General features: G+C 35.2%; 1 long non-coding RNA gene across 1 annotated transcript; it reads left to right on the top strand.

Moving 5' to 3' along the window:
* The first annotated feature begins 38,455 nt into the window (after nt 1–38,455).
* On the top strand, nt 38,456–54,437 carry LOC131901132 (uncharacterized). The gene is made up of 3 exons (XR_009376381.1): nt 38,456–38,501; nt 38,751–38,834; nt 54,389–54,437. It is a non-coding gene; the product is annotated as an uncharacterized LOC131901132 (long non-coding RNA).
* Nucleotides 54,438–72,089: the final 17,652 nt, after the last annotated feature.

Genomic DNA, 72,089 nt, shown 5'->3' with positions numbered 1-72,089 from the left:
CCAGGAAAGGCGCAAAGCTACACAGAGAAACCCTGTCTCGAAAAACCAAAAAAAAAAAAAAAAAAAAGATAAACAGATTCTAAATATAGACTTACAGATGCTTTTCATTGGGCCAAAGAAATTTCAGTTCAATATGGATTTCAGGGCAAATTGATAATACTACAATTACTAAGACTATGGGTCTAAAAGTTCCAAATAAGTTTGTAAGTTTTAACTCCTGTTCCTAGTTTATATCTATCTCAACAGGTTTCCACTTGGCTGACAGATACATCCAAGCATCATTTGCTGGTGACAACCTACTGCAAATGACTATGAGCCCTGAACTTGCTGAAAGCTGATATGGACCAATTCAGCCGATACGCATACCATCTCTTCAGCTGGTCAATAAAATGTTCCCTCTTGTCTTTGACTAACATTCTGGCTTTCCAGGACCTTGATAACAACGTCCCAATGTCAGCAGGAAGTAATTATAGAAGAGAAAACATCGTCCCTGTTTCCCTCCCACCCTGGAATGTTAGATCAAAAGGGAATTTCTTGTCATAGGGAACCTGAGATAAAGTTCCAAGTTCCTTGAGGATAAGGAACTCTGTCAGCCATCATAAGACTTTTGGCCCTGTGCTTCTGCTAATTACTGTTGGCTCTTATATCACTGATGTCTTAACTAAATGATGATTCATGTCTGGGTACCACTAAACTGAGGATGCTAGAATTCCAATATCCACCGCTGAACCCATGACACACTTGCAGATGGCAAAAACTAAATAAGGGGAAGCTCGCTTTGCCATTGATAATGGTAAAACTCTTATGTTCTGGTCCAACTAGTCTCCGATATGGAATTCTTTGAGCAGAGAGGCAGATACACTCGAGAACCTGTGTCTATGACTATTGCCCTCTTGTTAGGTATTGGGGGCATCACTGCAGGAATTGGTACAGGAACTACTGCCCTCGTGCAGAGCAACCACCTTATGCAGTTACAAATGGCTATGACTACTGACCTAGAGGCCATAGAAAGATCCATTTCTGCTCTGAAGAAATCTTTAACCTCACTCTTTGAGGTTGTGTTACAAAACATAAGAGGTCTGGATTTACTATTTTTAAAGGAGGGGGGATTAAGTGCAGCCTTGAAGGGAGAATGCTGCTTTTATGCCGACCATAATGGTATTGTCAGGGAATCAATGGAAAAATTAAGGGAAAGGCTGGCTCTAAGAAAAAGGGAGTTTGAAAATCAGCACGGGTGGTTTGACCTTTGGTCCCTGGGCCTTTCAGCGGTTGACTCAGTTTATCAAAAATCAGATTGATTCGGCCTTACCACGACACGTCTCGATTCATTATCACAGAGTAGATTCCGAGGAGGCCAGCCAGGAGCCCCATCAAGGACTCAGATTCAGTGTCCTAAGGCCCTAACGTTCCCAGGGTCCTGCTAGAGGGTACTCAATGACGGGAATAGTACAGGGCCCATGCTGGAGATAACAGCATACAGAGGTCATGGCACGCTGCCCAGCGTGGGAAGCCCCCTGTGTAGCCTAAGACAGGGACTGTCTAGGACCTTAGCCACCCTGATCACAATGGACTTGGTCCATTTTTGAGAAAAGAGGGGGAACTGTTGGGGACCGACTCCAGACAGCTGTGTCCTGAACTTTGTCAAGCTTGACAGGAGGTTCCTGGCCTAACTGCAGGATATACGATTAGATAAACTTTCTGGAGCCTGTTAGTCGGCTGCAGGGGCCTGGGACCAAAGCGACCTCACCCTCCCTTAAGAATTTTCCATTCTTATCTCCCTGCTCCCCCTGCTCCCCCTCCCTGCCTGAAGCCCTGTTTATAAGCCTCAACACCCAGTCAATAAACGGAGACCTCGACGCAACTCAGACTGACTCTGTCTTCCTTTACGCGCCTGGTCTCCTTTCTCTCTCGCCCCCATTGATCTTTCAGGAGGTGCCTCCTCGGGTCTCATCAAATAACCTGGCCCGCGGGACCGGGCACCTCTTCCCAGGTGACTAGTTTGATTCAGTCTGATAATCAAAACTAAGAATCACACTGTCCTACCATCACTGCCAGGATTTGAGGAGATTTCTGCCTGCATTCAGAGCTGTGGTCCTCAACCTGTGTGGGTCACCACCCCATTGGGGGTCACATATCAGATATACTGCACATCAAATATTTGAATTACAATTCATAACAGTAGCAAAATTAGGACTGGAGAGATGGCTCAGAGGTTAAAAGCACTGCTTGCTCTTCCAAAGATCCTGAGTTCAATTCCCAGCAACCACATGGTGGCTCACAACCATCTGTAATGATATCCGGTGCCCTCTTCCTGCCTGCAGGGATATGTGCATACAGAATACTGTATATATAATAAATAAATAAAAATTAAAAAAAAAATAGTAGCAAAATTAAAGTTAAGAAACAACGAAACAGTTATGTTTAGGGTTCACCACAACACGAGGAACTACTGTTCATGCTATTTAAAGATTTAAAGGGTCAGAAAATTGGAAAAAAAAATAACCATTGATCTAGAGTGTCCAGTGGAACCTAAGTGTCTATGTTGCTAACTATGAAGGGGCTTGCAAATGATTTTCCTGAATATCCTTTGCTCTAAGGGAAACTCATGTTCTGTGTGGAAGACTCCAGCTATCTGGCCATCTTTACTACCCAGTAGCAGCAGACCATTTGGAGCTACTGAACAGAGAGGACAAAACCCACTACACACATGCTGATGACACAGATTTTAGTCTCACTGGGCTCCATGACCATATCACACAAAACCAAGGCTGTTCAAGGTGTCACACCACAGGCACTGGGTTCCAGAAGCCTGCCCATTGACCACGGATAGATCCCTATCCCCTGTCTGGGTGCCTCCCACACAGTTCGAGCCAGAAAACTATCTTCTGAATCCAGAGGACCTAGTCCAGTCTCATGGGGCTCCACAGCCACCAGTCCACAGTTCATGGGTTTCCACTAGTGTGGCCAGTCACCACAGTTGCAGGTACTTATGATGAACTTTAGCATATATAAATTTCTATTATATTATTACCTTGTGTACATAAAATTTCAGTAGGAGATAAAGATTCAGATCTACACAGGGAAAGAACTGAAGGATGTTCAATCAATCAGGGAGAGATCTCTGGGTTTGGATGAAGGGGATGCTGAAGGGCTTCCCTTGTATCCCAGCAGAGGCTCCTGCAAAAAACAACTTGACATCTAGTGTAAGGAAAGCTCTTAGCAATCTCAGTTCCCATGACATCTGCAGCTCTTCCCTAGACATTCTAATGTATCCTGGAGAACCCTGGCATCCTCTGTGATGTCACCATGTTGTGGCAACACCCGCTGTCCTTGGGAAGTTTATTCAGTGCCTTCACCATTTACTGATGAACATGATGGCATACTGAAGAGTCTAATTCAGAAAGAGAATGGAGAGTTCGGAGAAACCAGAGAGTGACTGAAGAAAGCTGACGTTCAGTCTCAATGTAAAATGTCCAGAAAGAAATGGTCAAGAGAATCATGTAATGAGTTCTGTGCAAGAAAAGGGAATCTTCCTGGAGGAAGTGGGCTTGTGCTAAATCTTCCAGTAACGGGGAACAGAAAGCTGGAGTCTCTGGGAACCAACAGAACTTCCCTGCTTGTCATGCCTCTTGAAATTCTAGGATTCCAGGATATTAATTGTTCTGGCTCAGAAGTCGGGAACTGGTAAGGCCAATGCTTTATGCTGGGAACTCTTGGCTTTCATTCCTTTTGGTAGATAGGCATTGATGTGTGAACATGAGACCGACATTAAAGTGGGAGGGATTAATGAGATGTGCCCATTTCAAGGCAGGGCATCACTCTACTTCAACCACAGTGGCTAACTTTAGGTACTTCCCAGCTGCTCTGTGTTCCTCAGTTGTCAGTGAGGACACTTGTTGAGTCTGGTGACCATGTTCTGCCCTTATATGTCTTCTCCATCAACAGTTATATGGTTAGAGTGACCTGTCAAGATATTTGGGGAACCTCTAAATGACTGGGGTGATTTTGAACTATGGCAATTTTTTCCTGACTTATAAAGCCACAGGCTTGTGGACTCTGCAGCCAAGTTGAATTCTGAGTCTGCAGCTGTGAATGAGCCTGAAGAGGCTATCTCCTTGGTTACTCGGAGCATGTGCTATGAGGGCAGAGAAAACCAGACAGCTGGGATGACCACTTCCCTTCAAATAGAGGAGACAGCTGAGTTTCCCAGAGGGGGCATCTGAAGAATGGAACAAAATAATTTGTGGTGTCACCGAGTCACTGGTAAACAAGCTTTCTCAAACATTTGATTAGGACTCAGGGTGGTCTGTCCATTATCTTTGCCTTGTGATACTGCAAGTTCATTTATGTTCATCTACCCACAAGGAGCACCAGAGAGCCACCATCCCACCAAACCTTCCTCACCAAGATGCAGGTGAAGCAGAAGGTGCAGACTGACCACTCAGCTACAGGAAATGACCATTGAAAGAAAGTAACAGTGAGATCGCCTGATCTTTATCACAGAAGAGAGCATGAAGAATAAGTATTCATACATTCAAACCCTGTGGTTTTAATCTCAGGTCCACTCTGTCATCATTTCTTCATTTTATATAAGGTCTGTGTTTCTGGTAGGCTGCATCTTTAGGGTATGCCTTAAGGATATGCCAAAATCGTGTCTCTGAACTCCGCCCAAAGGCAGAACCTCAAATGTACACAGGAATGACATGAGGACAAAGACTATTCTCTTTCCTCTAAAAAGAAACAAAAACAGAGCCTGTGGCATGAGTCATAGTACTCATGGACTGAGGCAGTAGTATGAATTCCCAGCATGACTTTGAAGAGAATCTATCAAGTGCTGTCTACTGTGAGATGTTAGTTGCTGTGAGTTTGAGTTAGATTTTTGTTACTTACTTTAAAAGGCCTTGTACATTTGATTCTCCAAGCAGCAGTAGGAGAGGCCTGGTCACACATCTAAATGTGTCTATACAGGGACTCAGACTGATCCCTGCTTCTTTTGTTACCCTTTGAGAGGACACACCTGCATTCATTTGTTCAGCATCCAATTGATGGAGTTCTCCCACTCTCACTCAGTCTCTCTTTCTCTGTCTCTCTAAGTATCTCTTTTTCTGTCTCTCTGTCTCTCACATACATGTGTTTATGTTGTGTATTTTTCTCTGTGTTTGTGCATGTATCTCCCTCTAGTCCCTGCAGTCAGGGATCTATAGTTGGGCATGAGCAGTTCCCTATCTCACAGTTCCCAGGTGATACCTGGGTGAAAATTGGGAGTACCAATTTGAGTATTATAGTTCCACCAGTATACTTACTTTAGTGACACACAGATATTTCCATGCAGGTGTTTATAAATCTGTCATGATGTTGAGTCCCATCCTCAAAACTGTTCATGATGTTATTTTGGTCTCCATTGTGACAGGTCCCATCATAGACAATTTGTTTTAGAAGACAGGAGAAACATCCTCACAGACTCTAGAGGGTACACACCTGTGGAGTAGACACCAGGGAAATTCTTAGACAGCTATTTCAGCAAGCCTCCTGAGAGAGCTCATGCAACTCCACCTCCCATCATCTACACAGCCTGCCACTACTGACACAGGGTCAGCAAAGGTGTAAGTAAATTGTTTTCAAATCTGTGGGTTGGTCCCGGGTTTGGGTACCAACAATATAAGTAAATTTTTTGTAACAACACTGGGGAAAGGTGTCCTGACTACCTGGGGAGTCAGGCAGCACCTTGATTTGCTTAGGACAACTCTGATGGCTGGAACTGCAAGGAGACAGTTTAGCCCTGGAAGATGAGGTATCCCACACACCTTGAGCTGCTCAGAACAGCAGCTCTGCCCTGAAGGTGCCCTGGACACCTGAAGTTGTTTAGCACAGCTCTGATTGCTGAAACTGCAAGGGACAATTAGCCCTAGAGGGTGAGGTATCCTGGACACCTCAAGCTGCTCACAACAGCTCTGCCCTGAAGGTGTCCCAGAGACATGGAGCTGTTGTGCACAGCTCTGACAGCTGGAACTGCAAAGAAGCAGCCCAACCCTGGATGGGACAATTTTCTTACTTCTTGGGAAATTCAGGCCTGGAACTGATGGGGGATGATCTCCCTGCAGGATACAAAAATCCTGCTCTTCTCCTGGAGAGCTGCTACAGCTGAGCTTTGCTCAGTCCCCTCATAAGGGGGCTTCCTAGCAGAGCTCTGCTTCTCTTGCCTATGCTGTGGCTTTCTTTTGCTTCACTCTGCAAAAAGGAAAAAAAAAACCTGCAGAAATGTAGGAAGGTACTCTGGCTCTGGAGAAAAGTGTTACTTTTTAGCTCTTTATGGCTCTGTCCACTGAGGGACATCTCAGCAAAGATCTTCTGTTCAGCTCCTCCTTGCTCTGCTCTTTCAGCTCCCTCTTGCTCTGTCCACTGGGGGACATCTCAACAAGGATCTTCTCTATGCCAGTGAATGAAGATCATCACACCCAAAATTCTTTTGAGAAAGGTATTTATTTGAGAAAGAGGAGTCCAGGAGAGTAGCCGCCTCTACCAGGGTGGACAGAACAGCCTTTTTTTTTTAATGACCAGGCAGGGCGGTTTATACTGGATGTTTTGGAGGTGCAGTCAACCTCGGGTTGACTTGGGGCCCACAGTTCTACTGTTCTGCTCTGTGATTGGTTGATTTCACAAGTCAGTTGGGCAGGGGCAGAGATGGTTCTCATCTGACTGAGACAAACTGTCTTTCTTTCTGCCCTGATCTGAGTCTTTCCTACCTAGTTCTGCGCTCCAGGGTCAGGGTGGGTTTCTTTAGCCAGCCCCTTGTCCCTACAATAGCAAGTTTAATAAATACCAGAAGTTCCCATTACTTAGGAGACAAGATGTGGCATTCCGTGACATCCAGTAGTCTAGAACACACCCTGAATTCCTGTGATACTTGAGGACTATGTTCATGGAGTTCATTACCTCTAGGTCCAGGACCTACTACCAGGCAAATCCTTTCTATGAAAAGCTCAAGATGGGGCATGAGCAGGTCATGTCACACACACACAGAGCTTAAAGAATGAGAACACCAATGTCTCAGAGAAATTAAATGGTCTGGTCGAGGAGTCAGTCTTCCATTGTTAAGTGCCTGTATTTCACGGGACCACAACATTATACAATGGCCATCTCTGGCTTTCCTTGTTGCTGTACTGCAGAGTCTGAAGCTCTGGCTCCAGCCTTTCTGCCTCTTAGGAAGCTTCCTTAGCAAGTAGTGCTTTGTCTTATGCTTCTCATTCTCAGCATTGCCAATAGTGAAACAGATTGTTAGCTACTCACAACCCCATATTGTCATACTTAATAGCCTCCAGAACAACTATTTTTAACCGTCCTAATGCCATGACCATTGAAGTGCAATCCTTCATGTTGTGACATTCCACCATAAAATTATTTTTCTTGCTATGTCATAACTGTAATCACTACAGTTATCAATCATAATTTAAATATCTGTTATGCAGAGTATCTGAGATGCCTCCCCTTTGAAAGAGTAATTCCATCACCTAATGAGTCATGACACTTAGAAATCCAGTTTGTGACATGAGATGGATATCATGTATGGTTTTGTGCAGGGGTCTATTGCCATAGGACTGCTACACCACTAGTGTCTCCTACCCTCACTCAGACAGGATTTGTTCTCTACTTGCTGATGTTTCCACATTTCCATGGTCAGAGAAGGGTAGATGGGCAATCTGTTTTCTTATGATAGTTTCTTGGATTTCTTTTGTTGTTGGAGTTTTCAGAAATAGCATGATTCTTTCTGGAATTCCCTTTTCTCTACCAGTGGCCAAGAGAAAAATGTCAGAGACCCCCAGACACAGAAAGAGCAGGTAAGAACAAGCAGCTGGGTCAAGGTTAGTTCCAGGACCATTTACTCCTGTAACATTAGCCTCTTTAACATTCAACCCACTTGTGTTTAATTCATCACTTTACTCATACACATTCCACACACACACATATTCAACCCCATCACCACTTTCATGACAGTCAATTGTTTATTTTTTTGTCCATGCCCCAGTAGTTCTGGGAAGTGAGTGTTTTGTGAGAATCATTTGACAATCAATCCCTGCTTCTCTGCCTGAAGCTGAAGTCCAATGATGCAGATGGATCAGTCACACATCACATATCTTCACGTCATTATGAGGAGAAAGGTGCTATGAACAGCCTTGAGGGAATAATTTCGAAGTCCAGCACCATTTGCTTTTTGCACATTTGCTTTCCAGGGTTTATATATGATCACAGTGGGGATAGCAGCTTGCAAGTAGGAGGGCCCCCTGCAAAGGTCAAGTGAGTCATTCTTTTTGTCACCTTGTTGGGTGGCATGTGGCCTTCTTCCTCCCATGCTCTGCATGCCAACGTGGTCTCTTCACTTTGACAAGCTGTTAGTTCACACTTATAGAGACCTCAGTTGGAGATAGGCAGCAGTGTTAACTGTGTGTTCTGTTCTCTTTTCTTTTGTCCTCTCCCATCGTTGTTGATAAAATTCCCTATCTGATGCTCTCCAAAATGTTGGAACCACAGTGTCAATAACACTAGGGAAGACTGAATGTATTGTCACTTTTGAACATGATGCCCATATTACTGCTGAGGGACTGTTTTACTCTCCATGTCAATACGTAGCTCTGCCATGCTGAGAGGTCTTGAGCTCTGCCCCCTGACCCAGCATAAGTGATTTTTGTTTCTGAAGCTTCTGGGCCCTGACCCAGCTAATTGTGAGGTTCCATTCATTCTTCAATTTGTGTGGTCTTTTAACTTGAAGTGGTATCATTCTTATTAGAGGAGTGTGTTGTATACTGCGATCCTTTTACAGAACTAAGTGTTTTACTGGTTCTTTTGTATGATTTGTCAGGTTTGATTTTATTAGTATTGGCTGAGTATTCTCTTGTGCTGTATGGGTTGAGATTCAGAACTCATTGACTTGAGTTCGGATCATTGTTTCTTTCTGACTAATGATATTTCATTTTTATGTTTTCAACACATAGTTTTTTGTGAATGAACTCACAAACATAGCATTCACTCAGTTGTGCACACACTATAATTCACATGTAGATGGTGGATGGGAATAGTTTACTAGTGTTCAATGCCTTTATTCTACCATGTTTCCCAGGACTTGAATTCAGACTTGTTGGCATGTACCTTTACTTGCTGAACCATCTACAAGTCCCTAATTTTTAAATGTATACCTTTATATCAAATAGACTTCGACTTCCCTCTTGCAACACTTTAGTTTTTGTAGATTCCAATGCTCTGTTATTTTCATACATTTCAAGAATGTTATGCTCTATTCCTACCACCATTTGTGTCTAAGAACTTTGGAATCCACTCCCAATTTCTTTAGCATCTCACTGATTGTTCAGTGTTTTGTTTTCTAGCCTCCATGTGTTTATATATTTTCTATAGTTCATTTTTGTTCTTTTTTGTGTTTTTTATACTGTGATCTTATAAAAATAAAAATTATTTCAATTACCTTGTTTTTGAGAAGATTTGCTTTGCATAAAACCATCTTGAAAAGTAACTGCTCAGGCTGCTGATAAAAATGAATTCTGCTACTGTTCCATGGAAAGTTCTGTAAATGTTAAATCAGTCCATTTATTTGTATATCAGTTGTTCATTGCTTTCCTTTTGTTTTGATAACTGATATAATCATGTATTAAAATCACCCCAAATAATGATGAATTCTATCTGTTATCTCATATTTTGTAGTGAGTGCTTTATAAAATTGGGAACATCAATGTCACAAGAACACGTGTTTATGGACTCTTGTTGAATTTCTCACTTTATCAATATGTAGTGACCTTCATTTTCTCATTCACTAATTTAACTTTGAAGGGTAAATTGTGGACTATCAGTATGGTTATACCTGTTTGTTTCCACATGTGATTTTCTGCCTATTACTTTGGCACTGAAGTTCATTTGTTGTAGGTATCAAGTAACTCTATGTGATAGAATATTATTTGAAGGTGTACTGCTTTTGTTCATGTTGAATTTGTTTAACTCTGTGAAGCTATGTTACTGTGCTTGTGTAAAACAACTGATGATTTAATAAAGAACTGGCCAATAGCAAGAAAGGAGAAAGGATAGGTGGGACTTGCAGGCTCAGAGTATATGTAGAAGGAGAAAACTGGGTAGAAAGCTCTAAAATCAAGGGGTCAGAGAAGGAGGAGGAGGAGGGCTCCAGGAGCCAGCCACCCAGCTACACAGCAAGCCACAGAGTATGAGTAAGAATTACATAATTTAGAGAACAAAAAAAGCCAAAGGCAAAAGATAAAAGGGTTAATTTAAGAAAAGCTGGCTGGAAATTAAGCTAAACTTATGAGTACTCATAAGTAAGAATAAGCCTAGATGTATGATTTACTTAGGAGATGGATGGAGGACCATGAAAAGAGCAATAACCTCCAAAACCAGCTCTCTTTCACTTATATAGACTATTCTGTCAGGCTATTTCTTCTAATTGGAATGTAAGACACTTAAAAGTCAGAATTATCTCAAGTTATAAAATAATTACTATCAGTTTATTATATCTCCTTTATGCTGTGGATATCGCTCTATATAAATAAAGCACTGATTGGCCAGTGACCAGGCAGGAAGTATAGGTGGGACAAGGAGAGAGGAGAATGGAGGAAGGAGGAAGAAAAGAGAGACCAGCTGAAGCCACTGCCAAGACAAGAAAGATGTAAAGTACCGGTAAGCCACGAGCCACGTGGCAAAGTAAAGATTAATAGAAATGGGCTGAATATAAGAGTGAGAGCTAGACAATGATAAGCCTGAGCTAATGGCCAAGCAGTTTAAATAATGTAAGAGTCTGTGTGTTTATTTTATAAGTGGGCTCCGGGACTGGCAGGACTTGGTGGTGGGAGCTGGAGAAAAATTCTCCAGCTACAAATGGCACCCAATGGCTCGAGTTTCCACTTTAAACCTAACAATATTTAATAACTAATTCTAAACAGAGCCAAAACCAGGTTCCTGCTTCATGTCTTGTATGGGCAGCTAGACGCTGCAAAACGCGGGTTTGAGCTATTGGCAGGTTCCTGGCATGTGCACTTGACCTGCAGTATAGCGGGAATGAGACGTGTGCCAGCGGCACATTACGCTGTGTGGTAGATTTAGTCTTTACTAGTATTTTAAAAAAAAGAGAGAGAGAGCTTTCTGGGCTACACACTGCTTTGATAAAAGCATAGACCCACTATTTCTGAGACTTGATGGCTCCCAGAGCTGGCAGAACCGCCATGTTGGGAAGCTAAAGTGGGCGGAGCCAATAGCCACAGTGCCATAGGCTTCAAAAAGAGATAAAAAGGAATATATACAGTTATATAAAGAAATAGTTTTTAAAAGTAAATTTTTTAAAGAAACAATAAAGGTAATAAGCCACGTAAAGATGGCTATCACACAGAGAATCTAGATTATGTTGTCTTTGATATTTATAACTGAAGAAAAACATTTAATTGTAAAAGCTGTTCAGTTATTCCAAAATGTAAATTTTAAAGGTACCTTGACTTCAAAATTTGGATATAATGATATGTTACTTTGGAAAAGAGGTTCTGCTTTTGTTTCCACAGAAAGCCAAGGAATGCTCAATCATACCACAAGGGCACTTGCTCAGCTATGTTTATATCAGCATTGTTTGTAATAGCCAGAACCTGGAAACAACTTAGATGCCCTTCAATGGAAAAAGGGATAAATAAAATGTGGTATATATACACAATGGAGTACTACTCAGCAGAAGAAAACAATGACGTCGTGAGTTTTGCAGGCAAATGGATGGATCTAGAGAAAATCATCCTGAGTGAAGTAACCCAGACTCAGAAACACAAACATGGTATGTACTCACCCATAGGAGGATACTAGATGTAAAACAAAGGAAGACTAGACTGCTACTCCCAACTCCAGGGAGGTTACCTAGAAAACAGGACCCTAAGAAAGACACAGAGATTGCCCAATGACAGAGAAATGGATGACATCTATATGAACAACCTGGACGTGAGTGGTGTTATTGAAGGCAAGGGTTGAAGGAAAGAGAGCTTAGGGGACCAGGAGATCCCAGCTGGATCAAGAACAGAGAGGGAGAACAAGGAATAAAAGACCATGGTAAATAAAGACCACATGAGAATAGGAAGAAGCAAAATACTAGAGAGGTCCCCAGTAATCCACAAAGATACCTCCACAATAGATTACTGGCAATGGTCAAGAGAAAGCCTGAACTGACCTACTCTGGTATAGGATTGCCAAACACCTTAACTGTTGTGCTAGAAATCTCATCCAATGACTGAGGGAAGTGGATGCAAAGATCTACAGCCAGGCCGCAGGTGGAGCTCCAGGAGTCCAATTGGCGAGAAAGAGGAGGGATTGTATGAGCAAGAATTATTGAGACCAAGATTGGAAAAAACACAAGGACAAATAGCCAAACTAATGGAAACACATGAACTATGAACCAATAGCTGAGGAACCCCCAACTGGACCAGGCCCTCTGGATAAGTGAAACAGTTGATTAGTTTCATCTGTTTGGGAGGCATCCAGGCAGTGGGACCGGAACCTGCCCTTAGTGCATGAGCTTGCTGTATGGAACCTGGGACTTATGCAGAGACACTTCTCTCAGGCTGGGAGGAGGGGACTGGACCTGCCTGGACAGAATCTACCAGATGGAGCTGAATCCCCATGGGAGTCTTTGCCCTGGAGGAGATGGGAATGAGTGATGGGCTGGGAGGAAGTCAGGGGTGGGAGGGGGGAAGACAGGGAAATCCATGGCTGACATGTAAAATTAAATCAAATTATAAAATAAAAAATATATACATATAGAACATAGTTAGGTAAATGAAAAAATTCTCCTCTGATATAAGTCTAATAACTATAAAATATATTGAACACAGAGGATTAAATAAAATAGAAATTTTTTTTTTTTGGTTTTTTGAGACAGGGTTTCCCTGTGGAGCTTTGCGCCTTTGCTGGAACTCGCTTTGGAGACCAGGCTGGCCTCGAACTCACAGATATCCGCCTGCCTCTGCCTCCCGAGTGCAGGGATTAAAGGCGTGCGCCACCACCGCCCGGCAAAGTAGAAATTTTTATCTGATAAAAGTCTATTATCCAAAATATACATATTAAACACAAAAATTCCAATAAAACATAAATTCTCGTCTGATAAAAGTCTAATAACTAAAATAAATATACTTGTTGAACACAAGAAATTAAATAAAATAAAAATTCTCATCTCATATTGGTCAAATATAAAAATATACATTGAACACAAGAATTCAGATGAACAAAACAAAAATTCTCATCTGAAAAATGTCTAATATCCAAAATGTACGTATTGAACACAGAAAATCATAAACAGGACAAAATTTTCATGTGATAAAAGTCAAATATCAAAAATATACTTATCGAACACAAAAATTAAATAAAAGAAAAATTCTCTGCAGGTAAAGTTCTAATATCCAAAATATACACATTGATGACAAGAAAACAGATAAATAAAACAAAAATTCTCAAATGTTTACAGTCTAATAACCAAAAAAAACCACACTGAACACCAAAAATCAGATAAATAAAATGAAAATTCTCGTCTGATAAAGTTCAAATATTAAAAATGTATTTATATTACGCAAGAAACTATACAAAACAAAATTTTTTCACTGAGAAAATTCTAATATCCAAAATAAACATATTGAACACAAGAAGTTAAATAAAACAAAAATTCTCATCTTGCAGAGGTCGAATATCAAAAATATACACATTGGACCCAAGAAATTAGATAAATAAAACAAAAATTCTCATCTGATAAAGGTCTAATATCAACAATATCATTATTGAGCACAAAAAAACTAAAGAAAAGAAGAATTCTAATCTAATAAAAGTTTAATACTAAAATTATACATATTAAACATAAGTAAATAAAGCAAAAATTGTCATCTGATAAAAGGTGTAATATCAACAATATACATATTAAACTCAAGAAATCATAAAAAGAAGACAAAATTCTCATGTGATAAATTTCAAATATCAGACATATAGTTATTGAACACAAGAAATTAAATAAAACAAAACTTCTCAAATTATAAAAGTCTAATATCAAAATTATACATATTTGTATATTTCTAACTATTTATACCATTCATTTAACAATGTAATACAATTTTCTGATCCTTGAATGTTATTATTACCAACTATTAGGATATAAAGAAATGAAAGTTAGTAGTAAGACATTATAATAAAACTTGTAGTCAAATTTGGTATGTTTTCAAGATTGAGCAGATATATTTTAGATAGACAGGTCATCTTCAAACCCTTCAGAGATCTACAGAATATGGCATTTAAAATGTTTTAATAACTTAGAAAATTTTTCTTTTTTGTTATGACTATGAGACATGTCAGCTCCTGGCAGTACCAATCTACTTCAGACAAAATATGGGCATTGAAAAAACTGCAATTAGGGTTAACTTTCATTGTGACAAAAGGTAGCCACTGGACAACAAAGTATCCCCGAATCAATTGCTGACAAACAGGATAGACAGGACACGAAACAAAGGACTACTGATTCTTGCCAAATCAAGTGTGGTTATGGCTTTATCAAAAGGCATTTTCTGAGGCCAGGATAATATGGCACCATCCCTGAAGTGGCCTTTGTAATCCGGAAAAGGTACAGTGCCCTTTTCTTCAAAGGTAGCTGAACAGGCAGTGGGCCTATGGCTTCTGATGTGCAATGGAACAGCAGCTGAAACAGTTATTCTTGAAGAGTAAGCTCATGCCTCTTAATAGTAGAATGGCATTTAAGAGAGGGATGTGGAGAAGAACGGGATGCTGAGATGAAGCCACATACACAGATAGCCAAGAAGATTGGACAGCTGAATTAAAAAACATCAACAATTTCCAGAATTTAAAATCCTGAATCATGACATGATACTAGTGGAAATCAGGTGTTTCTGGTATATGGACTGCTCTCACCCAATGTGAGGTTGAACTGTTGACCCTGTGTACATCCTACTTCACAAATGAGTCTGTCAGATATGCTAAGCCTACAGGCTGAAGATGATGCCCCAACACTGCGGGGAAACCTCAGATGACTGTCCAGGCAGCTGGCTGTTTCTGTCAACTCACAATTTTTTGGAAGTTGCTTGAATGTACTTCCTGTTTTTATTTTTGTTAGCTAATATTATTTCCTTCTTGGGTCTCTGAGGGAGTTGAAGATTAGTTAGTTCCAGTTGAAGATTAATTAGGATAGAAAGTGAATTAGACACAATAGGATAGATAATGGAATTATTTTCTCTAAATTTGTCAAATACAAATGGACTAGACATTGTTTAGGTATTTATTACTTGTATATATTGTATATAGTTTTTGTACTTTTGTATATAGTTTTTCTTATGTTAGTTATAAGCTTTTTCCTTTTTTCTTTTTATTAAAATAGAAAAGGAGAGATATGGTGATATTTTATTTTGTACTAAAATATTATTTGTATGTTAATAAATAAAGTTGCCCAGCGGTCAGAGCTATTAGCAAGCCATAGGAAAGCCAGGTGGTGGTGGTGGTGGCGGCGGCGGCGGCGGCGGCGGCGGCGGCGCACGCCTTTAATCCCAGCGCTTAGTAGGCAGAGCTAGGTATGTCTCTGTGTCTTCAGGAATACAGTCAGCATTGGATACACATGCCTTTAATTACAATACCAACCATAGAAGACCTAGAGGTCTATACAGACAGGCAGTGATGAGGCGGTCATGTGGTTGGGTCTACAACCAATGAGAAGGCAGAACAGAAAGTCTATATAAAGACTTTAACACAGGAAGTAGCTCTGTTTCGGAGATGTAGGACCACTCCAGGAGGAAGGGTAAGGTTTTAGCTCTTAGCTCTGACCTCTTGCCTTTCTTCTTTGCATTGGTTCTGTGTTTCTTATTTAAAAAGACAGTTGGTTACATCTACACATATTGAACAAAATAAATAAAAGAAACATTTTCACCTAAAAAGGTCTGTATCCACAATTTACATATTGAACCTAAGAAATCAAATAAATATAACAAAACTTCTCATCTGATAGAATTTGAATAACCAAAATATACATAATGAACCTAAGAAATATATATAAAATAATAAAAAAATAAATCAAAATTTTATTCTGATAAAGGTCTAACATCCAAATATATGTTTTATCCCAAGAAATCAGAAAAATAAAACAAAAAGTCTCATCAGATAAATGTCTAATATCCAAATATATACGCTGAGCATAAGGTATCAGACTACTATAACAAAAAATATCACCTGATAAATTTCTAATATCAAAAATATACATATTGAACATATTTAAATAAATAAAACAAAAATTCTCATCTGATTAAAATCTAAAATCCAAAATATGCATACTGAACACAATAAATTAATTAAATAAAAATTCTCAACTGACAAAGAACTAAAATTCTGCCCTGATAAAGGTCTAATATTATATATATATATATATTAAAAAATTAGATGAATTAAACTAAATTTCTCCTCTAATAAAGGTCTAATACTCACAATATGCATATTGAACACAAGAAATTAGACAAATAAAAAATTCTCATCTGATAAATGTCTAATATTTAAAATATACATTTTAAACACAGGACACTAGATAAATAAAACAAAAATTCTCACCTGATTAGGGTCTAATATCAAAAATATTCACATTCAACGAAAGAAATTAAATAAAACAAAAATTCTCACTTAATAAAGAACTAATATCCAAAATATGCAAAATGAACGTAAGAAATCAAATATACAATAAAAAGTCTCATCTGATAAAGGTCTTATATCAAAAATATACATAATGAACACAAGAAGTTAAATAAAACAAAAATTCTCACCTGATGATGTGGTGATTTCTAAAATACACATACTTAACACAAGAAATTAAATAAAACACAAAATCAGATATTATTAAGCTCTAATATCAAAAATATACATATTGAACACATGAAATCACAAAAGAAAAAAAATTTCTCATCTCATAAGGTCTAATATCCAAAATACACATATTAAAAATATTTAGAAAAATAAATTTTCTCACCTGTTAATGGTCTAATATTCCAAAATGTACATACTGAACACAAGAAATTAAAAGAAAAAAATTCTCACATGACAAAAGTCTAATATCCAAAATATATATAAAAACCTCAAGAAATCATATAAATAAAACAAAAATTCTCACCTGATAAAGGTCTAATAAATAAAATACACATACTGTACACAAGGAAATAAATAAAAGAAAAATTCTCATCTGATAAAGGTCTAATATTAAAAATATGCATGTGGAACATAATTAGATGAATAAAACAAAAATTCTCATCTGATAAAGGTCAAATATCACAAATATACCTATGGAATGCAAGAAATCATATAAACAAACAAAAATTCTCATCTGCTAAAGGTCTATTATGCAAATATACATATTGAAACAAGAAATCAGATCAATAAAACAAAACTTTTAACCTCATAAAGGTTTAACATACAAAATATACATATAGAACACAAGAAATCAGGAAAACAAAACAAAACAATCGAGTGATTAAGGTCTAATATGAAAAATATACTTATTGAACACAAGAAATAAAATAAAACAAAAATTCTGTTCTGATAAAGTTCTTATATAAAAAATATATCAATTGCAAACAAGAAATCAGATAAATAAAGTGACAATTCTCATCTGTTACAGTTTTAATATCCAAAATATCGATGTTGAACAGACAAAATCAGATCAATAAAACAAAAGTTCTCACCTGATAAAGGTCTTATATCCAAAATATACATATTGATATTATTAGATAAATAAAACAAAAATTCTCATCTGATAAAAGTCTAATATTGAAAATATACATAGTAAACACGGGAAAGTAAATAAAACAAAAATTCTCACCTAAAAAATGTCTAATATCCAAAATATACATATTGAAAACACAAAAAATTATTAGATGATAATTTTTGTTTCAATTAATTTCTTGTATTCAGTATGCATATTTTTGATATTAGAAATTATTCAGATGAGAATTTTCATTTTATTTGTCTGATTTTTTGTGTTAATTATGCATATTTTTATATTAAACCTCTATCAGATGAGAATTTTTGTTATGTTTATATGATTTCTTGTGTTCAATATGTATATTTAAAACAAAATTTCTCATCTGATAAAAGTCTAATATCCAAAATATATATATTGAACATAAGAAATCAGATAAATAAAACAAAAATTCACATCTAGTAAAGGTCTTTTATAAAAAACATACTGAACACAGTAAATTAATTAAAACAAAAATTATTATCTCATGAAAGTCTAATATCCAAAACATACATACTGAACACAAGAGTAAATAAAACAAAAATTCTCATCTCATAAAGGTGTCATATTCAAAATATACATATTGAATACAATTTATCAGATAAATAAAAGGAAAATTCTTATCTGATAAAAGTCTAGTATCCAAAATACACATATTGAGCAAAAGAAATCAGAAAAAGGAAACAAAATACTCATGAGATAAAGGTCTAATATGAAAAAATATACTTATTGAATATAAGAAATAAACAAAAACAAAAATTCTGTTCTGATAAAGGACTAATATAAAAAATATACCAATTGAACACAAGAAATCACATAACTAAAACAAAAATTCCAGCATGATAAAGGTCTCATATCCAAAATATACATATTCAACACAAGAAATCATATAAACAAAAAAAAAATTCTCACCTGATAGAGGTTTAATACCAAAAATACATATAATGAACACAAAAAAATCAGACAAATAAAATGAAAATTCTCACCTGATAGCAGTCTAAAATTCAAAATATACGTATTGAACACTAGAAATCAGTTAAATGATATAAAAATTCTCATCTAATAAAAATTAACAACTCGAGGACATTGAAGGGTCTGCCGGGGGTCTTGGAAAAGGGATGCCTTCCCAATGACTCTGAGATACCACCTTACACCTGTCAGGATGGCTAAGATCAAAAACAAGGAAGACACCTTATGCAGGAGAGTATGTGGAGCTAGGGGAACTCTCCTCCACTGCTAGTGGGAATGCAAACTTTACAACCACTTTGGAAATCAATATGGCGCTTTCTTAGAAAATTGGGAATCCATCTCCCCCAAGATCCAGCTATACCACTCTTGGGCATATACCCAAGGAATGCCCAATCATAACACAAGAGCACTTGCTCAACTATGTTCATATCAGCATTGTTTGTAATAGCCAGAACCTGGAAACAACCTAGATGCCCTTCAACGGAAGAAGAGATAAATAAAATGGAATACTACTCAGAAGAGAAAAACAATGACATCATGAGGTTTGCAGGAAAATGGATGGATCTAGAAAAAAATCATCCTGAGTGAGGTAACCCAGACTCAGAAGACAAACATGGTATGTACTCACTCATAGCAGGATACTAGATGTGGAACAAGGATGACTGGACTGTTGCTCACATCACCATGGAGGCTACCTGGAAAACAGGACCCCAAGAAAGACACAGGGATCACCCAATGACGGAGAAATGGATGAGATCTACATGAACAATCTGGACATGAGTTGGGGGAATGAAGAGCGAGGGTCAAGGGAAAGAGAGCTTGGGGGAGCCGGAGATCCTAGCTGGATCAAGAACAGAGAGGGAGAACAAGGAATAAGAGACCATGGTAAATGAAGACCACATGAGAATAGGAAGAAGCAAAGTGCTAGAGAGGCCCACAGAAATCCACAAAGATACCCCCACAATAGACTGCTGACAATGTTTGAGAGACAGCCCGAACTGTCCTACTCTGGTGATAAGATGGCCAAACACCCTAATTGTCATGCTAGAAACCCCATCCAAAGACTGAGGGAACTGGATGCAGAGATTCATGGCTTGGCCCCAGGTGGAGCTCTGGGAGTCCAATTAACAAGAAAGCAGAGGGTTTATATGAGCAAGAATTGTCTAGATCAATGTTGGGTAAAGCACAGGGACAAATAGCCAAACAAATAGAAACACATGAACTATGAACCAATGACTGAGGGGCCCCCGACTGGATGAAGCCCACTGAATGGGTGAGATATTTGATTGGCTTGATCTGTTTGGGAGGCATCCAGGCAGTGGGACCGGGTCCTGTGCTCATTGCATGAGTTGGCTGTTTGAAACCTGGGGCTTATACAGGGTCACTTGGCTCAGCCTGGGAGGAGGGGACTGGACCTGCCTGGACTGAGTCTACCAGGTTGATCTCAGTCCTCGGGGGGATGCTTTGTCCTGGAAGAGGTGGAAATAGGGGGTAGCCTGGGGGGAAGGGGAGGCGGGTGGGAGGGAGGAGAACAAAGGAATCTGTGGCTGATATGTAGAACTGAATTGTATTTTAAAATAAAATTAAATTAAATTAAAAAAATTAACAACTCATGAAAATCTAATATCCAAAATATACGTATTGAACTCAAGAAATTAAATGACACAATAATTCTCACCTGATAAAAAACTTATATCTAAAGTATACATATTCAAATAAAGAAATCAAATAAATAAACAAAATTTCTCATCTGATAAATGTCTAATATCCAAATATTATTTACTGAACACTAGAAATTAAATAAAAAATTTTGTCATCTGATAAAAGTCCAATATCAAAAATATTATATTAAACACTAGAAATCAAATAATAAAACAAATATTCTCATCTGATGAAGGTTTAATATCTAAATTAAACCTGTTGAACAGAAGAAATCAGATAAATAAAATAACAATTTTCATCATAGAAGTGTCGAATATAAAAAATATACATATTGAACACAAGATATCATTAATCAATTAAAAATTCTCACCTGATAAAGGTGCAATATCCAAAATATACATATCGAATATAACTAGCTAAATAAAAAAATTCTCATCTGATAAATGTCTTATATTGAAAATATACATATTGAACTTAATTAGATAAATAACACCAAAAAATCACATCTGATAAAGGTCTACATCCAAAATATACATATTGAATGCAAGAAATAAAACAATAATTGTCACCTGATAAAGGTCTAATATCCAAAATATACATATTGAACTGAAGAAACCCGATCAATAAAACAAAAACTTTCATCAGATAATGGTCTAATATCCAAAATATACATGTTGAATACAAGGTATCAGACTAATATAACAAAAATTCTCACCTGATAAAGTATTAATATCAAAAATATGCATGCTGGACACAAGAAATCAAATATATAAAACAAAAATTCTCATCTAATAAAGGTCTAATATCCAAAATATACATATTGAACTTAATAAGATAAATAAAACAAAAATTATCATCTGTTAAACATTTACTGTCCAAAATATACATACTTAACAGAAGAAATGAAATAAAACAGAAATTCTGATCTGGTTGGGGATTTAGCCCAGTGGTAGAGCGCTTGCCTAGCAAGCACAAGGCCCTGGGTTCGATCCTCAGCTCAAAAAAAAAAAAAAAATCTGCATTAGCCGGGCGGTGGTGGCGCACGCCTTTAATCCCAGCACTCGGGAGGCAGAGCCAGGCGGATCTCTGTGAGTTCGAGGCCAGCCTGGGCTACCAAGTGAGTTCCAGGAAAGGCGCAAAGCTACACAGAGAAACCCTGTCTCGAAAAACCAAAAAAAAAAAAAAAAAAATTCTGATCTGATAAAGGTCTAATATAAAAAATGTACATAGTGAACACAAGATATCAGATGAATAAAACAAAAACTTCATCTGTTAAAGGTCTAATATCCAAAATATACATACTGAACACGAAAAAATCCAACAAAACAAATGAAAATTCTAAATTGATAAGGATCTAATATCAAAAAATGCATATTGCACACAAGAAATTAGATAAATAAAACAAAAATTCTCATCTGATAAATGTCTAATATCCAAAGTATACATACTGAGCACAAGAAATTAAATAAAACAAAAAATTCTCATCTGAAAAAGGTCTAATAACCAAAATAGACATATTGAACATAATAAGATAAATAAAATAAAAATTCTCATCCGTTAATGATATAATGTCCAAAATATACATACTAAGCACAAGAAATTAAATAAGACAAAAATTTTCATCTGATAAAGGCCTAATATCCAAAATATACATATTGAATAAAAGAAATCATACAAATAAAACAAAAATTCTCCTCTGAAATCGGTCCTATATCCAAAATATATATATTGAACATAATTAGATAAATAAAACAAAAATTCTCATCAGATAAAGGTCTAATATCAAAAATATACATAGTGAACACAAGAAATCAGATAAATAAAAGGAAAATTCTCATTTGATAGAGGTCTAATATCCAAATATACAGTTTGAACAAAGGAAATCAGATAAACAAAAATAAATTTTCATGTGAGAAAATTTTAATATCCAAAATACACATATTGAACAAAATAAATGAGAAAAAAACAATTATTAGAGGTAGGTCTAATATTCAAATATACATATTGAACATATTTAGATAAATGAAAACAAAAATTCTCATTGAATAAAAGTCTAATATCCAAGCCGTGTGGTGGTGGCGCACGCCTTTAATCCCAGCACTCGGGAGGCAGAGCCAGGCGGATCTCTGTGAGTTTGAGGCCAGCCTGGTCTACAAAGTGAGTTCCAGGAAAGGCGCAAAGCTACACAGAGAAACCCTGTTTCGAAAAAAAAAAAAACTAAAAAAAAGTCTAATATCCAAAACATAGATATTGAAAACAGGATACCAGATAAATAAAACAAAATTTCTCATCTGATCAAGATCTAATGACAAGTATATATATTGAACACAAGAAATCAGATAAATAAAACAAAAATTCTCATCTGATATCAAAAATATGCATACTGAACACATGGTATCAGATAAATAAATCAAGAATTCTAACCTGATAAAGGTCTAATATTCAAAATATACAAAAAACACAAGAAATCAGAAAAACAAAACAAAATTCTCATGTGATAAAGGTTTAACATGAAAAATGTATTTATTGAACACAAGAAATTAAACAAAACAAAACTTCTGTTCTGATAATGGTCTAATATAAAAATATACTTATTGAATACAAGAAATCAGACAAAAGAAGAATTCTCATCTGATAAAGGTATCTTTATAGGCGTTTCCTTCTTTAGGTTGTGAAAGTTTTCTTCTATGATTTTGTTGAATATATTTTCTGTGCCTTTGAGTTGGTATTCTTTTCGTTCTTCTATCCCTATTATTCTTAGGTTTGGTCTTTTTATGGTGTCCCAAATTTCTTGGACATTTTGGGTCATGACTTTGTTGGCTTTAGGGTTTTCTTTGACTGATGAATCTATTTCTTCTACCGTATCTTCAACACCAGAGATCCGGTCTTCCATCTCTTGCACTCTGTTGATTATGCTTGCATCTGTAGTTCCTGTTCATTTATTCAGATTTACACTTCCAGCATTTCCTCAGTTTGTGTCTTCTTTGTGTCCATTTCAGTCGGGCAGCAGACCTCCTGCAGACAGATCAGACTACCACCATCCCCCATGAGACCCTGTAACCAAGCCCCACCTCCCCCCATCCCACCCATTCTTCGAGACTGCAACTGTTCCCTGAGACAGAGATGGCCAAGACCTGATTGGACTAAGAGGTGAGTCTTTATCCTCAATCCTGAACACCCCAGCCCCTAGGCTTTGGGCCCAGGGGCGCAACCCTGCACCCCTACACCACTACCCATTGCAGTCCCAGTTTCAGGCCAGTCAGCAGGCAGACCTACTGCAGGCAGTTCAGACTTCCACCATCCCCCACCAGACCTTGTAACTCACAAGTCCCACCCCTCCCAACCCACCTGTGTGCCAAGATTACAACTACTCCCTGAGACAGAGCCCACAAGGGCCAATTGGACTAAGAGCTTCTCCCTGAGACAAACAGTCCATCAGAACCCAATAGACCAAGAGCTCCCACTGGACCAAGATTATTGATCCGACTGAGAGAGCCTCCCTCAGACACAGACACCCTTGCACCAAGTGGAGAAAGAGATGGATAGAGGCCAGTGCAAAAGTACAGTCAACAACAAAAAACACACCATGGTTCCATCAGAACCTACACCAGCAAGACCTGAACATCCCAACACAGAGGAAACAGAAGAAATCGACCTTAAAAATGATCTTAAGAAGATGATAGAGATCTTTAAAGAGGAAATGAAAAATTCCCTTAAAGAATTAGAGGAAAAGTCAAACAAAAAATGGGAAGCAATCAGTAAATCCCTTGAAAGCCAAAAGAAAGCAATTAAATATTTGAGGGAAACAGCTCAAGATTTGAAATCTGATTTCTCATTTTCAATATGTATATTTTGCATATAGACATTTATTAGGTGAGAATTTTTGTTTTATTTAATTTCTTGCATTCAATATGTATATTTTGGTTATTAAACCTTTACCAGATGAGAATTTTTGTGTTGTGTATATGATTTCTTGTGTTTAATGTATATATATATATATATATATATATATATATATATATATATATATATATATATATAGGATACTAGATCTTTATCAGATTAAAATTTTTGTTTTATTTAATTTCTTGAGTTCAATATGTAATTTCCAACATTAGAAGTTTATCAGATTAGGATTTTTGTTTAATTTATCTAATTATGTTACATTTATCAGATGAGGATTTCTGTTTTATTTATCTGATTTCTAGTTTTCAGTATTTATATTTTGGCTTAGTCCTTTATCAGATGAGAAGTTTTGTTTTATTTATCTGATTTCTTGTGTTCATTATGTATATTTTGAATATTAGAACTTTATCAGATGCAAATTTTTGTTTTATTTATCTGACGTCTTGTGTACAATATGTATATTTCTGATATTAGACCTTTATTAGGTGAGAAATTTTTATTTATCTAATTATGTTTGATGTGTATGTTTGGGATAGTAGACCTTTATCATATGAGAATTTTTGTTTCATTTAATATCTGTGTTCAAAAAGTATATTAGGGATAGTAGACCTCTATCACATGAGAATTTTCATTTTATTTATATTATTTATTGTGTTCAATATGTATATTTTGGATATTAGACCTTTATCAGATGAGAAATTTAGTTTTAATTAATTTCTTGTGTTCTGTATATATATTTTGGATACTAGAAATTTATCATGTGATAATTTTTTGTTTTATTTATGTTATCATGTTCAATGTGTATACTTTGGGTATTAGAACATTATCAAATGACTTTTTTTTATTTATCTGACTTCTTAGGATCAATGTGTATATTTTTGATATTAGACTTTTATCAGATGAGAATTTTTGTTTTATTTAACTGATTTCCAGTGTTCAATGTGTATATTTTTGATATTAGACCTTTAAAAGATGAGAATTTTTGTTTTATTTAATTTATTGTGTTAAATGAAAATATTTTGGATATTAGACTTTTATCAGATGAGAATTTTTGATTTACTTGTCTGATTTCTTGTCTTCACTCTGTATATTATGGTATTAGACCTTTATCAGATGAGATTTTTTTGTTTTATTTATTTGATTTCTTGAGTTCCATATGTATATTTTGGATATTAGACCTTTATCTGATGACAATATTTGTTCTATTTACCTGATTTCTTGTGTTCAATATGTATATTTTAGATATTAGACCTTTATCTAATGATATTTTTTGTTTTATTTTTCTGATTTCTGGTGTTCAATACGTATTTTGGATATTAGACCTTTATGAGATGAGAATTTTTCTTTTATTTAATATCTTGTGTTCAATATATATATTTTGGATATTAAAGTTTTATAAGATGAAAATTTTTGTTTTATTTACCTGATTTCTTGGATTCAACATGTATATTTTGGATATTAGTCCTTTTCAGATGAGAATTTTTGTTTATCTGACTTCTTGTGTTCAATATGTGTAATTTGGATATTAGACCTTTACCCTGTGACAATTTTTGCTTTATTTATTTGATTTCTTGTGTTCAATATGTAATTTTGGATATTAGACCTTGATCAGATGAGAATTTTTGTTTTATTTAATTTCTTGTGTTCAATAAGTATATTTGTGATATTAGACTTTTATCCAATGAGGATTTTTTTGCTTTATTTATCCAAGTATGTTCAATATGTATATTTTGGGTACTCGACCTTTGTCAGATGATAATTATTGCTTTGTTTTTCTGTTTTCTTTTTTTCAATATGTATATTTTGTATATTAGACCTTTATCAGGTGACAATTTTATTTTATTTATCTAATTTCTTGTGTTCAATATGTATAATTTGGATATTAAAACTCTACTGGTGAGAATTTTTGTTTTATCTAATTTCTTGTTTTCAATAAATATATCTTATATATTAGACCTACCGGTGAGAATTTTGTTGTCTCTAATTTCTTGATTTAAACATATATATTTTGGATATTAGAACTTTAGCAGATGAATTTTTGCTTTATTTAATTTCTTGTGTTCAATATGTATATTTTTGTTTTTAGACCTTCATCAGATGAGAATTTTTGTATTTTAATGTGATTTCTTGTGTTGAGTATGTATATTTTTGATATTAGATTTTTATCAGATGAGAATTTTTGCTTTATTTCCTTGGTTTCTTGGATTTGATTATGAATATTTTGGAAATTAGTACTTTATCAGATGAGAGTTTTTGTTTTCTTTACCTGATTTCTTGTGTTCTGTATGTATATTTTGGATATGAGACCTTTATCAGAAGAGAATTTTTGTTTTATTTTATTTCTTGTGTTCTTTAATTATATTTTTGATGTTTGAGCTTTATCGCATGAAAATTTTGTTTTCTTTTTCTGATTTTTTCTGTTCTATATGTATATTTTGGATATTAGAAAATTATCAGATGATAATTTTTGTTTTATTTATCTAATTATATTTGATATGTATATTTTTGAAATTAGACCCTAATCAGGTGAGAATTTTTGATTTATTTATCTGATTTCTTTGGTTCAATGTGTATATTTAGGATTTTAGACCTTTATCAGATATGAATTTTTGTTTGATTTATCTGATTTCTTGTGTTCAACATGTATATTTTAGATATGACTTATGTCAGATGAGAATTTTTTATATATAGATGATGTCTTGTGTTCAATATTTATAGTTTAGGTATTAGACCTTTATCACATGAGAATTTTTGTTTTATTTAACTAATTATGTTCAATATGTATATTTTGGATATTAGACTATTGTCAGATGAGAGATTTTGTTTTATTTTTCTGATTTCTTGTGTTCTATAAGTATATTTTGGATAGTAGAACTTTACTAGTGAGAATGTTTGTTTTATCTAATTTCTTGTGTTCCATATGTATATTTCTTTTCTTTATTAAGAAATTTTCACCGGGCGGTGGTGGCTGATGAAATGGCGCGGTGAGATGGTTGTGGCCTGTTCTGTCTCTCTGATCTTCCAGTGTTCATCCCAATACCTGGTTCAGGTTTGATTTTATTAATAAGAACTTTTAAGATTCATGCTATAGAGAATTTTTTTTATTTATCTCAAGATATTCAATGTGTCTATTTAGGATATTAAAACTTTACCAGATGCAAATGTTTATTTAATTTATCTAATTATGTTCAATATATATTTTGGATATTAGACCTTTTTAGATGATAGTTTTTGTTTCATTTATGTGATTTCTTGTGTTCAATATGTATATTTTTGATTTTAGACTTTTATCTGATGTGAATTTTTGCTTTATTTATCTGATTTTTTGTGTTGAATATGTATAATTTTGATACAAGTTCTTTATCTGGTGAGAAGTTTTGTTTTATTTAATTTCTTGTGTTCAATATTATTTTTCAGATATTAGCACTTTTCAGATAAGTATTTTTATTTATTTATCTGAATTCTAGGGTTTCTTTTGTATATTTTGGATATTAGACCTGTATCAATATGTATATTTTTGATATTGGACCTATATTAGCTGAGAATTTTTGTATTATTTATCTGATTTCTAGTTTTCAGTATGTATATTATGGATATTACACCTTTATCAGATGAGAATTTTTGTTTTATTTATCTGATTTCTTGTGTTCAACATGTATATTTTGAATATAAGACCTGTATCAGATGAGAATTTTTGTTTTATATCACTAATGTCTTGTGGTCAATATGTATAGTTTACATATTAGAACTTTATCACATGAGAATTTTTTTATTTTTGTTTTTTTTAATTGTGTTCAATATTTATAGTTTGGAGATTAGAACTTCATCAGAAAAGAATTTTTGTTTTATTTTTCTAATTATGTTCAATATGCATATTTTGGATATTAGACCTTTTTCTTGTGAGAATTTTTTTTAATCTGTTTTCTTGTGTTTAATATGTATGTTTTGGATATTAGACCTTCATCACATGAGAATTTTTGGTTTGTTTAATTTCTTGTGTTTCATATATATATTGTATAATAGACTTTATCAGATGAAAATTTTTATTTTATTTATCTAATTATGTTCAATATGTATATTTGTGTAAAAGACCTATATCAAATGAGAATTTTTGTTTTATTTCATTTCTTGTGTTCAGTATGTATATTTTGGATATTAGACCTGTATCAGGTGATTTTTTTTTTGCTTTATTTAATTTCTTTTTTTTTTTTTTTTTGGTTTTTCAAGACAGGGTTTCTCTGTGTAGCTTTGCGCCTTTCCTGGGACTCACTTGGAAGCCCAGGCTGGCCTCAAACTCACAGAGATCCGCCTGGCTCTGCCTCCCGAGTGCTGGGATTAAAGGCGTGTGCCACCACCACCCGGCACTTTATTTAATTTCTTATGTTCAATAAATATATTTTGGATAATAGACCTTTATCAGATGAGAACTTTTATTTTATTTATGTGATTTCTTGTGTTCAATATGTATATTTTGTATATTAGTCCTTTATCAGATGAGAATTTTTTATTTTATTTCTTGTGTACCATAGTTATATTTTTGATATTAGACATTTATCAAGTGAGAATATTTGATTTGTTTTTCTGATTTCTTGTCTTCAATGTGTATATTTTGGATATTAGACCTTTATTATTTGAGAATTTTTTTTTAATTTTTTGGATATCTTGAGTTTAAAATGTATTTTTTTGATATTAAACCTTTATCAGATGAGAATTTTTGTTTTTGTAATCTGTTTTTTTGAGTTATATATATATATATATATTGGATACTAGACCTTTATCAAATAGAATTTTTGTTTTATTTATCAGTTTTTTTAGTTCAATATGTATATTTTGGATATTAGACCTTTATCAGATAAGATTTTTTTGTTTTTTTTATCTCATTTGATATATATCTAATATCCAAAATACACATATTTAACAAAAATAGATAAATAAAATGAAAATTATCATCAGATAAATGTCTAGTATCAAAAATGGACCTATTGAACACAAGAAATTAAAAAAAAAATTCGGGCTGGAGAGATGGCTCAGAGGTTAAGAGCACTGACTGTTCTTCCAGAGGTCCTGAGTTCAATTCCCAGCAAGTACATGTTGACTCACAACCATCTGTAATGAGATCTGGTGCCCTCTTCTGGTCTGCAGTCATACATGCTGTATACATGAATAAATAAATCTTTAAAAAAAAAAAAAAGCCGGGCGGTGGTAGTGCACGCCTTTAATCCCAGCACTCGGGAGACATTGCCAGGTGGATCTCTGTGAGTTCAAGACCAGCCTGGGCTACCAAGTGAGTTCCAGGAAAGGCGCAAAGCTACACAGAGAAACCCTGTCTCGAAAAACCAAAAAAAAAAAAAAAACAAAAAACAAACAAACAAACAAAAATTCTCTTTTGATAAATGTCTAATATTCAAAATATACATATTGAAAACAAGAAATCAGATGAATTAAACAAATATTCTCTTCTGATAAAGGTCTAATATCCAAAATATACATATTGGACACAGAAATCTGAAAAATAAAAAAAAATTCTTATCTCATAAAAGTCTAACATCCAAAATACCCATACTGAACACAAAAATCAGATAAATAAAACAAAATTCCTCATCTGATAAAGGTCTAATATCCAAAATATAAAAAGTGAGCATAAGAAATTAGAAAAAGAAAATAAAATTCTCATATTATAAATTTGAAATATCAAAAATATACTTATTGAACACAAGAAATTAAATAAAACCAAATTCTCACCTGATGAAGGTCTAATATCCAAAATATACATATTGAACACAAGAAATAAGAAAAAAATTTCCCATGTAATAAAGTTCAAATATAAAAAATACAATTATTGCACACAAGAAATTACTACATAAATCAAAAATTATCATGTCATAAATACCAAATATCGAAAATATACATTTTGAAATCAAGTAATCAGATAAATAAAACAAAAATTCTTATCTGATACAGGTCTAATATCCAAAATATACAAAAGGAACCCTAGAAATCAGATAAATAAATAAAAATACTTATCTGAAAAGTGCTAATATCTGAAAAATAATATTGAACACAAGAAATTAAATAAAACAAAACTTCTCACCAGATAAAGAACTTGTATCAAAATTATACATATTCAACACAAAAAAATCAGATAAATAAAACAAAAATTCACATCAGATAAAAGTCTAAAATCAAAAATACACATATTGAACACAAGAAATCACATAAATGAAACAAAAACTATCATCTAAAAAGGTCTAATATCCAAAATATATATTGAACATAATTAGGTAAATTAAATAAACAGTTGCATCTGATAAAGTTTTAATATCCTAAATAGACACATTGAATATCTTGAGATAAATAAAAAAAAATTCTCTATAGCATGAATCTTAAAAGTTCTTATTAATAAAATCAAACCTGAACCAGGTATTGGGGTGAACACTGGAAGATCAGAGAGACAGAACAGGCCACAGCCACCTCACCACACCATTTCATCAGCTAATCCTGTTTCCTCAGACTGGAAGCCTCTGAGTCCTCATCCAGAATGAATCTCAGCTGAACTGCTGCTCCAAAGCCTGAAACCTTAACCAGCCAAAAGCTTCTAGTTCCTGGTCTTCATGCCTTATATACTTTTGTGCTATCTGCCATCACTCCCTGGGATTAAAGGCTTGCTTTCTGGGATTAAAGGCGTCAGTCACCATGCTTGGCTGTATCCTTGAACACATGAATTTCTGCCTCTGGAATCTGGGATTAAAGGCGTGTGCTACCACTGCCTAACCATTAGGTTTAATATTGTGGCTGTTCTGTCTCTGACCCCAGATAAGTTTATTACGGTGCACAATATTTTGGGGAACACAATACCACCACAATTCACATCTGATAAACGTCCATTATCCAAAATATACATAGTTAAGGAAAGAAATCACATAAATAAAACAACAATTCTCATCTGATAAAGGTCTAATATCCAAAACACACATATTGAACACAAGAAATCAGAAAAAGAAAACAAAATTTCTCATGTGATAAAGGTCCAATATCAAAAACATACTTAAAAACATAATCAATTAAAAAAACACAAATTCTCATTTGATAAAGATCTTATATCCAAAAAATACACATTGAACACGAGAAATCATATAAATAAAGCAAAACTTCAAATCTTATAAAAATCTAATACCAGAGATGTACAAATTGAACATAATTAAATCAATAAAACAAAAATTTTCTCATGATAAAAGTCTAATATTCAAAATATACATATTTAATAAAAGAAATCAAAGTAACAAAACAAAAATTCTCATCTCATAAAGGTCGAATACCCTAAATATACATATGGAACACAAGAAATCAGAAAAGCAAACCATAATTCTCATGTGATAAAGGTAAAATGTCAAAAATATTCTTACTGAAAACAAGAAATTAAATAAAACAAAACTTCTCACCTAATAAAGGTCTAATATCAAAAATATACATATTGAACATAATTAGATAAATAAAAAAATTATCATCTCATAAATGTCTAATAATCCAAAATATATATTGAGCACAAGACATCAGATAAATAAAACGAAAATTGTCATCTGATAAATGTCTTATATACATAATATACATATTTAACCCACGAAATCAAATAAATAAAACAAAAGTTGTCATCTGATGTTCATCTAACATCAAAAACGTACTTGTACTCAAGAAATTAAATAAAAGGAAAATTCTCATCTGATAATGTCTAATATCCCAAACCATACCTGTTGAATACAAAAATGTCTAATACCAATAATACACATATTGAACACAAGAAATTAGATAATTAAAACTGAAATTTTCATCTGATAATGGTCTATTATCAAAAATATACACATTGAACACAAGAATTCAGATAAATAAAAAAATTCTCATCTGATAAATGTATAATATCCAAAATATAAATTGAAAACAATAAATAAGAAAAAAACAAAAATTATCAGCAGTAAGTCTAATATCCAAAATATACATATTGAACACAAGAAAACAGATAAATAAAACAAAAATTCTGATCTGATAAAGGTCTAATATACAAAACAGACATACTGAACATAATTGGATAAATAAAAGAAAAATTCTCATCTTATTAAGGTATAATATCAAAAATATACATACGGAACACAAGAAATCAGATAATTTAAATGAAAATTCTCATCTGATAAAGGTGTAATATCCAAAATTATGCATACTGAACACAAGAATCAAATATATAAAAAAAATCTCATTTGAGAAATGTCTCATATCCAATATATACATATTGAACATAATTAGGTAAATAAAACAAAAATTCTGATCTGATAAAAGTCTAATATCCACAATATATTTACTGAACACAATAAATTAAATAAAACAGTCGTTCTCACCTGAGAAAAAGACTAATATCCAAAATATGCATACTGAACACAAGAAATCAAATATATTAAAGAAAAATTCTCATTTGATAGAGGTCTAATATCCAAATATACAGTTTGAACAAAGGAAATCAGATAAACAAAAATAAATTTTCATGTGAGAAAATTTTAATATCCAAAATACACATATTGAACAAAATAAATGAGAAAAAAACAATTATTAGAGGTAGGTCTAATATTCAAATATACATATTGAACATATTTAGATAAATGAAAACAAAAATTCTCATTGGATAAAAGTCTAATATCCAAGCCGTGCGGCGGTGGCACACGCCTTTAATCCCAGCACTCGGGAGGCAGAGCCATGCTGATCTCTGTGAGTTCGAGGCCAGCCTGGTCTACAAAGTGAGTTCCAGGAAAGGCGCAAAGCTACACAGGGAAACCCTGTTTCAAAAAAAAAAAAAAAACTAAAAAAAAGAAAGTCTGATATCCAAAACATAAATATTGAAAACAGGATAGCAGATAAATAAAACAAAATTTCTCATCTGATCAAGATCTAATGACAAGTATATATATTGAACACAAGAAATCAGATAAATAAAACAAAAATTCTCATCTGATAAAGGTCTAATATCAAAAATATATGTATTAAACACAAGAGATTAAATAAAACAAAAATTCTCACCTGAGAAAGAACTAATATCCAAAATATGCATACTGAACACATGGTATCAGATAAATAAATCAAGAATTCTAACCTGATAAAGGTCTAATATTCAAAATATACAAAAAAACACAAGAAATCAGAAAAACAAAACAAAATTCTCATGTGATAAAGGTTTAACATGAAAAATGCATTTATTGAACACAAGAAATTAAACAAAACAAAACTTCTGTTCTGATAATGGTCTAATATAAAAATATACTTATTGAACACAAAAAATCAGACAAAAGAAGAATTCTCATCTGATAAAGGTATCTTTATAGGCGTTTCCTTCTTTAGGTTGTGAAAATTTTCTTCTAAGATTTTGTTGAATATATTTTCTGTGCCTTTGAGTTGGTATTCTTTTCATTCTTCTATCCCTATTATTCTTAGGTTTGGTCTTTTTATGGTGTCCCAAATTTCTTGGACATTTTGGGTCATGACTTTGTTGGCTTTAGTGTTTTCTTTGACTGATGATGAATCTATTTCCTCTACCGTATCTTCAACACCAGAGATTAGCTCTTCCATCTCTTGCACTCTGTTGGTTATGCTTGCATCTGTAGTTCCTGTTCATTTATTCAGATTTACACTTCCAGCATTTCCTCAGTTTGTGTCTTCTTTGTGTCCATTTCAGTCGGGCAGCAGACCTCCTGCAGGCAGATCAGACTACCACCATCCCCCATGAGACCCTGTAACCAAGCCCCACCTCCCCCCATCCCACCCATTCTTCGAGACTGCAACTGTTCCCTGAGACAGAGATGGCCAAGACCCGATTGAACTAAGAGGTGAGTCTTTATCCTCAATCCTGAACACCCCAGCCCCTAGGCTTTGGGCCCAGGGGCGCAACCCTGCACCCCTACACCACTACCCATTGCAGTCCCAGTTTCAGGCCAGTCAGCAGGCAGACCTACTGCAGGCAGTTCAGACTTCCACCATCCCCCACCAGACCTTGTAACTCACAAGTCCCACCCCTCCCAACCCACCTGTGTGCCAAGATTACAACTACTCCCTGAGACAGAGCCCACAAGGGCCAATTGGACTAAGAGCTTCTCCCTGAGACAAACAGTCCATCAGAACCCAATAGACCAAGAGCTCCCACTGGACCAAGATTATTGATCCGACTGAGAGAGCCTCCCTCAGACACAGACACCCTTGCACCAAGTGGAGAAAGAGATGGATAGAGGCCAGTGCAAAAGTACAGTCAACAACAAAAAACACACCATGGTTCCATCAGAACCTACACCAGCAAGACCTGAACATCCCAACACAGAGGAAACAGAAGAAATCGACCTTAAAAATGATCTTAAGAAGATGATAGAGATCTTTAAAGAGGAAATGAAAAATTCCCTTAAAGAATTAGAGGAAAAGTCAAACAAAAAATGGGAAGCAATCAGTAAATCCCTTGAAAGCCAAAAGAAAGCAATTAAATATTTGAGGGAAACAGCTCAAGATTTGAAATCTGATTTCTCATTTTCAATATTTATATTTTGCATATAGACATTTATTAGGTGAGAATTTTTGTTTTATTTAATTTCTTGCATTCAATATGTATATTTTGGTTATTAAACCTTTATCAGATGAGAATTTTTGTGTTGTGTACATGATTTCTTGTGTTTAATATATATATATATATATATATATATATATTGGATACTATATATATATTGGATACTAGATCTTTATCAGATTAAAATTTTTGTTTTATTTAATTTCTTGAGTTCAATATGTAATTTCCAACATTAGAAGTTTATCAGATTAGGATTTTTGTTTAATTTATCTAATTATGTTACATTTATCAGATGAGGATTTCTGTTTTATTTATCTGATTTCTAGTGTTCAGTATTTATATTTTGGCTTAGTCCTTTATCAGATGAGAAGTTTTGTTTTATTTATCTGATTTCTGTGTTCATTATGTATATTTTGAATATTAGAACTTTATCAGATGCAAATTTTTGTTTTATTTATCTGACGTCTTGTGTACAATATGTATATTTCTGATATTAGACCTTTATTAGGTGAGAATTTTTTTATTTATCTAATTATGTTTGATGTGTATGTTTGGGATAGTAGACCTTTATCATATGAGAATTTTTGTTTCATTTAATATCTGTGTTCAAAAAGTATATTAGGGATAGTAGACCTCTATCAGATGAGAATTTTCATTTTATTTATATTATTTATTGTGTTCAATATGTATATTTTGGATATTAGACCTTTATCAGATGAGAAATTTAGTTTTAATTAATTTCTTGTGTTCTGTATGTATATTTTGGATACTAGAAATTTATCATGTGATAATTTTTGTTTTATTTATGTTATCATGTTCAATGTGTATACTTTGGGTATTAGAACATTATCAAATGATTTTTTTTTATTTATCTGACTTCTTAGGATCAATGTGTATATTTTTGATATTAGACATTTATCAGATGAGAATTTTTGTTTTATTTATCTAATTTCCAGTGTTCAATGTGTATATTTTTGATATTAGACCTTTAAAAGATGAGAATTTTTGTTTTATTTAATTTATTGTGTTAAATGAAAATATTTTGGATATTAGACTTTTATCAGATGAGAATTTTTGATTTACTTATCTGATTTCTTGTCTTCACTCTGTATATTATGGTATTAGACCTTTATCAGATGAGATTTTTTTGTTTTATTTATTTGATTTCTTGAGTTCCATATGTATATTTTGGATATTAGACCTTTATCTGATGACAATATTTGTTCTATTTACCTGATTTCTTGTGTTCAATATGTATATTTTAGATATTAGACCTTTATCTAATGATAATTTTTGTTTTATTTTTCTGATTTCTGGTGTTCAATATGTATTTTGGATATTAGACCTTTATGAGATGAGAATTTTTCTTTTATTTAATATCTTGTGTTCAATATGTATATTTTGGATATTAAAGTTTTATAAGATGAAAATTTTTGTTTTATTTACCTGATTTCTTGGATTCAACATGTATTATTTTGGATATTAGTCCTTTTCAGATGAGAATTTTTGTTTATCTGACTTCTTGTGTTCAATATGTGTAATTTGGATATTAGACCTTTACCCTGTGACAATTTTTGCTTTATTTATTTGATTTCTTGTGTTCAATATGTAATTTTGGATATTAGACCTTGATCAGATGAGAATTTTTGTTTTATTTAGTTTCTTGTGTTCAATAAGTATATTTGTGATATTAGACTTTTATCCAATGAGGATTTTTTGCTTTATTTATCCAAGTATGTTCAATATGTATATTTTGGGTACTCGACCTTTATCCGATGATAATTATTGCTTTGTTTTTCTGTTTTCTTTTTTCAATATGTATATTTTGTATATTAGACCTTTATCAGGTGACAATTTTATTTTATTTATCTAATTTCTTGTGTTCAATATGTATAATTTGGATATTAAAACTCTACTGGTAAGAATTTTTGTTTTATCTAATTTCTTGTTTTCAATAAGTATATTTTATATATTAGACCTACCGGTGAGAATTTTGTTGTCTCTAATTTCTTGATTTAAACATATATATTTTGGATATTAGAACTTTAGCAGATGAATTTTTGTTTTATTTAATTTCTTGTGTTCAATATGTATATTTTTGTTTTTAGACCTTCATCAGATGAGAATTTTTGTATTTTTGTGATTTCTTGTGTTGAGTATGTATATTTTTGATATTAGATCTTTATCAGATGAGAATTTTTGCTTTACTTCCTTGGTTTCTTGGATTTGATTATGAATATTTTGGAAATTAGTACTTTATCAGATGAGAGTTTTTGTTTTCTTTACCTGATTTCTTGTGTTCTGTATGTATATTTTGGATATGAGACCTTTATCAGAAGAGAATTTTTGTTTTATTTTATTTCTTGTGTTCTTTAATTATATTTGTGATATTTGAGCTTTATCACATGAAAATTTTGTTTTCTTTTTCTGATTTTTTCTGTTCTATATGTATATTTTGGATATTAGAAAATTATCAGATGATAATTTTTGTTTTATTTATCTAATTATATTTGATATGTATATTTTGGAAATTAGACCCTAATCAGGTGAGAATTTTTGATTTATTTATCTGATTTCTTTGGTTCAATGTGTATATTTAGGATTCTAGACCTTTATCAGATATGAATTTTTGTTTGATTTATCTGATTTCTTGTGTTCAACATGTATATTTTGGATATAAGACTTATGTCAGATGAGAATTTTTTATATATGGATGATGTCTTGTATTCAATATTTATAGTTTAGGTATTAGACCTTTATCACATGAGAATTTTTGTTTTATTTAACTAATTATGTTCAATATGTATATTTTGGATATTAGACTATTGTCAGATGAGAGATTTTGTTTTATTTTTCTGATTTCTTGTGTTCTATAAGTATATTTTTGATAGTAGAACTTTACCGGTGAGAATGTTTGTTTTATCTAATTTCTTGTGTTCCATATGTATATTTCTTTTCTTTATTAAGAAATTTTCTACTCACTCTATATACCACCCACAGTCCCATCGCCTCCCTCCTCCCATCTCCCAAACCTCCAGCCCAAGCCACTCCATATCTGCACTTCCCTCATAACAAGGTCTCCCATGGGGAGTCAGCAGAGCCCTGCACACTGAGCCTAGACAGGTCCAAGCCCTTTCCCACTGTACCAAGGCTGTGCAGGGCACCACACTACAGGCACCGGATACCTAAAGCCCTGCCCATGCAGCAGGAATGGATTCTGATCCCCCTGCCTGGGTGTTCCCCAAACAGTTTGAGCCAAACAACCATCTTCCATATCCAGAAGGCCTAGTCCAGTCCCATTGGGGCTCCACAGCCACCAGTCCACACAGTCCATAGTTCATGGGCTTCCACTAGTGTGGCCGGTCATCTCTGCACATCCTCCCATCATGATCTCGATGTCTCTTGTCTGCAGTATCTCTCCTCTCTCTCATCAATTGGATTCCCAGAGCTCAGCCTGGTGCCTGGCTGTGAATCTGTCTCTATCAGTCACTGGACAAAGGCTCTATGATGACAACTAGGTTATTCACTAGACTGGTCACCAGAGTAGACTGGTCCAGGCACCCTCTGGACCACTGCCAGCAGACCAAGGTAGGATCAACCTTGTGGATTCCTGAAAGCCACCCCAGCACCCTGCCTTTTCCTATTCCCATGATGTCCTCATCTATCATGGTATCTTCCTCCCTGCCCTCTCACTCTGTTCCTGTTCCAGCTTGACCCTCCCATGTCCCTATGTTCTCATCCCCCACTCCTCACCCTCTGCCACCCCCCCACACCCAGTCCACTCATGTAGACCTCATCCACTTCTCCTTCACAAGATCATCCATGTGTCCCTCCTAGGGTCTTTTCCTGTTAGCTAGCCTCTCTGGAGTTGTGGGTTGCAGTCTGGCCATCCTTTCCCTCACATCTGGTATCTACTTATGAGTGAGTACATACTATGTTTGTCCTTCTGAGTCTGGGTTACTTCACTCAAGATGATATTTTCTAGTTCCATCCATTTGCCTGCAAATTTCATGATATCATTGTTTTTTACTCCTGTATATATTATTTACCATTTATATTTACCATTGTATATATGTGCCACATTTTCTTTATCCATTCTTCAGTTGAGGGGCCTACCGCTGATAATTTTTATTTTCTAAAAATAGTATTCAATATGTATATTTTAGATATTAGACTTTTATCAGATTGGAATTTATTTATCTGATTTCATGTGTTTAATATGTATATTTTTGATATTAGACATTTATCAGTTGAGAATTTTTGCTTATTTATCTAGTATCTTGTGTTCCAAATGCAGATTTTTGATATGAGACCTTTATCAGATGAGAATTTTCATTTTATTTATCTAATTTCCAGTGTACAATATGTATATTTTGGATATTAGATCTTTAACACATGAAAGTATTTGCTTTATTTATCAGATATCTTGTGTTCAATATGAATGTTTTGGATATTAGACCTTGATCAGATGAGAATTTTTGTTTTATGTATTTGATTTCTTGTATTCAGCATGCATATTTTCAATATTAGTTCTTTATCATGTGAGAATTTTTATTTTATTTATTTCTTGTGTTCAATATGTATATATTTGATATTGGACCTCTATCAGATGACAATTTTTATTTATCTTATTTCTTGTGTTGGATACACATATTTTTGATATTAGACCTTTATCAGATGAGAATTTTTGTTTTTTTTAATCTGGTATGCTGTGTTTACTATATATGTTTTGGATGTTAGACCTTTGTCAGGTAAGAATTTTTGTTTTATTTATCTAATTATGTTCAATATGTATATTTTGGATATTAGACATTTATCAGGTGAGAATTTTTGTTTTATGTATATATTGATTTCTTGTGTTCAGTATGCATATTTTTTATATTAGTTCGTTATGAGATCAAAATTTTTGATTTTTTATTTCTTGTGTTCAGTAAGTATATTTTGAATATTAGACTTTTATCAGATGATAATTTTTGTTTTATAAATTTGATTTCTTGTGTTCATATGTATATTTTCGATATTACTTCTTTATCAGGTGAGAATTTTTTTAATTTTTTGTGTTCAATATGTATATTTTTTATATTAGACCTTTATGAGATGAGAATTTTCTTATTATTTATCGGATATCCTGTGTTCTGTATGTGTATTTTGGTAATGAGACCTTTAAAAGATGAGAATTTTTCTTTTAGTGAGTTATGTTCAATATATTTCTTAATGATATTAGACTTGTATCAGAAGAGAATTTTGGTTTTATTTATCTGATTTCTTCTGTTCAATGTTCATATTTTGGATATTAGACCTACCGCTGATAATTTTTTAATTTCATTCAATATGTATATTTTGGATATTATACTTTTATCAGAGGAGAATTTTTTTGTTTATCTGATTTCTTGTGTTCAATATGTATATTTTGGTTATTAGATCTTTATCAGATGTGAATTTTTATTTTGTTTATGTGATTTCTAATGTTCAATATGTATATTGTTGATATTAGACCTACTGCCAATATATTTTTTCTTATTTATTGTGTTCAATATGTATATTGTGGATATTATACTTTTTTATTTTTCGGATTTTCAAGACAGGGTTTCTCTGTGTAGCTTTATGCCTTTCCTGGAACTCACTTGGTAGCCCAGGCTGGCCTCGAACTCATAGAGATCCTCCTGGCTCTGCCTCCCGAGGGATATTATACTTTTATCATATGACAAATTTTTTTTATTTATTCGATTTCTTGTGTTCAACATGTATATTTTTGATATTAGATCTTTATCAGATGAGAAATTTTGTTTTATTTATCTAATTTCTTGTGTTTAATGTGCATATTTTTGATATTAGTCCTTTATCAGATGTGAATTATTTCATTTATCTGGTATCCTGTGTTTAATATATATATATATATATATATTTGATATTTGAATTTTTTATCAGATTGGAATTTTAGTTTTATTTATCTGATTTCTTGTGTTCAGTATGTATGTTTTGTTATTGGATATTTATCAGATGGAATTTCCCTTTTCTATATCTGGTATCTTGAGTTGAATATCTATATTTTGGACATTAGACCTTTATTAAATATGATTTTTGTTTTTTAAAGCTATTATCTTGTGTTCTTTATGTCTATTTTGGATATTAGACCTTTATCAGATCAGAAATTTTGTTTTCTTTATCTGATTTCTGGTGTACAATATGTATATTTTTGATATTAGATCTTTAGCCGATGACATTTTTTATTATTTGTCTGATTTTTTTGTGTTCAGTATGTATACTTTGGATATTTAACTTTTATCAGATGAGGATTTTTGTTTTATTAATCTAATTATGTGCAATATGTATATTTTGGATTTTAGACCTTCATCAGATGAGAATTTTTGTTTCATTTATCCAGTTACATTCAATATGTATATACTTGATATTAGACATGTATCAGATCAGAATTTTTGTATTATTTATCTGATTTCTAGTTTTCAATATGTATATTTTGGATAATGACTTTAATCCGTTGATAATTTTGTTTTATTTAATTTCTAGTGTTCAATATGAATATTTTTGGTGTTAGACTTTTATCAGATGAGAATTTTTGTTGTATTTATCTGTTATCCTGTGTTCAATATTTATGTTTTGAATATTAGATCTTTATCAGATGAGCATTTTTGTTTTATTTATTTAAATCTTGTGTTTGATATGCATATTTTTTATATTAGACCTTTATCAGATGAGAATTTTCATTTTGTTTATCTGATTTCTTGTGTTCAATATGTATAATTTGGATATTACACCTTTAACCAGTGAGAACTTTTCTATTATTTATCTGATTTCTAGTTTTCAATACGTATATTTTGGATAATGACTTTATGAGATGAGAATTTTTGTTTTATTTAATTTCTTGTGTTTGATATGTATATATTGGATATTAGACCTTCATCATATGAGAATTTTTGTTTTATTTAATTTCATTTATCTGATTTTTAGTCTTCAATATGTTTATTTTGGATAATGACATTTATCAGGTTAGAATTTTTGATTTTTTTAATTTTTTGTGTTCAATATATACGTTTTGGTATTGGACCTATATGGTGAGAATTTATGTTTCAATTATCTGATTTCTTGTGTTCAATTTCTATATTGTGGATATTAGATATACTGCTGATAAATTCTATTTTTTTCTATATTATTGTGTTCAATATGTATATTTTGGGTCTTAGAGGTTTATCAGATGAGAATTTTCATTTTATACACCTGATTTCTTGTGTTCAAAATTTATATTTAGGAAAATAGATATTTATTTCAAATCAGAATTTTTGTTTATTTAATTTCTTGTTTTCAATATGTATATTTTTATATTAGTCCTTTATCACATGAAAATTTTACTTTGTTTTTCTGAATTCTTGTGTTCTATATGTATATTTTGAATAGTAGACCTTTATCAGATGAGAGTCTTTGTTTATATATCTGATTTCTTGTGTTCAGTATGTATATTTTGGATATTAGATCTTTATCAGATGAGAATTTTTGTTTTATTTATCTAATTATGTTCAATATGTCTGTTTTAGATATTAGACCTTTATCAGATCACAATTTTGTTGTATTTATCTGATTTCTGGTGTTCAATATGTATATTGTGGATGTTAGACCAATAGGTGAGAATTTTTTTTTCTTATTTATTGGGTTCAGTATGTATATTTTGGATATTATACTTTTATCAAATGACAGTTTCTTATCTGATTTCTCATTTTTAATATGTATACTTTGATATTAGGTTTATATCAGATAAGAATTTTTATTTTATTTTCTAATTTCTTGTGTTCTATATGCATATTTTTGTTATTAGACCTACATCAGATGAGATTTTTCATTTTATTTCTCTGGTATCCTGTTTTTAATATGTATATTTTGGATATTAGACATTTATGAGATGAGAATTTTTGTTTTACTTATCTAATTTTTTGTGTTGATATGTATATTTTGTATATTATATCTTTATCTGGAGCGAATTTTTGTTTTAGGTATTTAATTATGCTCAATGTGTATATTTGGGGTATTAGACATTTATCAGAGAAGAATTTTTCTTTTATTTAAATAATGTTCAATATGTCTGTTTTGAATAATAGACCTTTATCAGACCAGAATTTTTATTTTATTTATCTGATTTCATGTGCTCAATATATATATTTTGCATATTAGACCTACTGCTGATAATTTTTGTTTTTTTTTATTCATTGTGTTCAACATGTATATTTTGGATATTATACATTTACCGGATGAGAATTTATTTTATTTATCTGATTTCCTGTGTTCAATATTTATATTTTGGATATTAGATCTTTATTAGATGAGAATTTTTTTTATTTTTCTGATTTCTTGTGTTCAATATGTATATTTTGGACATTTGATTTTTATCAGCTGATAATTTCTGTTTTATTTATCTAATTATTTATCTAATTACAATCAATATGAATATTTTTCTTATTAGTCCTTCAACGCATTAGAATTTCGTTTTGCTTTTTTTGATTTCTTGTGTTCTATCTGTATATTTTGAATGTTATACCTTTCTCAGGTGAGAATTTTTGTTTTATTTAATTTCTTGTGTTCAATATGTATATATTTGATATTAGACCTTCATCAGATGAGAATTTTTGTTTTATTTATCTAATTATGTTCAATATGTCCTTTTGCAATATTAGAGCATTATCAGATCAGAAAGTTTTCATATTTATCTGATTTCTAGTGGTCAATATGCATATTTTGGGTATTAGAGCTACAGCTAATAATTTTTGATTTTTTCTAATTTATTGTGTTCAATATGTATATTTTGGATATTAGACCTTAATCAGTGAGAATTTTGTTTTGTTTATCTGATTTTTTGTGTTTTATATATACATTTTGAATATTAGACCATTATAAGGTAAGAAATTCAGTTATATTTATCCGATTTCTTGTGTTCAACATGTATAGTTTTGATATTAGATCTTTATCAGATAAGAATATTTGTTTTATTTGTCTTAATTCTTGTGTTCAATATGTATATTTTGGATATGATATATTTATCAGGTGAGAATTTTTGTTTTATTCATATAATTATGTTTATTATGTCTGTTTTGGATATTAGATCTTTATTATGTGAGAATTTTTTTTATTTGATTTCTTGTGTTCAATATGTATATTCTGGATATTAGACCTACCGCTGACAATGTTTGTTTTTTTCTTGTTTATTGTTTTCAATATGTATATTTTGTATATTAGGCATTTATCAGATAAAAATTTTTTTATTTATCTAATTTCTTGTGTTCAACATATATACTTTGGATATTATATCTTTATCAGATGAGAATTTTTGTTTCATTTCTATGATTTTGTGTATTCAATATGTATATTTTTGATATCAGATCTTTATTAGAGAATTTTCACTTTATTTATCTGATTTCCTGTGTTCAATATGTATATTTTTGATATTAGACCTTTATCAGATGAGAATTTTTGTTTTATTTATCTGATTTCTTGTGTTATATATGTATATTTTGGATATTAGACCTTTATCATGTGAGAATTTTTGTTTCATTTAATTTCTTGTGTTCAGTGTGAATATTTTTGATGTTACTTTTATCAGATGAATTATTGTTTTATTTATCTAATTATGCTCAATATGTGCATATTTGATATAAGACCATTCTCAGTCCAGAATTTTAGTTATATTTATCTGATTTTTTTTTTTCGAGACAGGGTTTCTCTGTGTAGCTTTGCGCCTTTCCTGGAACTCACTTGGTAGCCCAGGCTGGCCTTGAACTCACAGAGATCTGCCTGCCTCTGCCTCCTGAGTGTTGGGATTAAAGGCGTGCGCCACCACCGCCCGGCTGATTTCTTATGTTCAATTTTTATATATATATTTTTTTTGGGGGGGTTTCGAGACAGGTTTTCTCTGTGTAGCTTTGCACCTCTCCTGAAACTCACTTGGTAGCCCAGGCTGGCCTCAAACTCACAGAGATCCGCCTGGCTCTGCCTCCCGAGTGCAATATTTTTAATTTTAAACTTACCACTGATAATTTTCTTTTCTAGTTTATTGTGTTCAATATGTAGATTTTGGATATTAGATGTTTACAAGAGGAGAATTTTTGTTTTATTTATCTGACCTCTTGTGTTTGATATAAATATTTTTGGTATTAGACCTTTATTAGATCAGAATTTTTGTTTTATTTGTCTAAATTCTTGTGTTCAATGTGTATATTTTGGGTATTAGACATTTATCAGATAAGAATTTCTGTTTTATTTAATTTCTTGTGTTCATTACATATATTTTGGATATTAGACCTTTATCAGATGAGAATTTGCATTTTATTTATCTAATTATGTTAAATGTGTCCATTTTTTGATATTACACCTTTAGAAGATGAGTATTTTTATTTTATATATTTGATTTCTTGTGTATAGTATGCATACTTTGGATGTTAGTTCGTTATCAGGTGGATTTTTGTTTTATTTAATTTCTCATGTTCAGTGTGTATATTTTGGATATTAGACCTTTATGAGATGAAAATTTTTGTTTTATTTATCTAGTAATGTTCAGTATGTCTGTTTTGAATTTAGGACCTTTATCAAATCAGAATATTTGTTTTATTTATCTGATTTCTAATTTTCAATATATATATTTTGGAAGATGACCTTTGTCAGGTTAGAATTTTTAGATTATTTAATTTCTTGTGTTCAATATGTATATTCTGGTATTAGAGCTTTATCAGATCATAATTTTTTTAATTATCTGATTTCCTGTGTTCAATATGTATATTGTGAATATTAGACCTAACACTGATAATTTTTGTTTTTTTCTAAATTAATGTGTTCAAAATGTATATTTAAATTATTATACTTTTATGAAATGAGAATTTTGTTTTATTTACCTGATATCTTGTGTTCAATATGTATATTTTGGATATTAGACCTTTATCAGGAGAGAATTTTTGTTTTATTTATCAGATTTCTTGTATTCAATATGTGTATTTAGGATATTAGACCTTTATCAGATCAGTATTTTTGGTTCATTTACTTTCTTGTGTTCAATATGTATGTTTTTCATATTAGTCCTTTATCACATGAGATTTTTTTTTCTGATTTCTTGTGTTCTGTATTTACATTTTGAGTATTAGACCTTCATCAGGTGAGATTTTTTGTTATATTGATGTGACATCTTGTGTTCAATATGTATATTTTTGTATTAGACCTTCATCAGTTGAGAATTTTTGTTTTGTGTATTTCACATCCTGTTTTTAATATGTATATTTTGGATATAAGGCATGTGTAAGATGAGAATTTTTGTTTTGTTTATCTAATGTCTTATTTTCAATATGTATATATTGGATATAAAACTTTATCAAGTGAGAGTTTCTGTTTTTTTTAATTTCTTGTGTTCAGTATGTATATTTTGGATATTAGACCTTTATCAGATGAGGATTTTTGATGTATATATTTGATTTCTTGTGTTCAATATGTATATTTTTGACCTTAGACCTTTATCAGATGAGAATTTTCATTGTATTTATGTAATTATGTTGAATATGTTCATTTTCAATATTAGACATTAATTAGATGAGAATTTATGTTTTATTTATTTTCTTGTGTTCAATAAGATAATTTTTTGTAATTTGACCTTTATCACATGAGAATTTTTTTTATTTCTTGTATTCAATCTTTATATTTTTGATGTTAGACCTCTATCAGATGAGAATTTTTTTTAATTATCTGAAATCTTGAGTTCAATATTTATATTTAGTATATTAGACTTACTGCTGATAATTTTTGCTGTTTTTTTCTAATTTCTTGTGTTTAATATGTATATTTTGGATATTAGACCTTTATCATGTTAGAATTTTTGTTTCCTTCATCAGATATCTTGTGTTCAATATGTATAATGTGGTTATTAGACCTCTATTAGGTGAAAAGTTTTGTTTTATTTAATTTTTTGTTTTCAATAAATACATTTTTGATATTAGACTTTTAACCGATATAATTTTTTGTTTTATATATCTAATTATGTTCAATATGTATTTTTTGAAATTAGGTCTTTATCAGATGAGACTTATTTTTATTTACCCGATTTCTTGTTTTCAATATATATATTTTGGATAATAGACCTTAATCAGATGAGAAATATTTGTTTATTTATTTAAATTTTATTTATTTATGTTCAATATATATATATTTTAAAAATTAGACCTTTATCAGATGAGAAGTTTTGATTTATTTGTATGATATCTTGTGTTCAATGTATATATTTTGGATAATAGACCTTAATCTGATGAGAATTTTTATTTTATTTATGTGATTTCTTCTGTTCAGTGTATTGATTTTGGATATTAGACATTTTACAGATGAGAATTTTTGTTTTATTTATCTGATTTCCTGTGTTCAGTATGCATATTTTGGATATAATTTCTTTTTCAGGTGAGAATTTTTGTTTTATTTAATTTCTTGTGTTCAGTAAGCATATTGTGGAAATTAGACCTTTATCAGTTGATATTTTTTTATTTAATTTTTTTAGTATGTATATTTTGGATATTAGGCCTTTATCAGACCAGAGTTTTTGACTTATTTATCTGATTTCTTTTTTTTCAATATGTATTTTTTTATATTAGAGCTTTATCAAAGGACAATTTTTGTTTAATTTAATTTCTGGTTTTCAATATGTATGTTTTGGATATGAGAAATTTAACAGAATAGAATTTTTGTTTTACTTATCCAATTATGTTCCTTATGTTTATTTTGGATAATAGACCTACATCAGATGGGAATTTTTGTTTTATTTATCTGATTATGTTCAATATGTATATTTTTGATATTATACCTACATCACAACAGAATTTTTGTATTATTTATGTGATTTCTAGTTTTCAATTTTGTATATTTTGGATAATGACGATTATCAGGTGAGAATATTTGTTTCATTTAGTTTCTTGTGTTCAATATGTATATTTTGGATATTAGAATACTTTCAGATAAGAAACTTTTGTGTTGCTTTTCTAATTATGTTCAATATGTGTATTTTGGATATTAGATGTTCATCAGATCAGAATTTTTGTTTTATTTATCTAATTATATGTCATGTGCATATTTAGGATATTAGACCTTTATCAGGTGAGAATTTTCTTTTATTTAATTTCTTATGTTCAGTATATATATTTTGGAATATTAGACCTTTAACAGATGAGAAATTTTGTTTTATTTATCTATTTATGTTCAATTTGTATATTTTGGATACTAGACCTTATCAGATGAGAATTTTTGTTTAAATATTTGATTTCATGTGTTCAGTAGTAATATTTTTGATATTAGTTCTTTATAAGGTGTAGATGTAACCAACCATCTTATGAAATAAGAAACACAGAAGTAATGCAAAGAAGAAAGCCACGAGGTCAGTGCTAAGAGCTAAAACCTTACCCTTCCTCCTGCGGTGGTCTTACCTCTCCGAAACAGAGCTACTTCCTGTGTTAAAGTCTTTATATAGACTTTCTGTTCTGCCTTCTTATTGGTTGTAATCCCAACCACATGACTACTTCCTCACTGCCTGTCTGTATAGAGCTCCAGGTCTTCTATGGTTGGTATTGAGATTAAAGGCATGTGTATCCAATGCTGGCTGTATTCCTGAATACACAGAGACTTACCTAGTTCTGCCTACCAAGTGCTGGGATTACAAGCATACACCACCACCGCCCACCTTTTCTATGGCTTACTAATAGCTCTGACGCCCCAGACAGCTTTATTTATTAACATACAAATAACATTTTAGTACAAAATAAAATATCACCATATTTTCCCTTTTCTATTTTAATAAAAAGAAAAAAAGGAAAAACCTTATAACTAACATAAGAAAAACTATATACAAAAGTACAATAACTATATACAATATATACAAGTAATAAATACCTAAAAAATATCTAGTCCATTTGTATTTGACAAATTCAGAGAAAATAATTCCATTATCTATCCTATTTTGTTAAGTCCAAAATATATCTAATTCACTTTCTATCCTAATTAATCTTCAACTATGATTAACTAATCTTCAACTCCCTCAGAGACCGAAGAAGGAAATAATATCAGCTAACAAAAATAAAAACAGGAAGTACATGCAAGCAACTTCCAAAAAATTGTGAGTGGACAGAAACAGCCAGCTTCTTGGACAGTCATCTGAGGTTTCTCCACAGTGTTGGGGCATCATCTTCAGCCTATAAGCTTAGCATATCTGACAGACTCATTTGTGAAGTAGGATGTACACAAGGTCAACAGTTCAATATCACATTGGGTGAGAGCAGTCCATGTACGAGAAACCTCTGAATTCCACTAGTGTCAGGTCATGATTCAGGATTTTAAATTCTGGAAATTGTTGATGTTTTTTGAATTCAGCTGTCCATTCTTCTTAGCTATGTGTGTATGTGGCTTCATCTCAGCATCCTGTTCTTCTCCACATCCCTCTCTCAAATGCCATTCTACTATTGAGAGGTGTAAGTTTAATTACTCTTCAAGAATAACTGTTTCAGCTGCTGTTCCATTGCACATCAGAAGCCATCGGCCCACTGCCTGTTCAGCTGCTTTCGAAGAAAAGGGCACTGTACCTTTTCTGGATTGTGAAGGCCACTTCAGAGATGGTACCATATTATCCTGGCCTCAGAAAATGCCTTTTGATAAAGCCATAACCACACTTGATTTGGCAAGAATCAATAGTCCTTTGTTTTGTGTCCTGTCTATCCTGTTTGTCAGCAATTGATTCGGGGATACTTTGTTGTCCAGTGGCTACTTTTTGTCACAATGAAAATTAACCCTAATTGCAGTTTTTTCAATGCCCATATTTTCTCTGAAGTAGATTGGTACTGCCAGGAGCTGACATGTCTCATAGTCATAACAAAAAAGAAAAATTTTCTAAGTTATTAAAACATTTTAAATGCCATATTCTGTAGATCTCTGAAGGGTTTGAAGATGACCTGTCTATCTAAAATATATCTGCTCAACCTTGAAAACATACCAAATTTGACTACAAGTTTTATTATGTCTTACTACTAACTTTCATTTCTTTATATCCTAATAGTTGGTAATAATAACATTCAAGGATCAGAAAATTGTATTACATTGTTAAATGAATGGTATAAATACAGTTAGAAATATACAAATATGTATAATTTTGATATTAGACTTTTATAAGTTGAGAAGTTTTGTTTTATTTAATTTCTTGTGTTCAATAACTATATGTCTGATATTTGACATTTATCACATGAGAATTTTGTCTTTTTATGATTTCTTGAGTTTAATATGTATATTGTTAATATTATACCTTTATCAGATGACAATTTTTGCTTTATTTACTTATGTTTAATATGTATAATTTTAGTATTAAACTTTTATTAGATTAGAATTCTTCTTTTCTTTAGTTTTTTTGTGCTCAATAATGATATTGTTGATATTAGACCTTTATAAGATGAGAATTTTTGTTTTATTTATCTAATTGCTTGTGTCCAATGTGTATATTTTTGATATTTGACCTCTACAAGATGAGAAATTTTGTTTTATTGAACTTCTTGTGTTCAATATGTTTATTTTGGATATTAGAATTTTCTCAGTGAAAAAATTTTGTTTTATATAGTTTTTTGTGTAATATAAATACATTTTTAATATTTGAACTTTATCAGATGAGAATTTTCATTTTATTTATCTGATTTTTGGTGTTCAGTGTGTTTTTTTGGTTATTAGACTGTTAACATTTGAGAATTTTTGTTTTTTTATCTGTTTTCTTGTCATCAATGTGTACATTTTGGATATTAGAACTTTACCTGCAGAGAATTTTTCTTTTATTTAATTTTTGTGTTCGATAAGTATATTTTTGATATTTGACTTTTATCACATGAGAATTTTGTCCTGTTTATGATTTTCTGTGTTCAATATGTACATTTTGGATATTAGACTTTTTTCAGATGAGAATTTTTGTTTTGTTTATCTGAATTCTTGTGTTCAATGTTTTTTTTATATTTGACCAATATCAGATGAGAATTTTTATTTTATTTAATTTCTTGTGTTCAACAAGTATATTTATTTTAGTTATTAGACTTTTATCAGACGAGAATTTTTGTTTTATTGGAATTTTTGTGTTTAATATGTATATTTTGGATAATAGACTTTTATCAGATAAAAATTTCTATTTTATTTAATCTTCTGTGTTCAATATATTTTAGAGTTATTAGACTTATATCGGAGGAGAATTTTTTTCATTTACCTAAGTATGTTCTATATGTATATTTTTTTTATTTTATAATTTGATTTAATTTTACATATCAGCCATGGATTTCCCTGTCCTCCCCCCTCCAACCCCTGACTTCCTCCCAGCCCATCACCCATTCCCATCTCCTCCAGGGCAAAGACTCCCATGGGGATTCAGCTCAACCTGGTAGATTCTGTCCAGGCAGGTCCAGTCCCCTCCTCCCAGCCTGAGAGAAATGTCTCTGCATAAGTCCCAGGTTCCATACAGCAAGCTCATGCACTAAGGGCAGGTTCCGGTCCGACTGCCTGGATGCCTCCCAAACAGATGAAGCTAATCAACTGTCTCACTTATCCAGAGGGCCTGATCCAGTTGGGGGCTCCTCAGCTATTGATTCATAGTTCATGTGTTTCCATTAGTTTGGCTATTTGTCCTTGTGCTTTTTCCAATCTTGGTCTCAATAATTCTTGCTCATACAATCCCTCCTTTTTCTTGCCAATTGGACTCCTGGAGCTCCACCTTCGGCCTGGCTGTAGATCTTTGCATCCACTTCCCTCAGTCATTGGATGAGATTTCTAGCACAACAGTTAGGGTGTTTGGCCATCCTATACCAAAGTAGGTCAGTTCAGGCTTTCTCTTGACCATTGCCAGTAATCTATTGTGGAGGTATCTTTGTGGATTACTGGGGACCTCTCTAGTATTTTGCTTCTTCCTATTCTCATGTGGTCTTCATTTATCTTGGTCTTTTATTCTTTGTTCTCCCTCTCTGTTCTTGATCCAGCTGGGATCTAATGCTCCCCTAAGCTCTCTTTCCTTCAACCCTTGCTTTCAATAACCCCACTCACATCCAGGTTGTTCATATAGATCTCATCCATTTCTCTGTCATTTGGCAATCTCTGTGTCTTTCTTAGGGTCCTTTTTTCTAGGTAGCCTCCCTGGAGTTGGGAGTAGCACTCTAGTCTTCCTTTGTTTTACATCTAGTATCCTCCTATGGGTGAGTACATACCATGTTTGTGTTTCTGAGTCTGGGTTACTTCACTCAGGATGATTTTCTCTAGATCCATCCATTTGCCTGCAAACCTCACGACGTCATTGTTTTCTTCTGCTGAGTAGTACTCCATTGTGTATATATACCACATTTTATTTATCCCTTCTTCTGTTGAAGGGCATCTAAGTTGTTTCCAGGTTCTGGCTATTACAAACAATGCTGATATGAACATAGCTGAGCAAGTGCCCTTGTGGTATGATTGAGCATTCCTTGGCTTTCTGTGGAAACAAAAGCAGAACCTCTTTTCCAAAGTAACATATCATTATATCCAAATTTTGAAGTCAAGGTACCTTTAAAATTTACATTTTGGCATAACTGAACAGCTTTTACAATTAAATGTTTTTCTTCAGTTACAAATATCAAAGACAACATAATCTAGATTCTCTGTGTGATAGCCATTTTTACGTGGCTTATTACCTTTATTGTTTCTTTAAAGAGTTTACTTTTAAAAACTATTTCTTTATATAACTGTATATATTCCTTTTTATCTCTTTTTGAAGCCTACAGCACTGTGGCTGTTGGCTCCACCTACTTTAGCTTCCCAACATGGCGGTTCTGCCAGCTCTGGGAGCCATCAAGTCTCAGAAATAGTGGGTCTATGCTTTTATCAAAGCAGCGTGTAGCCCAGAAAGCTCTCTCTCTCTCTTTTTTTTTAAATACTAGTAAAGACTATTTCTACCACACAGCATAATGTCTCATTCCCGCCGTACTGTAGGTCAACTGCACATGACAGGAACCTGCCAATAGCTCAAACCCGCGTTTTGCAGCGTCTAGCTGCCCATATGAGACATGAAGCAGGAACCTGGTTTTGGCTCTGTTTAGAATTAGTTATTAAATATTGTTAGGTTTAAGGTGGAAACTTGAGCCGTTGGGTGCCATTTGTAGCTGGAGAATTTTTCTCCAGCTCCCACCACCAAGTCCCGCCAGTCCCAGAGCCCACTTATAAAATAAACACACAGACTCTTACATTATTTAAACTGCTTGGCCATTAGCTCAGGCTTATCATTGTCTAGCTCTCACTCTTATATTCAGCCCATTTCTATTAATCTTTACTTTGCCACGTGGCTCATGGCTTACCGGTACTTTACATCTTTCTTGTCTTGACAGTGGCTCCAGCTGGTCTCTCTTTCCTTCTTCCTTTCTCCATTCTCCTCTCTCTTTGTCCCACCTATACTTCCTGCCTGGTCACTGGCCAACCAGTGCTTTATTTATATAGAGCGATATCTACAGCATAAAGGAAATATAATAAACTGATAGTAATTATTTTATAACTTGAGATAATTTTGACTTTTAAGTGTCTTACATTCCAATTAGAAGAAATAGCCTGACAGAATAGTCTATATAAGTGAAAGAGAGCTGTTTTTGGAGGTTATTGCTCTTTTGATGGTCCTCCATCCAGCTCCTAAGTAAATCATACATCTAGGCTTATTCTTACTTATGAGTACTCAGCCATTAGTTTGGCTTAATTTCCAGCCAGCTTTTCTTAAATTAACCCTTTTATCTTTTGCCTTTGGCTTTTCTTATTCTCTAAATTCTGTAATTCTTACTCTTACTCTGTGGCTTGCTGTGTAGCTGGGTGGCTGGCTCCTGGAGCCCTCCTCCTCCTCCTCCTCCTTTTCTGACTCCTTGATTTTAGAGCTTTCTACCCAGTTTTCTTCTATATATACTCTGAGCCTGCAAGTCCCACCTATCCTTTCTCCTTTCTTGCTATTGGCCAGTTCTTTATTAAATCATCAGTTGTTTTACACAAGCACAGTAACATAGCTTCACAGAGTTAAACAAATTCAACATGAACAAAAGCAGTACACCTTAAAATAATATTCTATTACATAGAGTTACTTGGTACCTACAACAAATGAACTTCAGTGCCAAAGTAATAGGCAGAAAATCACATGTGGAAACAAACAGGTATAACCATACTGATAGTCCACAATTTACCCTTTAAAGTTAAATTAGTGAATGAGAAAATGAAGGTCACTACATATTGATAAAGTGAGAAATTCAACAAGAGTCCATAAACATATGTTCTTGTGACATTGATGTTCCCAATTTTATAAAGCACTCACTACAAAATATGAGATAACAGATAGAATTCATCATTATTTGGGGTGATTTTAATACATGATTATATCAGTTATCAAAACAAAAGGAAAGCAATGAACAACTGATATACAAATAAATGGACTGATTTAACATTTACAGAACTTTCCATGGAACAGTAGCAGAATTCATTTTTATCAGCAGCCTGAGCATTTACTTTTCAAGATGGTTTTATGCAAAGCAAATCTTCTCAAAAACAAGGTAATTGAAATAATTTTTATTTTTATAAGATTACAATATAAAAAATACAAAAAAGAACAAAAATGAACTATAGAAAATATATAAACACATGGAGGCTAGAAAACAAAACACTGAACAATCAGTGAGATGCTAAAAGAAATTGGGAGTGGGTTCCAAAGTTCTTAGACACAAATGGTGGTAGGAATAGAGCATAACATTGTTGAAATGTATGTAAATAACAGAGCATTGGAATCTACAAAAAATAAAGTGTTGCAAGAGGGAAGTCGAAGTCTATTTGATATAAAGGTATACATTTAAAAATTAGGGACTAGTAGATGGTTCAGCAAGTAAAGGTACATGCCAACAAGTCTGAATTCAAATCCTTGGAAACATGGTAGAATAAAGGCATTGAACACCAATAAACTATTCCCATCCACCATCTACATGTGAGTTATAGTGTGTGCACAAGTGAGTGAACGCTATGTGTGTGAGTTCATTCACAAATAACTATGTGTTGAAAATATAAAAATGAAATATCATTAGTCAGAAAGAAACAACAATGATCAGAACTCAAGTCAATGAGTTTTGAATCTCAACCCATACAGCACAAGAGAATACTCAGCCAATACTAATAAAATCAAACCTGACAAATCATACAAAAGAACAAGTAAAACACTTAGTTCTATAAAAGGATCGCCATATACAACACACTCCTCTAATAAGAATGACACCACTTCAAGTTAAAAGACCACACAAATGGAAGGATGAATGGAACCTCACAATTAGCTTGGTCAGGGCCCAGAAGCTTCAGAAACAAAAATCACTGATGCTGGGTGAGGGGGCAGAGCTCAAGACCTCTCAGCATGGCAGAGCTACATATTGACATGGAGAGTAAAACAGTCCCTCAGCAGTAATATGGGCATCACGTTCAAAAGTGACAATACATTTGGTCTTCCCTAGTGTTATTGACACTGTGGTTCCAACATTTTGGAGAGCATCAGATAGGGAATTTGGTCAACAACGATGGGAGAGGACAAAAGAAAAGAAAACAGAACACACAGTAAACACTGTTGCCTATCTCCCACTGAGGTCTCTATAAGTGTGAACCAACAGCTTGTCAAAGTGAAGAGCCACCTTGGCATGCAGAGCCTGGGAGGAAGAAGGCCACATGCCACCCAACAAGGTGACAAAAAGAATGACTCACTTGACCTATGCAGGGGGCCCTCCTACTTGCAAGCTGCTATCCCCACTGTGATCATATATAAACCCTGGAAAGCAAATGTGCAAAAAGCAAATTGTTCTGGACTTTGAACTTATTCCCTCAAGGCTGTTCATAGCACCTCTCTCCTCATAATGACATGAAGATATGTGATGTGTGACTGATCCATCTGCATCATTGGACTTCAGCTTCGGGCAGAGAAGCAGGGATTGATTGCCAAATGATTCTCACAAAAGACTCACTTCCCAGAAATACTGGTGCATGGACAAAAAATAAACAATTGACTGTCATGAAAGTGGTGATGGGGTTGAATGTGTGTGTGGGGGAATGTGTATGAGTAAAGTGATGAATTAAACTCAAGTGGGTTGAAGGTTAAACAGGCTAATGTTACAAGAGGAAATGGTGCTGGACCTAACCTTGACCCAGCTGCTTGTTTTTTCCTGCTCTTTCTGTGTCTGGGGGGGTCTCTGACATTTTTCTCTTGGCCAAAAGTAGAGAAAAAGGAATTCCAGAAAGAATCATACTATTTCTGAAAACTCCAACAACAAAAGAAATCCAAGAACCTGTAGTAAGAAAACAGATTCCACATCTGCCCTTCTCTGACCATGTAAATGGGGAAACATCAGCAAGTAAAGGACAAATCCTCTCTGAGTGAGGGTAGGAGACACTAGTGCTGTAGCAGTCCTATGGCAATAGACTCCTGCACAAAACCATACATGATATCCATCTCGTGTTGCAAACTGGACTTCTAAGTGTCATGACTCATTTGTTCATGGAATGACCCTTTCAAAGGGGAAGCATCTCAGATACCCTACATAACAGATATTTTCATTATGATTGATCACAGTAGTGATTACAGTTAAGACATAGCAAGAAAAATAATTTTATGGTGAAATGTCACAACATGAAGGATTGTACTTCAATGGTCATGGCATTAGGAAGGTTAAAAATAGTAGTTCTGGAGGCTATTAAGTATGACAATTTGATGTTGTGAGTAGCTAACAGTCTCTTTCACTATTGGCAATGCTGAGAATGAGAAGCATAAGACAAAGCACTACTTGCTAAGGAAGCTTGCTAAGTGGCAGAAATGCTGGAGTCAGAGCTTCAGACTCTGCAGTACAGCAACAAGGATAGCCAGAGATGGCCATTGCACAATGTTGTGGTCCCCTGAAATGCAGGTACTTAATAATGGAAGACTGAATCCTCGGCCAGACCATTTAATTTCTCTGAGGCCTTGGTGTTCTCATTCTTTAATCTCTGCATGTGTGACATGACCTGCTCATACCCCAACTTGAGCTTTTCATAGAAAGGATTTGGCTGGTGGTAGGACCTGGACCTAGAGGTTAAGGAACTCCATGAACATAGGCCTCAAGTATCACAGGCATTCAGGGTGTGTTCTAGACTACTGGATGTCATGGGATACCACATCCTGTCTCCTAAGTACTGGGAACTTCTGGCATCTATTAAACTTGCTATTGTAGAAACAAGGGGCCGGCTAAAGAAACCCATCCTGACCCTTGAGCCCAGAACTAGGGAAGAAAGCCCCAGATCGAGGCAGAAAGAAACACATCCTTTGGCTCAATCAGATCAGAGCCATCTCTGCCCCTTCCCAACTGACTTGAGAAACAAACCAATCACAGAGCAGGACAGTAGAATCCTGGGCCCCACGTCAATCCCTGGTTATCTCCACCCCAATGTATCCTGTGTAAACTGCCTTGCTTGGTCAGTTTAAAAAAAGGCTGTTCCATCCACCTTGGTAGAGGCAGCTACTCTCCTGGACTCCTCTTTCACAAATTAATTTGTTTCTCAAAAGAGTTTTGGGTGTGATAATCTTCATTCACTGGCATAGAGAAGATCCACGTTGAGATGTCCCCCAGTGGACAGAGAAAGAGGAAGCTGAAAGAGCAGAGCAAGGAGAAGCTGAACAGAAGATCTTTGCTGAGATATCTCTGAGTGGACAGAGCCATAAAGAGCTAAAAAGTGACACTTTTCTCCAGTGCCAGAGGATATTGCTACATTTCTCCAGGGGTTTCCCCTTTTGCAGAGTGGAGTAAAAAAAAGCCACAGCATAGGCAAGAGAAGCAGAGCTCGGCTAAGAAGCCCCCTTAAGAGGGTACTGAGCAAGGCTCAGCTGTAGCAGCTCTCCAGGAGAAGAGCAGGATTGCTGTATCCTGCAGGGAGATCATCCCCCATCAGTTCCAGGCTTGAATTTCCCAAAAATTCACAAAATTGTCCTTTCCATGGTCAGGCTGCTTCTTTGCAGTTCCAGCCATCAGAGCTGTGCACAACAGCTCTAGGTCTCTGGCACACCTTCAGGGCAGAGCTGTTGTGATCAGCTTGAGGTGTCTAGGATACCTCACCCTCCAGGGCTAAACGGTCCCTTGCAGTTTCAGCCATCAGAGCTGTTGCTAAACAACTTCAGGTGTCCAGGACACCTTCAGGGCAGAGCTGCTGTTCTGAGCAGCTCAAGGTGTGTGGGATACTTCGTCCTCCAGGGCTAAACTGTCTCCTTGCAGTTCCAGCCATCAGAGCTGTCCTAAGCAGATCAAGGTATTGCCTGACTCCCCAGGTAGTCAGGACACCTTTCCCCAGAGTTGTTGCAACAAATTTACTTATATTGTTGGTAACCAAAGCAAGGACCAACCCATAGATTTAAAAACAACTTACTTACACCTATGCTGACCCTACACCGGTAGAGGCAGGCTGTGTAGAAGATGGGAGGTGGAGTTGCATGAGCTCTCTCAGGAGGCTTGCCGAAATAGCTGTCTAAGAATTTCCCTGGTGTCTACTCCACAGGTGTGTACCCTCCAGAGTATGTGAGGATGTTTCTCCTGTCTTCAAAAACAAGTTGTCTATGATGGGACCTGTCACAATGGAGACCAAAATAACATCATGAACAGTTTTGAGGATGGGACTCAACATCATGACAGATTTATAAACACCTGCATGGAAATATCTATGTGTCACTAAAGTAAGTAAACTGGTGGAACTATAATACTCAAATTGGTACTCCCAATTTTCACGAAGGTATCACCTTGGAACTGAGAGATGGGGAACTGCTCATGCCCAACCACAGATCCCTGACTGTAGGGACTATAGGGAGATACATGCACAAACACATAGAAAAATACACAACAAAAACATATGTATATGAGAGACAGAGAGACAGAGAAAGAGATACTTAGAGAGACAGAGAAAGAGAGACAGAGTGAGAGTGGGAGAACTCTATCAATTGGATGCTGAACAAATGAATGCAGGTGTGTCCTCTCAGAGGGGAACAAAAGTAGCAGGGATCATTGTGAGTCCGGGTATGGACACATTTAGAAGTGTGACCAGGCCTCTCCAACTGCTGCTTGGAGAATCAAACATACAAAGCCAACTCAAACTCACAGCAGCTAACATCTCACACTAGACAGCACTTGATAGAATCTCTTCAAAGTCATGCTGGGAATTCATACTACTGCCTCAGTCCATGAGTACTATGACTCATGCCACAGGCTGTTTTTGTTTCTTTTTTAGAGGAAGCAGAATAGTCTTTGTCCTCATATCATTCCTGTCCACATTTGAGGTTCTGCCTTTGGGAGGAGTTCAGAGACATGATTTTGGCATACCCTGAAGGCATACCCTGAAGAACGTGCAGTATCACTAGGTAAAGATAATGGACAGACCACCCTGTGTCCTAATCAAATATTTGAGAAAGCTTGTTTACCAGTGACTCGGTGACACCTCAAATTATTTTGTCCTGTGCTTCAGATGCCCCCTCTGGGGAACTCAGCTGTCTCCTCTATTTGAAGGGAAGTAGTTATCCCAGCTATCTGGTTTTCTCTGCCCTCATAGCACATGCTCCAAGTAACCAAGGAGATAGCCTCTTCAGGCTCATTCACAGCTGCAGACTCAGAATTCAACTTGGCTGCAGAGTCCACTAGCCTGTGGGTTTACAAGTCAGGAAAAAATTGCCATAGTTCACAATCACACCAGTCATTTAGAGGTTCCCCAAATATCTTGACAGGTCACTCTATCCATATAACTATTGATGGAGAAAACATGTAAGGGAAGAACATGGTCACCAGACTCAACAAGTCTCCTCACTGACAACTGAGGAACACAGAGTGGCTGGGAAGTAACTAAAGTTAGCCACTGTGGTTAATGAAGAGTGATGACTTGCCTTGAAATGGGCTCATCTCATTAATCCCTCCTGCTTTAATGTTGGTCTCATGTTCACACATCAATGCCTATCTACCAAAAGGAATGAAAGCCAAGAGTTCCCAGCATAGAGCATTGGCCTTACCAGTTCCTGACTTCTGAGCCAGAACAATTAATATCCTGGAATCCTTGAATTTTAAGAGGCATGACAAGCAGGGATGTTCTATTGGTTCCCAGATACTCCAGCTTTCTGTTCCCCATTACTGGAAGATTCAGGACAAGCCCACTTCCTCCAGGAAGATTCCCTTTTCTTGCACAGAACTCATTACATGATTCTCTTGACCATTTCTTTCTTGACGTTTTACATTGAGGCTGAAGGTCAGCTTTCTTCAGTCACTCTCTGGTTTCTCTAACCTCTCCATTCTCTTTCTGAATTAGACTCTTCAGTATGCCATCATGTTCATCAGTAAATGGTGAAGGCACTGAATAAACTTCCCAAGGACAGTGGGTGTTGCCACAACACAGTGACATCACAGAGGATGCCAGGGCTCTCCAGGATACAATAGAATGTCTAGGGAAGAGCTACAGATGTCATGGGAACTGATATTGCTAAGAACTTTCCTTACACTAGATGTCAAGTTGTCCTTTGCAGGAGCCTCTGCTGGGATACAAAGGAAGCCCTTCAGCATCCCCTTCATCTAAAGCCAGAGATCTCTCCCTGATTGATTGAGCATCCTTCAGTTATTCCCCTGTGTAGAACTGAATCTTTATCTCCTACTGAAATTTTATGTACACAAGGTAATAATATCATAGAAATTTATATATGCTAAAGTTCATCATAAGTACCTGCAACTGAGGTGACTGGCCACACTAGTGGAAACCCATGAACTATGGACTGGTGGCTGTGGAGCCCCTGTGAGAGTGGACTAGGTCCTCTGGATACAGAAGATGGTTGTTTGGCTCAAACTGTTTGGGAGTCACCCAGACAGGGGATAGGGATCTATTCGTGGTCAATGGGCAGGCTTCTGGAACCCAGTGCCTGTGGTGTGACACCTTGAAAAGCCTTGGTTTAGTGTGGAGGGGGTTGGATCTGCCTAGGCTCAGTGTTCTGGACTCTGTTGACTGCCCATGGGAGACCTCGATTTGGGGGATGTGGGGATGTGCAGTGGCTTGGGAGAGAGGGATGGGGGTGGGTAGAGGGAAGAAGGGGGCTCTGTGGACAGTATGTGGGGTGAGGAGAAAATTTCTAAATAATGAAAAATGAAAAAAAATCAATACAAAAAAAGATGTAAAATAAAAAAAAGTACCTACATCTCCTTATCTCCTTAGCCACAAGACATTATAGACTTAATGCTGACTGAGAAGGACACTTGTTGAACAACTTTCTGGTAAAGAGTCTACAGGAAACAGCTGGCAGAGTTATGCTAGAGGAAGAGGCTGATACAGTCTAGGAACAAGCACTCATAGGAGCGTGATACCGTCATGGAGCCCAGTGTGACTAAAATCTGTGTCATCAGCATGTGTGTAGTGGGTGTTGTACTCTCTGTTCAGTAGCTCAAAGTGGTCTGCTATTACTGGGTAGTAAAGATGGCCAGGTAGCTGGAGTCGTCCACACAGAACATGAGTTTCCCTTAGAGCAAAGGATATTCAGGAAAATCCTTTGCAAGTCCCTTCATAGTTAGCAACAGAGACACTCGGGTTCCACTGGACACTCTAGATCAATGGTTTTTTTTTTTTTCAATTCTCTGACCCTTTAAATCTTTAAATAGCATGAACAGTAGTTCCTTGCATTGTGGTGAGCCTTAAACATAACTGTTTCACTGTTTCTTAACTTTAATTTTGCTACTGTTTTTTTTAAAGTTTTATTTATTTATTATGTATACAATATTCTGTATGCACATATCCCTGCAGGCCAGAAGAGGGCACCAGAAATCATTACAGATGGTTGTGAGCCACCATGTGGTTGCTGGGAATTGAACTCAGGATCTTTGGAAGAGCAAGCAGGGCTTTTAACCTCTGAGACATCTCTCCAGACCTAATTTTGCTACTGTTATGAATTGTAATTCAAATATTTGATTTGCAGTATATCTGATATGCTACCCCCAATGGGGTGGTGACCCACACAGGTTGAGGACCACAGCTCTTAATGTAGGCAGAAATCTCCTCAAATCCTGGCAGTGATGGTGGGGCAGTGTGATTTTTATTTTTTATTATCAGACTGAATCAAACTAGTCACCTGGGAAGAGGGACCCTCAATGAGGAATTATATAGATCAGATTTTTCTTTGAACTTGTCTCTGTGGGATTTTATTAATTGTTAATTGAGATAAGACTCCCTAAAATGGGCAGAATCATTTCATTGTCTGCAACCTCTACTGTGTAAGTATGAAGAAGCTAGAGCATAAGCATAAGCAAACAGGCAGCATGGGTATATTTGTTTATCTCTGCTCTTGGCTGTGGATGTGATATGATTAGCTGAGTTCCTATCCTGATTTTCCAAAAATGGAACTATTACCTGGAATTGTGGGCTATGATCAATTTTTCCCATTCTAAGTTGCTGTGCCTGATAATTCAGTGCAATAAAGATATTAAGAAAGTGCTATATGACAGAGGGGTTTTCACAAGTCAGTGAGATGTGTGTTTCACAAAATGTTCAACAGCACCTTATCTGTCTCAGAATAAGAGATTCTACTTCCTCCTGAACCCAACCTGTGTTTCCCTGTCAAAGTTTTACAAAGACCCAGAGACACCCAAAGACTCACAAACCACTTCACCCTGTCAATAAGTGTCCCCAGAAGTTGTCTTGCCATAACAAGTACCATGATAAATTCTTCTAATGTGTTATATACAACAAGCTTCACTTCAACGAATGTATTTTTCCTTGAATTCCCTGACCATTGGAATTTTCAGATATGGGGAACTGGGTCTGAATTCACTGCCTTGACAATGAATTTCAATCTTATGCTATGTCCTTCCTTGAAGGTCAGAAGAGGCTCCTTAAAGCTGAGAGCAATGTAGCACCATAAATTCCAGGTATGTGGCCGTGTAAGTAATGACTGGCAATGTGTCCACTAGTTACCTTATGTTGGAGATTCACTCCAGGGCTGATGTACATAGATCCCTGTGAAAACTTGTTGGTATCACTCTATCTTCTGTGCCTCTTCAACAAGGTTTCTGTAAACGGATCTTTGACAAATTTCTTTCTTCGAAAGTAAATAGACCTTATCAGATGTGGAAAGTCACTTTAATTTTTGTCCTTCTCCTCCTAGGACATGAAACAGGCCCTTTTGAGCTACATGAAAGGTTATCCAAGGAGAATAAGGTCTGAAATAGCCACAGGTAAAGCTTTAGAATGCAGGTCTGAGGAACAGAGTGTAAAACAAGGGCAGGACAGCAGGCACACCCAGGAAATCCATGGTTATGTCTTTGGCAGTTTAGCCTTTCAGCATGCCAGTTTCTTCTACCCAGAGAAAGATGGGTTGGGATACACCATGGAGATGGGTGCTGTCACAAGGCATGACTTACAAAATCACTTCCTTCATAAGTGGCACTTTGTATTTTTTTATGTTTCTTTTTTGTGTGTGGAGTTACAAGCTAGCATTTATATGACCTAAGCTGCACATCTATTTCTGGAGAACATCTCTTTCTGGGAACAAAGGAATCAGATATTAAACTTGCAAAAATGCTGAAAATGATGCTTTAGAGCAGAGAATCACTTCACTTGGTTGAAAAAAAATAACACTTCTTTTCATGACCATTATCAAATATTGGGCGTGGCTCCTGTCCTTTGCCATTTGGAAAGACTCACCAGCTAGCTATTCTTTATTGATTAACCACTTTCAGATGCTAAAAGTAAAGAAGATGGAGAGGGAAGGTAGAAATCAACATGTTTCATCCAAATATAGAGTTGTGTTTGCCTGTTCCAATCTCAGAATTCTAATCCTTATCTGGCTAATCTAATAACAAATAAATGCCACCTGTGCCCATTGTTGTATTTTAATAAAAGCACATAAACGATTTTGGTGACTTACTATAACTCATGTAGTATGTATTGAGTCTAGCTATTAATATTTTCTTCTCTGTCTTGCTATTCTTATTTGGAACATTTGTTTGTTTGAATGGAAGTGACCCGCCCCAATTTAAATGGGAGAAAAAATTTTAAATAAACTGCTGTAACAGAATATGTTTGGGAGTTGTAAAAGTTTTTCCACTGGAAAAAAAATCAGAATTTAAGAGGATCTTGTTACATGCTGAGGGCAGGCATCAGAGTCAGCAAAGCTTGCAAAAACAGATTTTTTTTAGCACTTTGATGGAAGAAGCACTTCATTTTCTGTAATTTTATAATTAATTTAATTTTACGTATCAGCCATGTATTCCCCTGTCCTCCCTACTACCGGTCCCCCCCTCGCTCTCCCCCCAATCCACCCCCCATTCCCATCTGCTCCAGTGCAAGTACTCCCCTGAGGATTCAGCTCAGCCTGGTAGATTCAGTGGAGACAGGTCCAGTCCCCTCCTCCCTTCACCCAGGCTGAGCAAAGAGTCCAAACATAGGCTCTGGGCTCCAAAAAAACCAGCTCATGCACTAAGGACAGGTTCTGGTCCCACTGCCTGGGGGCCTCCTAAATAGTTCAAGCTAATCAACTGTCTCACTTATCCAGAGGGCCTCATTCAGTTGGGGGCTCCTCAGCTATTGGTTCATAGTTCATGTGTTTCCACTAGTTTGGCTATTTGTCCCTGTGCTTTTTCCAATGATGGTCTCACTATCCCTTGCTCTTCTCTCTCGCTGATTGGACTCCTGGAGCTCCACCTGGGGTCTGGCCGAGGATCTCTGCATCCACTTCCATCAGTCATTGGAGGAGAGTTCTAGCACGACAGTTAGGGTGTTTAGCCATCTGATCACCAGAGAAGGTCAGTTTGGGCTTTCTCTTGACCATTGCCAGTAGTCTATTGTGAAGGTATCTTTGTTGATTTCTGGGGACTTCTCTAGCACTTTTCTTCTTCCTATTCCCATGTGGTGTTCATTTATCTTGGTCTCTTTTTCCTTGTTCTCCCTCTCTGTTCCTGATCCAGCTGGGACCTCCTGCTCCCCTAAGCTTTCTTTCTCCTGACACTTGCACTTCATTAACTCCACTCATGTCTTCTTTGCTAATGTAGACCTCATTCATTTCTCTGTTGTTGGGTGATCCCTGTGTTTTTCTTAGGGTCCTGTTTTCTAGGTTGCCTCCCTGGAGTTGTGAGTAGCACTCTAGTCATCCTTCGTTTTACATCTGTTATCCTTATATGAGTGAGTACATACCATGTTTGTCTTTCAGAGTATGGGTTACCTCACTCAGGATGATGTTTTTGATAAATCCATCCATTTGCCTGCAAACCTCATGATGTCATTGTTCTTCTCTGTTGAGTAGTACTCCATTGTGTATATGTACCACATTTTATTTATCCATTCTTCAATTGAAGGGCATCTACGTTGTGTCCAGGTTCTGACAGACTCAGATGGTATTGGATGTGAGTTATATATAAGGGACACTTCCTGTTTCTGATTATGTCTTGTAAATGAATAAATAACAAATTTAATTCTGACTCATCAGGGATAAATTCTGCAGTTTCAATATGTAGGACCACTTTTTCTGCATACTGAGATTCAGTAACTGTGTTGAGAGGTTCTGAAGAGAGGAAGTAATAAGGCAGGGTGCATAGAGGAGCTTACTCTCTCTTTTGGCACAGGATTTCATAGGGCTAAGATGTAGTAGCTTGCTCTCTACCTCTCTAATCTTCCAGCTTTTACCCCAATATCTAGCTTGTGGTTTTTTATTAATAAGACCTTTTAAGATCTGTGTTGCAGGGAAGTGGCTTAACTGCTCCTTGAACCCAAAGAATCTTCATATAAAGAAGTCTGTAACAATGTAGTATGCTTTGCAGATACTCTCTTTTCTATTGCTCAGCTGTATATGAGCACTGGGTAGAATAAACTGGATACAACAGTATTCAGTGATAGTCCTCCCAAATCTATCCTATGTATCTGTGTTTCTTGTATGTCTCTGTTTTTTCTGTCTTTTCTTAATTTACACTCCCCTATTCAGGTATTGTTTGACAGGTTGGATGGTCCTGAAAAGGGTCTGAGAAATATAAAAGTCTGATGACATAAAGGCTTGCATTATATGGGTCTAAAAGTTCCAAATAAGGTCATAAATTTTTGTTTTTGTTCCTAGTTTATATCTGTCTCCACAGGTTCACACTTTGCTGACAGACCCATCCAAGCATCAGTTGTTAATGACAACTTACTCCATGTGACTATGAGCCCTGAGCTTCATGAAAGCTGATATAAACTAATCCAACTGATGCAAATGCTGTTTCTTCAACTGGTCAATGAACCAGAAGTTTCTTAATTGCCTCCTTACCTTTGACTAACATTCTAACCTTCCAAGGCCCTGACAATGTCTGGGACAAAGTCAGAATCTCTAAGGACAGGCAACTAGATCATCTTATAGTCAGGTTGCCTAGCCACAGAACATTGAGGCAGAGCCCTTGACCCTTTCACCCTGTAAACATCCTATACAAACATCCTGTTAGCTTGCCCCACCTTATGCAAATAACAGCTTCTTGCTCCCCCCAACCTGCAGGAACTATATAAACCCTCTTGGAGAAAAATAAAGTTGTACCTTGATCAGAATCTAGACTTGGTGTATTTCCTTTGTATCTCCTGTCCCTATCATTCCGTCCTTAGGGTGGTTGAGAACCCATTGAAGCCCTGCAGGTGGGGCAACTGGCACCCCACATGGATGAAACCACCTCTTGAGGATTTGGATCGTCATCTCCCGGAGGAAGATCAAGGCCTTAGTGAAGTTGTTGGATCCCCCTGAAATCGCCCGGTTCAGGACGGGATCCCAGAGGAGAGTGGAGACGACACAGGTAAGAAAGTGATGAGCCATGGGACAGGCAATTTTGTCACAAGTTTTATTTCTTTCTGGCCTAAATGAGCCCCTCAAGATACAAGGAGCTAGGGTAAAGAAAAAAGTCCTTAAAGCCTTTGTTGATTATTAATGACATTCTCAGGGTCTATAAATATTCCCCTGACATACAAAAGCTTATTAATATAGGAGAAAAAAATCTTCAAAGAAGCCTTTTGCTCCCCCTCTACCTGACCTAAGACAACCCCCCCAGCACTTTCTGGTCTGCCTTCAGTCTGTCCCTCGGTTCACGACCTGAGCTCTATGGAAGAGGGGATGCTCACGACTTTTAATCCTAACAATCCCCAGAAGTCCGCTCCTGCCCATCCTCATCCCTCTGTTAATTTGACCTCTATCTCCCCTCTAGAACCCACCCAGGAGGCTTCCCTAGGAAATGGGTGCCCCGTTACCATAATCCAGACTGCCCCCCTGCAAAAATCTCCCCTTAACACAAGAGTCCTTGGGCCCTTTTTTAAAAACCTCAAAAATCTCTGGCAGTTCCCCCTTCTGCAATGCCCCCTGCCTATGTTTCTCTGTCTTCCCATTTTTGCGGGCCCATTCTTGATGGGTTGGCTCCCCCTGTCCCAGATCTCAGCTCACTGCAACGGGCCCTCCAGGCTTGTAGGGAACATGTTGAGCTTTTAAGGGAATTGAAAACTCTTGACAAAGAATTTAAAGATCTTGCCCTTGAAGTGGTGGCTCCTGGTCCGCTAAAACCATCTCAAAAATCTAGTATGTCGATGAGTAAGCCTCAGCCTGTCCTGGCATTTCCTGTTACCAGAAGCCAGACCTCTGGGGACTCATCAGAGGGGGCCGCCTACAGCGGCCCCTCAGGGGGTTTGGAAGATCAAAATGAGGAGGGGGAGGAGTGGGAGGTGGAGGAGGAGGAGAAGCCATCACCAGAGGACGCCCCCGCCAGGACAGACTTATCACAATTTAAATTTCTGCTTTGTTGAAAACCTGAAATCCGCCTGTGCTCAGTATGGTCCTATGGCTCCTTTTACATTAGCCTTGGTGGAAAACCAGCGTGAACATTGGTTGACCCCTAATGACTGATATTTTCTTGCCCGTGAGGCTCTTTCTGGGGGTGACTTTATCCTCTGGAAAATAGAATTTACAGAAAATTGTCAAGAATTTGCTCAAAAAAATACTGAACAGGTGTGCTCAAAAACTTGGACACTAAAGAAAATCCTCGGCAACCCCCCTTATGATACAAACGCAGCACAGGCAAAATTCCCTCCTGGCCTCCTGGCCCAGATTCAAAACGCAGAAGTCCGGGCATGGAAACGCCTGCCCCAAAAGGGTTCGGCTTCCACCTCATTAGCAAAGATTTGTCAGGGCCCTGATGAACTTTTTAGTGAAATTTTTCTTGCTTAAATGATGCAACTGAGAGACTTTTTGGGCCAAACGAACATGAAAGTCCTTTGTTAAACACTTGGCCTTTGAAAATGCAAACCCAGCCTGCCAGGAAGACCTCTGCCCTCATAGAAAGAGAGCAGACCTCTCTGAATATGTGAGACTCTGTTCAGGTGTTGGCGCCGCCCATGCCATGGGATTAGCTATAGGTGCCGCCCTCAGGGCTTCACAACATCCTGGAGTCTGCCCCTGTTACTTCTGTAAACAACCTGGACATTTCGCTAGGGAATGTCCTCAGAAAGATAACAGCCTCGCACCCTTAGCCCAGCCTGCTCAGGAGGCCTCCTCTATGAGGCCCCTGCCTTCCACTCTTGGCCCTCGCTGCAACAAGGGCCGTCACTGGGCTACAGAATGCAGGTCAAAAGTCAATTATCTCGGTCAGCCCCTTCCTCCTTGGGTGCTGGGAAACTTCCAAAGGGGCCAGCCCCTGGCCACAATGCCTCCAAGAGCGCACCCTGGGGCCTTGAAGTCCACTCACCTCCTGCCTCCCCAGCCACAACAAATTCTCCTGCCCCAGTTCCATTCTCCTTCTTCTGGAGAGCAACTCCAGGCAGTGCCGGATTGGACTTGTGTGCCGCCGCCACCGAAACAGTATTAAACTCCCTTGAAGGGGCTCAGGTCATCCCTACAGGGGTGACAGGGCCCTTACCTCCTAATGTTTGCATGCTTATCCTTGGCCGTGCTTCTGTGGCCCTCCAAGGGGTCCAGGTCTACCCTGGCATAATAGATAGTGATTTCTCAAGTGAAATTAAGATTTTGGCCACTGCTGAAAACAGCATGGTCACAATTCCTCAAGGTACGTGCCTGTCACAGTTAGTTCCTCTACCTTCCTCTGTCTGTGATAATCCCTCAATTACAAACACCCCTCAGGGGTCAGCTGGATTGGGCTCCTCGGACACCTACTGGGTCCAGCCTGTTACTCAGGATCACCCTACTCTCACCCTTACTATAGAGGGAAAGAAGTTTCAGGGTATCTTGGATACAGGGGCAGATACCACAGTCATTTTGTTATGCCCAGATTGTGACCCCAGAGATTCCAACACAGACCTTAGGTACAGAATGCAATAGCATGCTTTATTTCTATTTGTTTACAAGCTGTGGGCAGGGAAGTTTGATCCAAAGGACTCACTCGTAGTAACTGTGAGGCCAGGAGGAACTTGCTTTTTCTTTGTGTGGCTAGCTTTTTAAAGGCAAAATCCACAAGCCCTTCAGGGGTTTGGGGGAGTTTTGCACTGGTGCAACTCAGATTGCTTTATTTTTATCTCTGTTCTCTTTTAATTGGGTGAGGGTATGTAACCTTTGAATTTACTGGTTGGTGGTTACGATTTATTACTTTGGGGGTAGTCTAGCACAAGTCCCAGGCTTTGTCCTTGAGCCACCATGGGGGCTGGCTGGCCAAGCACATACTGCACATAACTCTAAGTTGGTGAGGGGCCCCAGACAGTAAACATCTGGCTGAACTTTGAGCAGTCTATTGTTCATGGCCCTCCCAGAAACTGCTTGCTCAAGTCTCAGGAAACTGAAATTGAGGCCTGATCTCTGAGAAAAGACTGAGCAGCCTGGTATGGCATCTGCTTGGTCCTTTCATTCCCCCCTTGAGTTGTGTATCTTCTCCAATCATAGAGATGTTGCTTTTGGTAAAAGACTTTATCATCAGGGTAGTAGATCATATCAGAGACTAATTGGACCAGAACATAAGAGTTTTTTCATTATCAATGGCAAAATGAGCTTTTCCTTATTCAGTTTTTGCCATCTTTAAGTGTGTCATGGGTTCAGAAGTGGATATTGGAATTCTAGCATCCTCAGTTTGGTGGTACCCAGACAGGAATCTTCATTTAGTTAAGACACCAAGGATATAAGAGCCAACATCAATTAGCAGAAGCACAAGGGCCAAAAGCCTTGTGATGGCTGACAGTTTCTTATCCTCAAGGAACTTGGAACTTTATCTCAGGTTCCCTATGACAAGAAATTCCCTTTTGATCTAACATTCTGGTGGGGGGGGGACAAGGGTGATGTTTTCTCTTCTGTAATTATTTCCTGCTGACATTGGGACATTGTTGTCAGGACCATGGAAAGCCAGAATGTTAGTCAAAGACAAGAGGGAATGTTTTATTGACCAGCTGAAGAGATGGTATGCATATCGGCTGAATTGGTCCATATCAGCTTTGAGCAAGTTCAGGGCTCACAGTCATTTGCAGTAGGTTGTCACCAGCAAATGATGCTTGGATGTATCTGTCAGCCAAGTAGAAACCTGTTGAAACAGATACAAACTAGGAACAGAAGTTAAAACTTATGAACTTATTTGGAACTTTTAGACCCATAGTCTTAGTAATTGTAGTATTATCAATTTGCCCTGAAATCCATAGTGTCTTTTCTTTCTAAAGAGCCAAGTATAGATTGGACTGAAATTTCTTTGGCCCAATGAAAAGCATCTGTAAGTCTGTATTTAGAACCTGTTTATCTTTTTTTTTTTTTTTGGTTTTTCAAGGCAGGGTTTCTCTGTGTAGCTTTGCGCCTTTCCTGGAACTCGCTTTGGAGACCAGGCTGACCTCGAACTCACAGAGATCCGCCTGGCTCTGCCTCCCAAGTGCTGGAATTAAAGGTGTGCGCCACCACCGCCTGGCCTTTTTATTTTTTTAAAGAGACTTGTAGCTAGAGTTTTCCTGCCTGGCCCACAGTCAGGACAAATCTCTCTCACCTGCTAGTCTCACAGCCACGCAGACCCGACCAAGTCCACACAGAGACTTATATTGGTTACAAACTTTATGGCTGTGGCAGGCTTCTTGTTAACTGTTCTTATAGCTTAAATTAATACATTTCTATAAATCTATACCCTGCCACGTGGCTCGTGGTTTACCAGCATCTTCACATGCTGTTTGTCATCGTGGCGGCTGGCAATGTCTCTCAGCCTTCCATTTTCCAGCTTTATTCTCCTCCTTATTAGCTTTATTCTCTTTATTCTCTTTAATTAATTAATCCATTGATCAATCAATTACTAAGCTGACAAAGGTATTGCTAGCCCAGTCATCAATGTCATCAAAGATCTGAGAAGGATAAACTCTACCTGAGTGCAGACTTTTAAATCTATTTAAAAACAACAGAGACTATCCATTACCCAGACTGCCATCATCCCAGGCTCCTATAGTCTTCATAGTGTTGGCAGGACAGGTGTCAGGACAGCATCAGTCTTGGCTGCTGGGCCCATAATGTGAAATTCTCCCTGTGGAAGAGAAAGACTGACCTTATCTTGTCAGTGTCTCATTTGTCCATTCTTCTATGCTGGATCCCTGGCAGCAGGTGTTGAGTCAGAGCGTCTTGCCCAGTGGTCGGTGTTGTCCGCAATTCAGGTGGCATCTTCTTGTTGTTGTTCCATATCTTCTTTGGAGACCTTGGGAGTCATTGCTAGGAGCTGGGGAGCTTGGAGTCTCTGTTTGCTATAGTAAGCTTTTTATCAAATAATGTAAATGCCATATTCATCAGATCTTTGACAGGTTTGAGGACCATTATCTATTAAATGTATCTGAGCCAAACAAATCTAGGCCTAATCTTGGAAATATCTCTAAGTTCGGTAACAATAATCAGGCCAATTTGTTCTCCTATAGATATATTAGTCAAATATACCTTTCAGGTTTTTTTATTTAAATAGAACAGTTTATGCCTTAAACTAGTATCTGAATAGCCAGGTGACTAGTATTAACTTGTATTCCTTAACACAAAGGACATGCAAACTCAGACATTCAAAACCAAACATGCATGTGACCACATTTTTCATTCATACCTGTAGAATAGACAGACATTTTTACAACTATGACCCTTTGGAGTCTCAATGTAACAGCAGAATAGCAAGACAAAGAAATCTGAAACATGTTTCATTTTTTTATATATCTCAAGTCATTTTT

This window comes from Peromyscus eremicus, unplaced genomic scaffold (genome assembly GCF_949786415.1).
Source record: "Peromyscus eremicus unplaced genomic scaffold, PerEre_H2_v1 PerEre#2#chrX_unloc_3, whole genome shotgun sequence".
Classification (NCBI taxonomy): domain Eukaryota; kingdom Metazoa; phylum Chordata; class Mammalia; order Rodentia; family Cricetidae; genus Peromyscus; species Peromyscus eremicus.
This window is presented reverse-complemented; position numbering and strand designations above follow the sequence as displayed.